This window comes from Blennius ocellaris (assembly GCF_963422515.1).
Source record: "Blennius ocellaris genome assembly, contig: SCAFFOLD_73, whole genome shotgun sequence".
Classification (NCBI taxonomy): Eukaryota; Metazoa; Chordata; class Actinopteri; order Blenniiformes; family Blenniidae; genus Blennius; species Blennius ocellaris.
This window is the reverse complement of record NW_027661940.1, coordinates 1-52,500: the sequence shown is the minus strand read 5'-3', so window position 1 is coordinate 52,500 and position 52,500 is coordinate 1. Positions and strand designations below refer to the sequence as shown.

The 52,500-nt window shown below is 53.8% G+C and overlaps 5 protein-coding genes across 11 annotated transcripts in view; 2 read left to right on the top strand and 3 right to left on the bottom strand.

Annotated features, from left to right (window-relative positions):
• c5 (complement component 5) overlaps positions 1–2,645 on the top strand; it is a gene marked incomplete at its 5' end in the record, with an annotated part of 26,197 nt that extends 23,552 nt beyond the window's left edge. Inside the window, 3 exon segments of the mRNA XM_080522029.1 lie at positions 41–130; positions 2,070–2,202; positions 2,281–2,645. Coding sequence (XP_080378155.1) covers positions 41–130; positions 2,070–2,202; positions 2,281–2,413 — 356 coding nt within the window. The 3' untranslated portion in view covers positions 2,414–2,645.
• Positions 2,646–4,899: 2,254 nt separating this feature from the next.
• On the top strand, positions 4,900–7,249 carry LOC308148553 (uncharacterized protein; the record flags this gene model as incomplete). Its single annotated transcript, XM_080522028.1, has 4 exons — positions 4,900–5,472; positions 5,547–5,675; positions 6,754–6,844; positions 6,948–7,249. The coding sequence occupies exons 1-4, from the start codon at positions 5,365–5,367 to the stop codon at positions 7,247–7,249; spliced, it is 630 nt and encodes a 209-aa protein (XP_080378154.1). The 5' UTR covers positions 4,900–5,364.
• Positions 7,250–9,531: 2,282 nt separating this feature from the next.
• On the bottom strand, positions 9,532–20,250 carry LOC308148551 (peptidyl-prolyl cis-trans isomerase-like). 3 transcript variants are annotated; one of them, XM_080522027.1, is made up of 4 exons: positions 20,126–20,209; positions 14,878–14,997; positions 12,211–12,383; positions 9,532–9,892 (listed from the first exon to the last, which is right to left on the bottom strand). In XM_080522027.1, exons 1-4 carry the CDS (start codon positions 20,192–20,194, stop codon positions 9,760–9,762), a joined length of 495 nt encoding a protein of 164 aa, XP_080378153.1. In that variant the 5' UTR covers positions 20,195–20,209; the 3' UTR covers positions 9,532–9,759. The 3 variants fall into 3 exon arrangements, with proteins under 3 accessions (XP_080378153.1, XP_080378152.1, XP_080378151.1); XM_080522026.1 differs by lacking the exon at positions 20,126–20,209 and adding an exon at positions 17,302–17,460; XM_080522025.1 differs by lacking the exons at positions 9,532–9,892; positions 12,211–12,383; positions 14,878–14,997 and adding exons at positions 18,039–18,356; positions 18,886–19,058; positions 19,133–19,252 and having other exon boundaries at positions 20,126–20,250.
• Positions 20,251–22,776: 2,526 nt separating this feature from the next.
• On the bottom strand, positions 22,777–46,856 carry ogdha (oxoglutarate dehydrogenase a). 5 transcript variants are annotated; one of them, XM_080522015.1, is made up of 24 exons: positions 46,754–46,856; positions 45,609–46,014; positions 43,306–43,479; positions 42,584–42,686; positions 39,766–39,810; positions 36,719–36,834; positions 36,489–36,643; positions 34,401–34,547; positions 34,227–34,317; positions 33,465–33,644; positions 30,996–31,124; positions 30,730–30,909; positions 28,096–28,248; positions 27,921–28,023; positions 27,712–27,840; positions 27,499–27,649; positions 26,056–26,183; positions 25,803–25,981; positions 25,544–25,615; positions 25,279–25,404; positions 25,115–25,187; positions 23,776–23,939; positions 23,514–23,668; positions 22,777–23,425 (listed from the first exon to the last, which is right to left on the bottom strand). In XM_080522015.1, exons 2-24 carry the CDS (start codon positions 45,846–45,848, stop codon positions 23,305–23,307), a joined length of 3,114 nt encoding a protein of 1,037 aa, XP_080378141.1. In that variant the 5' UTR covers positions 45,849–46,014; positions 46,754–46,856; the 3' UTR covers positions 22,777–23,304. The 5 variants fall into 5 exon arrangements, with proteins under 5 accessions (XP_080378141.1, XP_080378142.1, XP_080378143.1 ...); XM_080522016.1 differs by lacking the exon at positions 46,754–46,856 and adding an exon at positions 46,305–46,691; XM_080522017.1 differs by lacking the exon at positions 46,754–46,856 and adding an exon at positions 46,084–46,188.
• Positions 46,857–49,058: 2,202 nt separating this feature from the next.
• Positions 49,059–51,695, bottom strand: LOC308148547 (disintegrin and metalloproteinase domain-containing protein 9-like; the record flags this gene model as incomplete). The annotated part of the gene is given in 10 exon segments (XM_080522014.1): positions 49,059–49,951; positions 50,229–50,275; positions 50,398–50,427; positions 50,563–50,660; positions 50,753–50,831; positions 50,834–50,901; positions 50,978–51,083; positions 51,352–51,432; positions 51,510–51,638; positions 51,641–51,695. Coding segments are annotated over 10 exon segments (760 nt in total), but the record flags the coding sequence as incomplete, so codon positions are not given.
• Between the last annotated feature and the right edge of the window lie 805 nt (positions 51,696–52,500).

The window sequence follows — 52,500 nt, the reverse complement described above, 5'->3', positions numbered from 1 at the left end:
GTGTGTGTGTGTGTGTGTGTGTGTGTGTGTGTGTGTGCAGCCTTCAAAGTGAGGATCGTCGCTGCAGTAGCAGAAGGAGACTTTATGACCTTCAAAGCCTCCGTAGTTGAAGTCCTGAAGACCGAGAGACGTGAGTCACTGTGACCAGCAGGGTGCCAGTTACCTGGATTAACATACCAGGATATGTTACCTGGATTAACATACCAGGATATGTTACCTGGATTAACATACCAGGGTACCAGTTACCTGGATTAACATACCAGGATATGTTACCTGGATTAACATACCAGGGTACCAGTTACCTGGATTAACATATCAGGGTACCAGTTACCTGGATTAACATACCAGGATATGTTACCTGGATTAACATATCAGGGTACCAGTTACCTGGATTAACATACCAGGGTACCAGTTACCTGGATTAACATATCAGGATATGTTACCTGGATTAACATATCAGGGTATGTTACCTGGATTAACATACCAGGATATCAGTTACCTGGATTAACATACCAGGGTGCCAGTTACCTGGATTAACATATCAGGATATGTTACCTGGATTAACATACCAGGATATCAGTTACCTGGATTAACATACCAGGGTGCCAGTTACCTGGATTAACATACCAGGATATGTTACCTGGATTAACATACCAGGGTACCAGTTACCTGGATTAACATAGCAGGGTGCCAGTTACCTGGATTAACATACCAGGGTACCAGTTACCTGGATTAACATACCAGGGTACCAGTTACCTGGATTAACATACCAGGGTACCAGTTACCTGGATTAACATATCAGGATATGTTACCTGGATTAACATACCAGGATATCAGTTACCTGGATTAACATACCAGGGTACCAGTTACCTGGATTAACATACCAGGGTACTAGTTACCTGGATTAACATACCAGGGTGCCAGTTACCTGGATTAACATACCAGGGTGCCAGTTACCTGGATTAACATACCAGGATATCAGTTACCTGGATTAACATACCAGGGTACCAGTTACCTGGATTAACATACCAGGATATGTCACCTGGTAGATCAGCCACCCACCAATCACCATAATTTGAGAATGGGTAGATCTGATTGGTCAGGAGGCGGAGCTTTACACTCACTGTGATCCAGAACGTATCCTGCTCCTGCTGGTTAGTCAGAGTCAGTTACCATGGTGATTTATCCTGGGTTAATCCTGAAGTTACCATGGTGATTTATCCTGGGTTAATCCTGAAGTTACCTGGATTAGAGGAAACCTGGATTAGTGAGTTTTTTTGTTTATAACACTCAGTTTTTCTGTTGTTTGACTGTTGTCATCTTTCTCCTGTCCAACTGCTGTGGTTCTCCTGTCTGACTGTTGTTGTGGTTCTTCTTTGTGACTGTTGTCGCCATTCTCCTGTCTGACTGTTGTCGCCATTCTCCTGTCTGACTGTTGTTGTGGTTCTCCTGTCTGACTGTTGTTGTGGTTCTCCTGTCTGACTGTTGTTGTGGTTCTTCTTTGTGACTGTTGTCACCGTTCTCCTGTCTGACTGTTGTTGTGGTTCTCCTGTCTGACTGTTGTTGTGGTTCTTCTTTGTGACTGTTGTCACCATTCTCCTGTCTGACTGTTGTTGTGGTTCTTCTTTGTGGCTGTTGTCGCCGTTCTGCTGTCTGACTGTTGTTGTGGTTCTTCTGTCTGACTGTTGTCGCCGTTCTCTCGTCTGACTGTTGTTGTGGTTCTTCTGTCTGGCTGTTGTTGTGGTTCTTCTGTCTGACTGTTGTTGTGGTTCTTCTTTGTGGCTGTTGTCGCCGTTCTCCTGTCTGACTGTTGTTGTGGTTCTTCTGTCTGACTGTTGTCGCCGTTCTCCTGTCTGACTGTTGTTGTGGTTCTTCTGTCTGACTGTTGTCGCCGTTCTCCTGTCTGACTGTTGTTGTGGTTCTTCTGTCTTACTGTTGTCGCTGTTCTCTCGTCTGACTGTTGTTGTGGTTCTTCTTTGTGACTGTTGTCACCGTTTTCTCGTCTGACTGTTGTTGTGGTTCTCCTGTCTGACGGTTGTTGTGGTTCTCCTGTCTGACTGTTGCTGCAGCCCTGGAGGCGGTGCGTTCAGGGACCGAGGTGGAGCTGGTAAAAAAGACGTCCTGCAGCAGCGTAGACCTTCAGAAGGACCAACAGTACCTGGTGATGGGGGCCAGCGGGACCCAGGTCTATGACGGGTCCAGGTCAGACTCACTGCACCTCCTCCTCCACCTCCTCCTCCACCTCCTTCCTGTGATGTGGTGTGTCTCCTGGTTCCTCAGGTACCGCCTCCCTCTGGACTCAGATGTTCTGGTGGAGTTCTGGCCGGCTTCTTGCAGTTCCTCAGAGTGTTTGGACTTCACCGCCCAGCTGGGAGACTTCGCTCTGGACCTGCAGCTCTTCGGCTGCTCCTGAAGCCCCCGAGGAACCCCGGAGGAGCCCCGAGGAACCATCGGAGGAACCCCCGAGGAGCCCCGGAGGAGCCCCCGAGGAACCCCGGAGGAACCCCGGAGGAGCCCCCGAGGAACCCCGGAGGAACCCAGGAGGAGCCCCCGAGGAACCCCGGAGGAGCCCCGAGGAACCATCGGAGGAACCCCCGAGGAACCCCCGAGGAGCCCCCGAGGAATCCCGGAGGAACCCCGGAGTGTGTTGCCATGGTGACGAGTGTCAATAAAGCTGAAACTGCATGCTGAGCTTCACTGTGACCTTCAACTCCTCCACACGTTTGGGAACAAAATCATTTGATTGAAATTCACTTCATCAATTTTTATGGAAATCAAGTTGATACATTTTTCTCTAATTATCTAGATTCTGACGGATGATTTTATTTCAGAATCTCTCGATATTTGTTTTTGTTGCATTATTTGGACACTTTGTGAGAGAAATCAGCAACAGGTTGATTTATTAGAGGTCACAGCAAGGTCACAGGAAGAGGAAGGTCACAGCAAGGTCACAGGAAGAGGAAGGTCACAGCAAGGTCACAGGAAGAGGAAGGTCACAGCAAGGTCACAGGAAGAGGAAGGTCACAGCAAGGTCACAGGAAGAGGAAGGTCACAGCAGTTCCTGTTCTGTAGACTCCCTGAGCTCCTCCCACAAGACCTCTTGGGGCAACTGAGGAGCGTCCTAATAGTCCCTCCTATCTCCTAACAGTCCCTCCTATCTCCTAATAGTCCCTCCTATCTCCTAACAGTCCCTCCTATCTCCTAACAGTCCCTCCTATCTCCTAATAGTCCCTCCTATCTCCTAAAAGTCCCTCCTATCTCCTTTCCCATCCACTTCTCCTGAACCCCAGAAGTCTTTAAGTGGCGGCCACAATAAGGAATTCTCACTAAGCAAAGGAGGCTCAATGCTGCCTTTAGCCTAGGAAACACTAATGCTGCCTTTAGCCTAGGAAACACTAATGCTGCCTTTAGCCGAGGAAAGACATGCTTCCTTTAGTCTAGGAAACACTAATGCTGCCTTTAGCCTAGGAAAGACATGCTTCCTTTAGCCTAGGAAACACTGATGCTTCCTTTAGCCTAGGAAACACCGATGCTTCCTTCAGCCTAGGAAACACCGATGCTTCCCTTAGCCTAGGAAACACCGATGCTTCCCTTAGCCTAGGAAACACCGATGCTTCCCTTAGCCTAGGAAACACCGATGCTTCCTTTAGCCTAGGAAACACCGATGCTTCCTTTAGCCTAGGAAACACCGATGCTTCCTTTAGCCTAGGAAACACCGATGCTTCCTTTAGCCTAGGAAACACCGATGCTTCCTTCAGCCTAGGAAACACCGATGCTTCCTTTAGCCTAGGAAACACCGATGCTTCCTTCAGCCTAGGAAACACCGATGCTTCCTTTAGCCTAGGAAACACCGATGCTTCCTTCAGCCTAGGAAACACTGATGCTTCCTTTAGCCTAGAAAACACTGATGCTTCCTTCAGCCTAGGAAACACCGATGCTTCCTTTAGCCTAGGAAACACCGATGCTTCCCTTAGCCTAGGAAACACCGATGCTTCCTTCAGCCTAGGAAACACCGATGCTTCCTTTAGCCTAGGAAACACCGATGCTTCCTTCAGCCTAGGAAACACTGATGCTTCCTTTAGCCTAGGAAACACTAATGCTTCCTTTAGCCTAGGAAACACTAATGCTTCCTTTAGCCTAGAAAACACCGATGCTTCCCTTAGCCTAGGAAACACTAATGCTTCCTTTAGCCTAGGAAACACTAATGCTTCCTTTAGCCTAGGAAACACTAATGCTTCCTTTAGCCAAGAAAACACTAATGCTTCCTTCAGCCTAGGAAACACTGATGCTTCCTTTAGCCTAGGAAACACTGATGCTTCCTTTAGCCTAGAAAACACCGATGCTTCCCTTAGCCTAGGAAACACTAATGCTTCCTTTAGCCTAGGAAACACTAATGCTTCCTTTAGCCTAGGAAACACTAATGCTTCCTTTAGCCAAGAAAACACTAATGCTTCCTTCAGCCTAGGAAACACTGATGCTTCCTTTAGCCTAGGAAACACTGATGCTTCCTTTAGCCTAGAAAACACCGATGTTTCCTTTAGCCTAGGAAACACTGATGCTTCCTTTAGCCTAGGAAACACCGATGCTTCCTTCAGCCTAGGAAACACCGATGCTTCCTTTAGCCTAGGAAACACTGATGCTTCCTTTAGCCTAGGAAACACTGATGCTTCCCTTAGCCTAGGAAACACTGATGCTTCCTTTAGCCTAGGAAACACCGATGCTTCCTTCAGCCTAGGAAACACCGATGCTTCCCTTAGCCTAGGAAACACCGATGCTTCCCTTAGCCTAGGAAACACTGATGCTTCCCTTAGCCTAGGAAACACTGATGCTTCCTTTAGCCTAGGAAACACCGATGCTTCCTTCAGCCTAGGAAACACCGATGCTTCCTTCAGCCTAGGAAACACCGATGCTTCCCTTAGCCTAGGAAACACCGATGCTTCCCTTAGCCTAGGAAACACTGATGCTTCCTTTAGCCTAAGAAACACAGGAGGCACTATTGGGACACACCCAGAATCTTGGGGGGACCCTGCATGGTGAAGACCTGGTCTGTTGGTTCAGAGTCCACGTTGCCCCCCCACCCTGGAGCTCCAGTACGGGGGTGTTTAAGCACCTGCACACTCAGCACTTCCTGTCCTGCACCTCTCACGCCACATCAAGCGGCTCCAGGTGCCTCTAATCCCCGCAGGGCGTTGCGGTGTCTCGTATCAAACGTCCCTCCGCCTGCAGCTTCCAGGAAGGAAGTCTCACTTCTAACACCTGCAACACTTCACACAGCGGCAGCGCTATAAAAACCCAGCGCACCTGAAGGCAGCACAGCTCCCTGACCAGAGCAGGAGCAGCAGCAGCAGCAGGAGCAGCAGGAGGATGTGGGCGTGGCTTAGTGTCCTCGGGGTCTCGGTGGTCTGCAGTCTGGCTCTGGACTCAAACACCATCCGCTCCTCCAAAGAGGCTCTGCAGAGCTCCGAGCTCCAGGTGAGCCTCCCTCTGCACCTCCTGCAGGAGCTGAGCCTCACTAACCCTAACCCTCACTCTGATTGGTCCATCAGGATCCTTCCTACAGCAGCCTGGAGTCCAGAACCGGGTCCAGGTCCAGCACCAGGTCCAGGTCCAGCACCGGGTCTAGCTGGGACCAGAGAGCAGCAGGGTGCACAGGACGGGACTGTAACTCTCCTCTGGTCAGTGTTCACTGGAACTAGTTACTGAGAGTAACTAGTTACTGGGTTAGTCTGCTGTCACTGGAACTAGTTACTGAGAGTAACTAGTTACTGAGTTAGTCTGCTGTCATGGTAACTAGTTACTGAGAGTAACTAGTTACTGAGTTAGTCTGCTGTCACTGGAACTAGTTACTGAGAGTAACTAGTTACTGGGTTAGTCTGCTGTCACGGTAACTAGTTACTGAGAGTAACTAGTTACTGGGTTAGTCTGCTGTCACTGGAACTAGTTACTGAGAGTAACTAGTTACTGAGTTAGTCTGCTGTCATGGTAACTAGTTACTGAGAGTAACTAGTTACTGAGTTAGTCTGCTGTCACTGGAACTAGTTACTGAGAGTAACTAGTTACTGGGTTAGTCTGCTGTCACGGTAACTAGTTACTGAGAGTAACTAGTTACTGAGTTAGTCTGCTGTCACTGGAACTAGTTACTGGGTTAGTCTGCTGTCACGGTAACTAGTTACTGAGAGTAACTAGTTACTGAGTTAGTCTGCTGTCACTGTAGCTAGTTACTGAGAGTAACTAGTTACTGAGTTAGTCTGCTGTCACTGTAGCTAGTTACTGAGAGTAGCTAGTTACTGAGAGTAACTAGTTACTGAGTTAGTCTGCTGTCACGGTAGCTAGTTACTGAGAGTAACTAGTTACTGGGTTAGTCTGCTGTCACGGTAACTAGTTACTGAGAGTAACTAGTTACTGAGTTAGTCTGCTGTCACTGTAGCTAGTTACTGAGAGTAACTAGTTACTGAGTTAGTCCGCTGTCACGGTAGCTAGTTACTGAGAGTAACTAGTTACTGAGTTAGTCTGCTGTCACCGTAGCTAGTTACTGAGAGTAACTAGTTACTGAGTTAGTCCGCTGTCACGGTAGCTAGTTACTGAGAGTAACTAGTTACTGAGTTAGTCTGCTGTCACGGTAACTAGTTACTGAGAGTAACTAGTTACTGAGTTAGTCTGCTGTCACTGTAGCTAGTTACTGAGAGTAACTAGTTACTGAGTTAGTCCGCTGTCACACTGTTACTGTACAGACAGTATGTGTGTGTGTTGCAGGGGGGGGGCTGCAGTACCCGGGTCAAGAGCAGAACCTCCGACACCCTGATGGAGCCCCAGAGACACTCGGACCGACTCAACAGGACCAAAGGTGCCCCCCCCCCCACACACACACACTGTAGGGTGAACATCACACTTGAGTCCTCATCCAAGATGGCCGAGCCGGCGCTGACTGAAGGGGGCGTGTCCTGCAGGTGTGGAGATGGCGAGCTGCGTGCGCTCAGTGGACTGCGGGGCGGGGCTGTGCTGCGCCCGCTACCTGACGGGGCGGCGCTGCCAGAGGGTCCCCCGGGCGGGGGAGGTGTGTCTGCTGCGGGGGCCCACCAAGCAGCGCAGGAACCTGGGGCGCTGCGACTGCGCAGCCGGCCTCGTCTGCAGCGCCGCTGCAGGCGGCAAGGCCCAGGGCGTCTGCGTGCCCCGCCCCCGCCAGGGGCAGAGGACAACACGGCATTCTGGGAAGAAGAGGCGGCCGGCAGCCAGCGAGCTCAGTTGCTGAGGGGGAGGGGGGGGGGGGGGGGGGGTGGGGGGAGGGGAGGGGCATCAGTGCTGTTTGTCTTTGAGCAAAATGAATAAAGTTACATCTGCTGACATCAGTCTGGATTGATTGTCTCACCAGGGACAGACGGGGGACAGACAGACAGAGAAAGATGGACGGACAGACAGAGAAAGAGGGACGGACAGACAGAGAAAGAGGCAGACGGACGGACAGAGAAAGAGACAGACGGACGGACAGAGAAAGAGACAGACAGACGGACAGAGAAAGAGACAGACAGGGAAAGAGACAGACAGGGAAAGAGACAGACGGACAGACAGGGAAAGAGACAGACGGACAGACAGAGAAAGAGACAGACAGACGGACAGAGAAAGAGGCAGACGGACGGACAGACAGAGAAAGAGGCAGACGGACGGACAGACAGAGAAAGAGACAGACAGGGAAAGAGACAGACAGGGAAAGAGACAGACGGACAGACAGAGAAAGAGACAGACGGACAGACAGAGAAAGAGACAGACGGACAGACACAGACAGAGAAAGAGACAGACAGAGAAAGAGACGGACAGACAGAGAAAGAGACAGACAGGGAAAAAGACAGACGGACAGACAGGGAAAGAGACAGACGGACAGACAGGGAAAGAGACAGACGGACAGACAGACAGAGAAAGAGACAGACGGACAGACAGAGAAAGAGACAGACGGACAGACAGAGAAAGAGACAGACGGACAGACACAGACAGAGAAAGAGACAGACAGAGAAAGAGACGGACAGACAGAGAAAGAGACAGACAGGGAAAAAGACAGACGGACAGACAGGGAAAGAGACAGATGGACAGACAGGGAAAGAGACAGACGGACAGACAGACAGAGAAAGAGACAGACGGACAGACAGAGAAAGAGACAGACGGACAGACAGAGAAAGAGACAGACGGACAGAGAAAGAGACAGACAGAGAAAGAGACAGACAGACAGAGAAAGAGACAGACGGACAGACAGAGAAAGAGACAGACAGAGAAAGAGACAGACAGAGAAAGAGACAGACGGACAGACAGAGAAAGAGACAGACAGAGAAAGAGACAGACAGACAGAGAAAGAGACAGACAGACAGACAGAGAAAGAGACAGACAGACAGACAGAGAAAGAGAGACGGACAGACAGAGAAAGAGACAGACGGACAGACAGAGAAAGACAGAGACAGACAGAGAAAGAGACAGACGGACAGAGAAAGAGACAGACGGACAGACAGAAAGAGACAGACAGAGAAAGAGACAGACAGAGAAAGAGACAGACGGACAGACAGAGAAAGAGACAGACAGAGAAAGAGACAGACAGACAGAGAAAGAGACAGACAGACAGACAGAGAAAGAGACAGACAGACAGACAGAGAAAGAGAGACGGACAGACAGAGAAAGAGACAGACGGACAGACAGAGAAAGACAGAGACAGACAGAGAAAGAGACAGACGGACAGAGAAAGAGACAGACGGACAGACAGAAAGAGACAGACAGAGAAAGAGACAGACGGACAGACAGAGAAAGAGACAGACAGACAGAGAAAGAGACAGACAGACAGAGAAAGAGACAGACGGACAGACAGAGAAAGAGACAGACGGACAGACAGAGAAAGACAGAGACAGACAGAGAAAGACAGAGAAAGAGAAAGACAGAGACAGACAGAGAAAGACAGAGACAGACAGAGAAAGAGACAGACAGAGAAAGAGACAGACGGACAGACAGAGAAAGAGACAGACAGACAGAGAAAGAGACAGACAAAGACAGACGGACAGACAGAGAAAGACAGACGGACAGACAGAGAAAGAGACAGACGGACAGACAGAGAAAGAGACAGACGGACAGACAGAGAAAGAGACAGACGGACAGACAGAGACAGACAGACAGAGAAAGAGACAGACGGACAGAGAAAGAGACAGAGACAGACGGACAGAGAAAGAGACAGACGGACAGACAGAGAAAGAGACAGACGGACAGACAGAGAAAGAGACAGACGGACAGACAGAGAAAGAGGCAGACGGACAGACAGAGAAAGAGACAGACGGACAGACAGAGAAAGAGACAGACAGACAGACAGAGAAAGAGACAGACAGACAGAGAAAGAGACAGACGGACAGACAGAGAAAGAGACAGACAGACAGACAGAGAAAGAGACAGACGGACAGACAGATAAAGAGACAGACGGACAGACAGAGAAAGAGACAGACGGACAGACAGAGAAAGAGACAGACAGAGAAAGAGACAGACGGACAGAGAAAGAGACAGACGGACACGTTTGATTCGTCAAGGCGTGATTTTATTTCCTTTCTTTTGACAGGATGAAAAAAAAAGACTGGAAAAACCGTTAATGCAAAATAAACTTGGAAGCTAAAGTCAGATGCAGCAACAAGATTTCAACAGAGAAAAAGGGGCGGGACCATCGGCTCATTCTCCAATAGGAATGTTGAATGTTGGAGGGCGGGGCCATAAAGGGGGCGTGGCTACAGGAAGACCGCTGGGCGCTCAGAGCTGTCCGCAGTCTGCGATGACGATCTTCGCCGAGGTTTTCCCGCTCTGGCTTCCGTAAGACTCCACATTCTTCACCACATCCATCCCCTCCACCACGCTGCCGAACACCACGTGCTTCCCATCCAGCCTGCAGACAAGGAGCAGGGCACAGTGAGCCCTCCAGACAAGGAGCAGGGCACAGTGAGCCCTCCAGACAGACAAGGAGCAGGGCACAGTGAGCCCTCCAGACAGACAAGGAGCAGGGCACAGTGAGCCCTCCAGACAAGGAGCAGGGCACAGTGAGCCCTCCAGACAAGGAGCAGGGCACAGTGAGCCCTCCTCCAGACAGACAAGGAGCAGGGCACAGTGAGCCCTCCAGACAAGGAGCAGGGCACAGTGAGCCCTCCAGACAAGGAGCAGGGCACAGTGAGCCCTCCAGACAGACAAGGAGCAGGGCACAGTGAGCCCTCCAGACAAGGAGCAGGGCACAGTGAGCCCTCCAGACAAGGAGCAGGGCACAGTGAGCCCTCCAGACAAGGAGCAGGGCACAGTGAGCCCTCCAGACAAGGAGCAGGGCACAGTGAGCCCTCCAGACAAGGAGCAGGGCACAGTGAGCCCTCCAGACAGACAAGCAGCAGGGCACAGTGAGCCCTCCAGACAAGGAGCAGGGCACAGTGAGCCCTCCAGACAAGGAGCAGGGCACAGTGAGCCCTCCTCCAGACAGACAAGGAGCAGGGCACAGTGAGCCCTCCAGACAAGGAGCAGGGCACAGTGAGCCCTCCTCCAGACAGACAAGGAGCAGGGCACAGTGAGCCCTCCAGACAAGGAGCAGGGCACAGTGAGCCCTCCTCCAGACAGACAAGCAGCAGGGCACAGTGAGCCCTCCAGACAGACAAGGAGCAGGGCACAGTGAGCCCTCCAGACAAGGAGCAGGGCACAGTGAGCCCTCCAGACAAGGAGCAGGGCACAGTGAGCCCTCCAGACAAGGAGCAGGGCACAGTGAGCCCTCCAGACAAGCAGCAGGGCACAGTGAGCCCTCCTCCAGACAGACAAGGAGCAGGGCACAGTGAGCCCTCCTCCAGACAGACAAGGAGCAGGGCACAGTGAGCCCTCCAGACAAGGAGCAGGGCACAGTGAGCCCTCCTCCAGACAGACAAGGAGCAGGGCACAGTGAGCCCTCCTCCAGACAAGTGTCTCCAGTATTGTAGTACCATAGTTAAACTGAAGTAAGGCAGTACTTGCTTCCTCACTGATTGATGGTTCGAAGGGTTAAATGTCCTGTAATTGATCACATGACCTCAGTCGCTCCACGTGTTTCATTACGTTTCCACGTATTTTACGGATCTATAGAGCGGTTCTTCTAGAACAGGGTCTCAACCTGTGGCTCCTTCAGCCTGTCTCCCTGTAGTACATCCTGGAGCGGTATGGTAAGGCAAGGCTGTATGGTAAGGCAAAGTACTCCCAGAACCAAGTGTTGGTCGTCCCACTCCAGAGGGCAGTAAAGTGAAGCCCCCCCCGGTGCCCCCCCTACCAGGCGGTCTCTGCGGTGCAGAGGAAGAACTGCGAGCCGTTGGTGTTGGGCCCCCCCCCCCCCCCCCCGGTGCCCCCCCTACCAGGCGGTCTCTGCGGTGCAGAGGAAGAACTGCGAGCCGTTGGTGTTGGGCCCCCCCCCCCCCCCCCGGTGCCCCCCCTACCAGGCCGTCTCTGCGGTGCAGAGGAAGAACTGCGAGCCGTTGGTGTTGGGCCCCCCCCCCCCCCCGGTGCCCCCCCTACCAGGCCGTCTCTGCGGTGCAGAGGAAGAACTGCGAGCCGTTGGTGTTGGGCCCCCCCCCCCCCCCCCGGTGCCCCCCCTACCAGGCCGTCTCTGCGGTGCAGAGGAAGAACTGCGAGCCGTTGGTGTTGGGCCCCCCCCCCCCCCCCCCGGTGCCCCCCCTACCAGGCCGTCTCTGCGGTGCAGAGGAAGAACTGCGAGCCGTTGGTGTTGGGCCCCCCCCCCGGTGCCCCCCCTACCAGGCCGTCTCTGCGGTGCAGAGGAAGAACTGCGAGCCGTTGGTGTTGGGCCCCCCCCCCCCGGTGCCCCCCCTACCAGGCCGTCTCTGCGGTGCAGAGGAAGAACTGCGAGCCGTTGGTGTTGGGCCCCCCCCCCCCCCGGTGCCCCCCCTACCAGGCCGTCTCTGCGGTGCAGAGGAAGAACTGCGAGCCGTTGGTGTTGGGCCCCCCCCCCCCCCGGTGCCCCCCCTACCAGGCCGTCTCTGCGGTGCAGAGGAAGAACTGCGAGCCGTTGGTGTTGGGCCCCCCCCCCCCGGTGCCCCCCCTACCAGGCCGTCTCTGCGGTGCAGAGGAAGAACTGCGAGCCGTTGGTGTTGGGCCCCCCCCCCGGTGCCCCCCCTACCAGGCCGTCTCTGCGGTGCAGAGGAAGAACTGCGAGCCGTTGGTGTTGGGCCCCCCCCCCGGTGCCCCCCCTACCAGGCCGTCTCTGCGGTGCAGAGGAAGAACTGCGAGCCGTTGGTGTTGGGCCCGGCGTTGGCCATGGACAGGATCCCCGGCCCGGTGTGCTTCAGCTGGAAGTTCTCGTCAGCAAACTTGTTCCCGTAGATGGACTTTCCTCCAGTTCCATTGTGGTTGGTGAAGTCTCCGCCCTGCAGGAGCACCACACTCATTACACCACCTCCTCCCACCTCCACCCAGTCCTCATTACACCCCTGCTGGGAGCCTCATCCACCCACACATCCACCCATGCCTCCTCCCACACCTCCTCACATTACCACTGAGGGGGCGTGTCCACACCAGAGCGCTACTTCACCTAAACTCGCTGCTATTGGCCGACCCTCCACAGGAGGCGGAGCTTCAGAAGCCCAGCAAGGTCTTTGAACAGTCCCAGAGTGAGGAGATTGTAAAACCCCGGCTCAGCTGGGAGGCGTGGCCAATGATGTCATCAGAAACTACTGATACTGGCAGCAGGAGCATAGAGCTATACAAACATAGAGCTATAGGAGCATAGAGCTATAGAAACATAGAGCTATAGAAACATAGAGCTATAGGAGCATAGAGCTATAGGAGCATAGAGCTATAGGAGCATAGAGCTATAGGATCATAGAGCTATACGAGCATAGAGCTATACAAACATGGAGCTATACGAGCATAGAGCTATAGGAGCATAGAGCTATAGGAGCATAGAGCTATAGGAGCATAGAGCTATAGAAACATAGAGCTATAGGAGCATAGAGCTATAGGAGCATAGAGCTATAGAAACATAGAGCTATAGGAGCATAGAGCTATAGGAGCATAGAGCTATAGAAACATAGAGCTATAGGAGCATAGAGCTATAGGAGCATAGAGCTATAGGAGCATAGAGCTATACGAACCTAGAGCTATAGGAGCATAGAGCTATAGAAGCATAGAGCTATAGGAGCATAGAGCTATACAAACATAGAGCTATAGGAGCATAGAGCTATACAAACATAGAGCTATACGAGCATAGAGCTATACGAGCATAGAGCTATAGGAGCATAGAGCTATACGAGCATAGAGCTATAGGAGCATAGAGCTATAGGAGCATAGAGCTATAGAAACAGAGCTATAGAAACATAGAGCTATGAGCATAGAGCTATAGGAGCATAGAGCTATAGGAGCATAGAGCTATAGAAACATAGAGCTATAGGAGCATAGAGCTATAGAAACATAGAGCTATAGGAGCATAGAGCTATAGAAACATAGAGCTATAGAAACATAGAGCTATACAAACATAGAGCTATAGGAGCATAGAGCTATAGAACTCAGTTATAGAGAAGTTTATGAGCAGGAGTCTATTTCTATGTTTCTATGCGCTGTTGTCTCTTCTTCTGTGTTTTTGATGGTGTTGGTGAGTCCCAGCGCCCCTGAAGGCCTGTCCTGTGTACTACAGCCCTGAAGGCCCTTGTGGGGCCCAGAGGACGGAGGTGGTTGTAGCTGGGGGGCCAGGACCACGCCACGGCCAGAACACCATCAACACTGAGACCAGCTTTCATCTCACTTTGATCTACTTTATCCTGCCAGACGCCCTGGTAGCACCTGGTTCCTCATCGGCGCTGGACCGCCACTCCGCCTCACTTCCTGTTTACGTTTGGTTCTCGTGTCTGTCTGCTTTACTCAGCTCAAGCCACAGCGCCCCCCCGTGGCCCGGCAGACCAACTGCATGGTGTCAGTCTGCTGCTGCTGCCGTGGAAACACATCAACAGGTCTCACCCTCTCACCTAACCCCCAATCACCCTCTCACCTAACCCCCAATCACCCTCTCACCTAACCCCCAATCACCCCCTCACCTAACCCCCAATCACCCTCTCACCTAACCCCCAATCACCCCCTCACCTAACCCCCAATCACCCCCTCACCTAACCCCCAATCACCCTCTCACCTAACCCCCAATCACCCTCTCACCTAACCCCCAATCACCCCCTCACCTAACCCCCAATCACCCTCTCACCTAACCCCCAATATCACCCCCTCACCTAACCCCCAATCACCCTCTCACCTAACCCCCAATCACCCTCTCACCTAACCCCCAATCACCCCCTCACCTAACCCCCAATATCACCCCCTCACCTAACCCCCAATCACCCCCTCACCTAACCCCCAATCACCCCCTCACCTAACCCCCAATCACCCTCTCACCTAACCCCCAATCACCCTCTCACCTAACCCCCAATCACCCCCTCACCTAACCCCCAATCACCCTCTCACCTAACCCCCAATATCACCCCCTCACCTAACCCCCAATCACCCTCTCACCTAACCCCCAATCACCCTCTCACCTAACCCCCAATCACCCTCTCACCTAACCCCCAATCACCCCCTCACCTAACCCCCAATATCACCCCCTCACCTAACCCCCAATCACCCTCTCACCTAACCCCCAATCACCCTCTCACCTAACCCCCAATCACACCCTCACCTAACCCCCAATCACCCTCTCACCTAACCCCCAATCACCCTCTCACCTAACCCCCAATCACCCTCTCACCTAACCCCCAATATCACCCCCTCACCTAACCCCCAATCACCCCCTCACCTAACCCCCAATATCACCCCCTCACCTAACCCCCAATATCACCCCCTCACCTAACCCCCAATCACCCTCTCACCCCCCCTCCTCACCTGACACATGAAGTGAGGGATGACCCGGTGGAAGCAGCTCCCCTTGTAGCCGAAGCCTTTCTCTCCGGTGCACAGAGCCCGGAAGTTCTCCGCCGTCCTGGGAACCACGTCGGCACGCAGCTGCAGAACCACAAACATCAGTGAGTGGACAGACCCGGTTCAACATCAGAACCAGAACCACAAACATCAGTGAGTGGACAGACCCGGTTCAACATCAGAACCAGAACCACAAACATCAGTGAGTGGACAGACCCGGTTCAACATTGCACGTTGCTGTGTTGCTTTGCTAACATTGCTGCGTTGCTTTGCTAACATTTCACATTGCTGTGTTGCTTTGCTAACATTGCCGCGTTGCTTTGCTGACATTGTACGTTGCTGTGTTGCTTTGCCAACATTGCTGCGTTGCTTTGCTAACATTGCACGTTGCCGTGTTGGTTTGCCAACATTGTACGTTGCTGTTTTGCTTTGCTAACATTGCTGCGTTGTTCAACCACAAACATCAGTGAGTGGACAGACCCGGTTCAACATTGCACGTTGCTGTGTTGCTTTGCTAATATTGTACATTGCTTTGCTAACATTGTACGTTGCTGCGTTGCTTTGCTAACATTTCACATTGCTGTGTTGCTTTGCTGACATTGTACGTTGCTGTGTTGCTTTGCTAACATTGCTGCGTTGCTTTGCTAACATTGCTGCGTTGCTTTGCTAACATTGCACATTGCCGCGTTGCTTTGCTAACATTGCACGTTGCCGTGTTGCTTTGCTAACATTGCTGCGTTGCTTTGCTAACATTGCACTTTGCTGTGTTGCTTTGCTAACATTTCACATTGCTGTGTTGCTTTGCTAACATTTCACATTGCTGCGTTGCTTTGCTAACATTGCTGTGTTGCTGCATTGCTTTGCTAACATTGCTGTGTTGCTGCATTGCTTTGCTAACATTGCATGTTGCTGCGTTGCTTTGCTAACATTGCATGTTGCTGCGTTGCTTTGCTGACATTGCACGTTGCTGTGTTGCTTTGCGGTGTTTTTAGTGTAAACTGCGTCCAAACAGCAACATGTTGCCATGAACAGTAGTAGCACAGTGCTGCTACATTAGCCTTCTGGCAGGCTGCAAACTGTGGAATGGAGTTACAGACTCATCACTCCACGTCTTATTGAGACCCGCCTCCCTTCAGGAAATCCAGTCCAGTTTGTAGAGCAGCAGGGAAACACTGGAGTGGAGTCGTTCCAGCAGCAGAGAAACACTGGAGTGGAGTCGTTCCAGCAGCAGAGAAACACTGGAGTGGAGTCGTTCCAGCAGCAGGGAAACACTGGAGTGGAGTCGTTCCAGCAGCAGCAGAGAAACACTGGAGTGGAGTCGTTCCAGCAGCAGGGAAACGCGGGAATGGAGTCATTCCAGCAGCAGGGAAACACTGGAGTGGAGTCGTTCCAGCAGCAGGGAAACACTGGAGTGGAGTCGTTCCAGCAGCAGAGAAACACTGGAGTGGAGTCGTTCCAGCAGCAGAGAAACACTGGAGTGGAGTCGTTCCAGCAGCAGTAAGGCAGACATGGCTTCATTGAACAGAAACTCACGATTTGCGAATTATGTTGATATTGGAACCAACAGGACCCTGGATCGGATCCATGCCTAATTTAAAGGACCTATACTATATAGGCTGGACTGTAAAACATGAAATCCTGTAAGGTCAGTTCACCAGCAGGAGGAGCCACTTCAGTGTGACGTCACCATGAAGTACTGCAGGGCACACAGTTCAGAGGTTTTACTCTACTTCAAACTGAAATCAACTATTTTATAGCGTGTGTGTGTGTGTTAAACCACCTGCAGTGACCTGAGCACCACGTCAGGCCCCGTTATTTCACTGTGTGTGTGTGGTGCAGGCCGTGTGGGTGTGTGCGCGGTGCAGGATGTGTGTGTGTGTTGCAGGGCGTGTGCGTGCGTGCGCAGGCCGGGACGAAGCGTCTCGTAATGGAGGAGCGACTCAAAATGGCTGTTAGCGCCCGTCGATGAGCGGCAGTGCAGATTCTCCCTCCTCAGAACCTTCTGGAAGCCCCGCCTCACGCAGCGGCCCCCGCACTCCTCGTCTGTAAAGCCGCGGTGGAAGAATCGAACCGACCTGCCCCGAAACCGCGCGAGGCTTCTTTTGAAGTTTCCCGCGCTTTAACGGCGAAACAAAGAGCGGCGCGTCAAGACCCGCTAGCATTAGGGTTAGCATTAGCCTGTTAGCCGGAGTGCCGCAGAGCGACGGGAGCGGCCCGGTGAGGAGCGGCCCGGCGCCTCCTCTACCAGCCCCGGTGACTGTCGGACACGAGCAGCGGGCACGTGCCCTCGGTCGACGGAGAACCGGAGCGTGAACCGGAGCGCAGTCCCCCTCCAGCCCAGGCTCCGGTTCCTTCCCCGGCCCCGGGGCCCCGCGCACACCCGCTCACCTCCATCACGATGCGGCCGACGGGCTTTCCCGCCGCCGTCACGTCGAAGTAGACTCGGGGCTTGGCCATGTCAGCGGGCTGCAGGGAGCGAGGAGGAACCGGCGGCTGTCACGGGACGCGGCGTCCGCAAGGGTCCGAGAAAAGATGGAGCAGGGGGGATTAGTTTTATATAACGGTCCCGGTGGGCGGGGCCACGTCACCTCCAGCCAACCGGCGTGCCGACGGCTGGGACAGACAGGCCGCTCAGCCAATCAGAGACGAGAACGCAACCGCGGTCATTCCACTGGTCAGACGAGCGTTTCCACGGTGCGTTGGATTCGAGTGTCGGGGTGGGCCGCGGCGGTCGTAAAGCGACGTCACCGCCTGACCCCGCCCCTCTACGCGGTCGCGGTGACATAAACGGCGCTCGCCTCCGACAACTCGAAAGATCGATGCGCGCAGTGCACGCGCACGCAGGGTCTGCAGTGAATGCGTGCGCGGCCCCGCGGTCAGGGCGCGGCCCCGCGGTCAGGGCGCGGCCCGTCCTGTCCTGCAGGAAGGAGGAAAGTGTGAAAACGGAACGAGATGTTGAAAGTGAGGCTGATGGTTCAGAACGTCAGTGGCTCCGTGAGTGCTGGTGGGGTCAAAGGTCAAACTGTTCACCAGGACGAGGTTCTCCTTCCATTTCGCCAGGTTTGACCTCTGACCCCTCTGGCTGCTGGTGCAGAGCGCCCCCTGCTGTCAATAAACACTCACACTTCGTTTCAGTCATTTATTCCAAACTGTTCAGTAACAAAAGTTGGCAGCCACAATTTGAAACAAGTTTTTAAACAAAACTGAAGAAAACAAACCCGACAGGTGGAATGACTTCCTTTCAGACAGAATGCAAAAAAAGAGGGCGGGGCCTTAAAGGGGGCGTGGCTACAGGAAGACCACTGGGCGCTCAGAGCTGTCCGCAGTCTGCGATGACGACCTTCTTCGAGGTTTTCCCGCTTTCGCACCCGTAAGACTCCACATTCTTCACCACATCGCCCCCCTCCACCACGCTGCCGAACACCACGTGCTTCCCATCCAGCCTGCAGACAAGGAGCAGGGCACAGTGAGCCCTCCAGACAAGGAGCAGGGCACAGTGAGCCCTCCAGACAAGGAGCAGGGCACAGTGAGCCCTCCAGACAAGGAGCAGGGCACAGTGAGCCCTCCTCCAGACAGACAAGGAGCAGGGCACAGTGAGCCCTCCTCCAGACAGACAAGGAGCAGGGCACAGTGAGCCCTCCAGACAAGGAGCAGGGCACAGTGAGCCCTCCAGACAGACAAGGAGCAGGGCACAGTGAGCCCTCCTCCAGACAGACAAGGAGCAGGGCACAGTGAGCCCTCCTCCAGACAGACAAGGAGCAGGGCACAGTGAGCCCTCCTCCAGACAGACAAGGAGCAGGGCACAGTGAGCCCTCCTCCAGACAGACAAGGAGCAGGGCACAGTGAGCCCTCCTCCAGACAGACAAGGAGCAGGGCACAGTGAGCCCTCCTCCAGACAGACAAGGAGCAGGGCACAGTGAGCCCTCCTCCAGACAGACAAGGAGCAGGGCACAGTGAGCCCTCCAGACGTACCAGGCGGTCTTGGCGGTGCAGAGGAAGAACTGCGAGCCGTTGGTGTTGGGCCCGGCGTTGGCCATGGACAGGATCCCCGGCCCGGTGTGCTTCAGCTGGAAGTTCTCGTCAGCAAACTTGTTCCCGTAGATGGACTTTCCTCCAGTTCCATTGTGGTTGGTGAAGTCTCCGCCCTGCAGGAGCACCACACTCATTACACCACCCTGGGCTCACCTGGTCTCCTCACCAGGCCAGGTCCAGGACTCACCTGACACATGAAGCCCGGGATGACCCGGTGGAAGCAGCTCCCCTTGTAGCCGAAGCCTTTCTCCCCGGTGCACAGAGCTCGGAAGTTCTCCGCCGTCTTGGGAACCACGTCAGAGCGAAGCTGCAGAACCAGAGGAGACAGTGAGCGCCCCCTGTCAGTAGTGCTGGGTACTGACCAACTACACTCTAGTACCACCTGGTCAGTAGGGTTGAGGTTTATTTGAACTAGGAAATATAAAATACATACATGGTAGCTGGAATGGAGAACACGCAGAATATATTAATATACATTTCATTCATTTTCCTCTAATTCTGACTTCCTGACAAGTTTTAGAACGTTTCACTTCATTTACTGCATCGACCGAATGATCAAAAGGTGGAACTGATTATAGGGGACATCATTAACCGCAACACACTACAGCCATGGCTTAACCGCGTCACATTATTTCTACCAGTTCGACCAAACAAACCGGTTTCCTTCGTCAAACTTCCTGAGCAGCTGCGCACTTCTGCAGGGGGCCGACGGGGCAACTACTAGCCGGCCGGAACGGGACAGCTACCGGCCGGCCGGAACGGGACAGCTACCGGCCGGCCGGAACGGAGCAGCTACCGGCCGGAACGGGACAGCTACCGGCCGGAACGGGACAGCTACCGGCCGGAACGGGACAGCTACCGGCCGGAACGGGACAGCTACCGGCCGGAACGGGACAGCTACCGGCCGGAACGGGACAGCTACCGGCCGGAAGGAACAGCTACTCGCTCCTCTCTGGAGCAACTATGACGTCGAACCAGGAAATGAACGCGGTGAGTCACGGTTAAAGTGACTCGTGTGTTTCTAACGATTCGTTCGACGTGTTGGAACATGAAGCTCGAGCTCCTCCAACCGGTTTCACCGACGCTCCCGCGGCCGGCTCGAGCAGCTTCCGGGTCTCGGACCCTGGAGCTTCACGCGCAGGTCCGAGTAACCGGAAGAAGTGCCTCCGTTCCCGCTTACCTCCATCACGATGCGGCCGGCCGACGTACCGCCGACGGTGATATCGAAGAAAACTCTGGGCAGAGCCATGTCTGGAGGTTGTGGTCGGGCGGAGCAGCACACGGTCCCGGCGGCTTCACGGAGGAAGTGAGGTCGGTCTGTGGGCGGACCCGACACTTGTACAGAGTCCGTGCAGGGCGGAGTCACAGCGAGCCAATCAGTGGAGACGTTGAGTTTGAGTGGCTCGAACCGGAACCAATCAACGCTCAGAATCTTCCCGCGCTGCAGTGACGTACTCGTTCAGGAGCACGTTCGATGTAACGCTCGGGCGGGACTGTGTGGGGGGCGGCCATGATGCTGCATGACGCTTCGCTTATCTCCGCCTCCCCGGACCGTCCTGGTGAGGAAAACGGTTCACGCTGCGCTCCGTCCTTCTCTGAAGTCTCTTTATTTTACTCATCCTGGTGTTAAACATGGCCGACTCACCCGGGAACTGTCGACCCGCTGTAGGTAGAACTGTCGACCCGCTGTAGGTACAACTGTCGACCCGCTGTAGGTAGAACTGTCGACCCGCTGTAGGTAGAACTGTCGACCCGCTGTAGGTACAACTGTCGACCCGCTGTAGGTAGAGCTGTCGACCCGCTGTAGGTACAACTGTCGACCCGCTGTAGGTAGAACTGTCGACCCGCTGTAGGTACAACTGTCGACCCGCTGTAGGTACAACTGTCGACCCGCTGTAGGTACAACTGTAGACCCGCTGTAGGTAGAGCTGTCGACCCGCTGTAGGTACAACTGTCGACCCGCTGTAGGTACAACTGTAGACCCGCTGTAGGTAGAGCTGTCGACCCGCTGTAGGTACAACTGTCGACCCGCTGTAGGTAGAACTGTAGACCCGCTGTAGGTAGAGCTGTCGACCCGCTGTAGGTACAACTGTCGACCCGCTGTAGGTACAACTGTCGACCCGCTGTAGGTAGAACTGTAGACCCGCTGTAGGTAGAGCTGTCGACCCGCTGTAGGTAGAACTGTCGACCCGCTGTAGGTAGAACTGTCGACCCGCTGTAGGTAGAACTGTCGACCCGCTGTAGGTAGAACTGTCGACCCGCTGTAGGTAGAACTGTAGACCCGCTGTAGGTACAACTGTGGACCCGCTGTAGGTACAACTGTCGACCCGCTGTAGGTACAACTGTCGACCCGCTGTAGGTAGAGCTGTCGACCCGCTGTAGGTACAACTGTCGACCCGCTGTAGGTACAACTGTCGACCCGCTGTAGGTACAACTGTCGACCCGCTGTAGGTAGAACTATAGACCCGCTGTAGGTAGAACTAGACCCGCTGTAGGTACAAGTGTCGACCCGCTGTAGGCAGAACTGTCGACCCGCTGTAGGTACAACTGTCGACCCGCTGTAGGTAGAGCTGTCGACCCGCTGTAGGTACAAGTGGCGACCCGCTGTAGGTACAACTGTCGACCCGCTGTAGGTAGAGCTGTCGACCCGCTGTAGGTACAACTGTCGACCCGCTGTAGGTAGAACTATAGACCCGCTGTAGGTAGAACTAGACCCGCTGTAGGTACAAGTGTCGACCCGCTGTAGGCAGAACTGTCGACCCGCTGTAGGTACAACTGTCGACCCGCTGTAGGTAGAGCTGTCGACCCGCTGTAGGTACAAGTGGCGACCCGCTGTAGGTACAACTGTCGACCCGCTGTAGGTAGAGCTGTCGACCCGCTGTAGGTACAACTGTCGACCCGCTGTAGGTACAACTGTCGACCCGCTGTAGGTAGAGCTGTTGACCCGCTGTAGGTAGAGCTGTCGACCCGCTGTAGGTAGAACTGTCAACCTGCTGTAGGTACAACTGTCGACCCGCTGTAGGTAGAACTGTCGACCCGCTGTAGGTAGAGCTGTCGACCCGCTGTAGGTAGAACTATAGACCCGCTGTAGGTACAACTGTCAACCCGCTGTAGGTAGAGCTGTTGACCCGCTGTAGGTAGAGCTGTCGACCCGCTGTAGGTAGAACTGTCAACCTGCTGTAGGTACAACTGTCGACCCGCTGTAGGTACAACTGTCGACCCGCTGTAGGTAGAGCTGTTGACCCGCTGTAGGTAGAGCTGTCGACCCGCTGTAGGTACAACTGTCGACCCGCTGTAGGTACAACTGTCGACCCGCTGTAGGTAGAGCTGTCGACCCGCTGTAGGTACAACTGTCGACCCGCTGTAGGTACAACTGTCGACCCGCTGTAGGTAGAGCTGTCGACCCGCTGTAGGTACAACTGTCGACCCGCTGTAGGTACAACTGTCGACCCGCTGTAGGTAGAGCTGTCGACCCGCTGTAGGTACAACTGTCGACCCGCTGTAGGTACAACTGTCGACCCGCTGTAGGTACAACTGTCGACCCGCTGTAGGTAGAGCTGTTGACCCGCTGTAGGTAGAGCTGTCGACCCGCTGTAGGTACAACTGTCGACCCGCTGTAGGTAGAGCTGTCGACCCGCTGTAGGTACAACTGTCGACCCGCTGTAGGTACAACTGTCGACCCGCTGTAGGTAGAGCTGTCGACCCGCTGTAGGTACAACTGTCGACCCGCTGTAGGTACAACTGTCGACCCGCTGTAGGTAGAGCTGTCGACCCGCTGTAGGTACAACTGTAGGATGGGTCTAAATGGGTCCACACAAAAAAACAGTCGGAGCTGGTTCACTTTTCTTTATTGAATGAAGCAGAAACATGAAGAGAACTTTTATCCTCTTACGAAAATAAATAAATCATTTTCTTTGTCGCCGCTCGCCAACACACCGCAAACATGGCGAACACCACACGCTGCCTCCGCTTTGGCACGGGGGGGGGGACGTTGGGTGTTGGGGGGAGGGAGGGGGTGTCGGGGTGGGTTAATCTAAGGACAGCGGGGTGTTTGCTCTTCATATGGTGACCTCCAACATCAGGCTCGTTGCCATGGTGACTAAAATAAAGACTGACACCTCGGTGGGAAGCGTTGCCATGGTGACTAAAGTAAAGACTGACACCTCGGTGGGAAGCGTTGCCATAGTGACTAACTGAAAGGCAGAGGAGAGTAAGGGAAGAACAAGCTCCTCCCACACTTGTAATGAGGAGAAGAACTGAGATGGGGGGGAGGGGGGGTAGCAGAATGTAGTAAAGTCAGAAGAAACTGAAACATCACTGTGTGTGTGTGTGTGTGTGTGTGTGTCCAGGTGCTGCAGGTCACTCCTGGTCTCTGAAGGCCTCCAGGTCGAAGGCCGTGTCCAGGAAGCGCCGCAGCTCCACCAGGTGTGTGTTCTTGTTCCCCGTGGCTGGAGCCGCTGCCGGGCCTCGCCCTGCGTACCTGAGGACAGAGGGGGCGGGGTCACCACTAGCCACCTGAGCTGAGGGGGCGGAGTCACCACCTGAGGAGAGGGGGCGGGGTGTATTACCAGACAGGCTTGGCTCTCTGGATGGTGGTTCTGATCCGAGGCTTCACGTAGTCGTAGTAACCCTGGTTCTTGTGCTCCTCCTGACACCAGACCAGGTCGGCGTTACAGAACCGCTCTGACTCCGCCTTCACCTGGTCGAACGGGAACGGCGAGAGCTGCAGGAGGGACAGGGACACAAGTGAGCTGCAGGAGGGACAGGGACACAGGTGAGCTGCAGGAGGGACAGGGACACAGGTGAGCTGAGGCCCCGCCCACTCAGTACCTGCTCGATGCGGGCGATGGCCACGGTTCCCTCCAGGCCGCGGCTCCGCCTCTCCTTGGTCAGCTCGTAGTAGACCTTCCCCGTACAGAAGATCAACCGCTTCACCTCCTCCGGACGCTCACAGGCCGGACCCCCGTCAGGGATCAGCCTCTGGAAGTGGGACCCTGGGGGCGTTAGCATTAGCTTCAGAGGTGTGTTACTGGGCTACATTAGCATTAGCTTCAGAGGTGTGTTACCAGGCTACATTAGCCTTAGCTTCAGAGGTCTACATTAGCTTCAGAGGTGTGTTACCAGGTTACATTAGCGTTAGCTTCAGAGGGGTGTTACCAGGCTACATTAGCATTAGCTTCAGAGGGGCGTTACCAGGCTACATTAGCGTTAGCTTCAGAGGTGTGTTACCAGGCTACATTAGCCTTAGCTTCAGAGGTCTACATTAGCTTCAGAGGTGTGTTACCAGGTTACATTAGCGTTAGCTTCAGAGGGGTGTTACCAGGCTACATTAGCATTAGCTTCAGAGGGGTGTTACCAGGCTACATTAGCGTTAGCTTCAGAGGTGTGTTACCAGGCTACATTAGCCTTAGCTTCAGAGGTCTACATTAGCTTCAGAGGTGTGTTACCAGGTTACATTAGCGTTAGCTTCAGAGGGGTGTTACCAGGCTACATTAGCATTAGCTTCAGAGGGGCGTTACCAGGCTACATTAGCGTTAGCTTCAGAGGTGTGTTACCAGGCTACATTAGCCTTAGCTTCAGAGGTCTACATTAGCTTCAGAGGTGTGTTACCAGGTTACATTAGCGTTAGCTTCAGAGGTGTGTTACCAGGCTACATTAGCCTTAGCTTCAGAGGTCTACATTAGCTTCAGAGGTGTGTTACCAGGTTACATTAGCGTTAGCTTTAGAGGGGCGTTACCAGGCTACATTAGCATTAGCTTCAGAGGGGCGTTACCAGGCTACATTAGCATTAGCTTCAGAGGGGCGTTACCAGGCTATATTAGCATTAGCTTCAGAGGGGTGTTACCAGGCTACATTAGCGTTAGCTTCAGAGGGGCGTTACCAGGCTACATTAGCGTTAGCTTCAGAGGGGTGTTACCAGGCTACATTAGCATTAGCTTCAGAGGGGTGTTACCAGGCTACATTAGCGTTAGCTTCAGAGGGGCGTTACCAGGCTACATTAGCGTTAGCTTCAGAGGGGTGTTACCAGGCTACATTAGCGTTAGCTTCAGAGGGGTGTTACCAGGCTACATTAGCATTAGCTTCAGAGGGGTGTTACCAGGCTACATTAGCGTTAGCTTCAGAGGGGTGTTACCAGGCTACATTAGCGTTAGCTTCAGAGGGGTGTTACCAGGTAGCATCTGGTCGAAGCTCCCTCGAGCCTCCGGGTGGCGCAGCAGAGACTTGGGGGTGAAAACGATGAGCTGGAAAACAAACAGTGTGACGGTTCAGGTTCTAGAGTCCACTGGTCTACAGTACCCTGCTGGACTATCTAACCAGGTAGGAGAACCTCACCGGCTTCCTGAAGGGCAGCAGGATTTGTCTCCGCAGGACGTGGAAATAGTTTCCAGGACAAGAACTGTTGACCACGATCCAGTTACAGTCGTACAGCTGGCGGACCGGGAAGTCCTCCGTCAACACCTGGAACGTGTACAGCCGCTTCAACACACTGTGAGGGTGGGGGTGGGGGTGGGGGTGTGTGTGTGTGAGGGTGTGTGTGTGAGTGTGTGTGTGTGTGAGGGTGTGTATGTGTGTGTGTGTGTGTGTGAGAGAGTCTCACAGGCATCACATCTGGGTCGTCGTTACACATCTGCAGGAATCGTTCAGGACGGGCTGAAGAATGTTCTGGACCCTGGAAACCAGAAACACCAGACCTGAACCCTGAGGACCTGCAGTAAGGGTTCTCATGGTACGGCCGGGTAAGGCATTCTCATGGTACGGCTGTTCTGTCTCACCCACTTGGCCTGGCCGGTACCAGGTAGTACCAGGTAGAAGGTAGTACCAGGTAGTAGCAAGTAGTACCAGTAGGTAGTACTCACCATGCCCTCCATACCGTGTGGCAGCAGCAGCACGATGCCGTTCTGTCTCACCCACTTGGCCTGTCCGGGGCAGATGAACTGGTCTATGATGCACTGGGCCGTGTTGTGGAAGTCCCCGAACTGGGCCTCCCACAGGATCAGGGCGTTGGGACTCGCCATGGCGAAGCCCAGCTCGAACCCTGGGGACAGGGGGGGGGGGGTCAGGGCCGGGACCGGGACCGGGGCCGGGACCGGGGCCGGGGTCAGGACTCACCCAGGACCCCGTACTCGGACAGGGAGCTGTTGCAGACGGTGTAGGGGGCCTGGTCCGGGGACAGGTGGTTCATGGGGATGCAGATCCTCTTGTCCACATTCTGGTCATGGAGGACGTGGTGCCGGTGGCTGGGGACAAGACCACACCAGAACCTCATCAAGACCTCAACCAGACCACAACCTCATCAAGACCTCAACCAGACCACAACCTGAACCTAGACCTCACATTCTGGTCATGGAGGACGTGGTGCCGGTGGCTGGGGACAAGACCACACCAGAACCCCAGACCCCGTCAGTCACCTGGTTACTCGGTGGGGTCAATCACCTGGTGGGGTCAGTCGCCCGGCGGGGTCAGTACCTGAAGGTGGGGTCAGTCGCCCGGCGGGGTCAGTACCTGAAGGTGGGGTCAGTCGCCCGGTGGGGTCAGTACCTGAAGGTGGGGTCAGTACCTGAAGGTGGGGTCAGTCGCCCGGCGGGGTCAGTACCTGAAGGTGGGGTCAGTCGCCCGGTGGGGTCAGTACCTGAAGGTGGGGTCAGTCGCCCAGTGGGGTCAGTACCTGAAGGTGGGGTCAGTCGCCCAGTGGGGTCAGTACCTGAAGGTGGGGTCAGTCGCCCGGCGGGGTCAGTACCTGAAGGTGGGGTCAGTCGCCCGGTGGGGTCAGTGCCTGAAGGTGGGGTCAGTCGCCCAGTGGGGTCAGTACCTGAAGGTGGGGTCAGTCGCCCAGTGGGGTCAGTACCTGAAGGTGGGGTCAGTCGCCCGGCGGGGTCAGTACCTGAAGGTGGGGTCAGTACCGGAAGGTGGGGTCAGTCGCCCGGTGGGGTCAGTACCTGAAGGTGGGGTCAGTACCGGAAGGTGGGGTCAGTCGCCCGGCGGGGTCAGTACCTGAAGGCGGGGTCAGTCGCCCGGTGGGGTCAGTACCTGAAGGTGGGGTCAGTACCTGAAGGCGGGGTCAGTACCTGAAGGTGGGCTCAGTCGCCCGGTGGGGTCAGTCGCCCGGTGGGGTCAGTACCTGAAGGTGGGGTCAGTACCTGAAGGTGGGGTCAGTCGCCCGGCGGGGTCAGTACCTGAAGGTGGGGTCAGTCACCCGGTGGGGTCAGTACCTGAAGGTGGGGTCAGTCGCCCAGCGGGGTCAGTACCTGAAGGTGGGGTCAGTCACCCGGCGGGGTCAGTACCTGAAGGTGGGGTCAGTCGCCCGGCGGGGTCAGTACCTGAAGGTGGGGTCAGTACCTGAAGGTGGGGTCAGTCGCCCGGTGGGGTCAGTCGCCCGGTGGGGTCAGTACCTGAAGGTGGGGTCAGTACCTGAAGGTGGGGTCAGTCGCCCGGCGGGGTCAGTACCTGAAGGTGGGGTCAGTCGCCCGGTGGGGTCAGTCGCCCGGTGGGGTCAGTACCTGAAGGTGGGGTCAGTCGCCCGGTGGGGTCAGAACCTGAAGGTGGGGTCAGTACCTGAAGGTGCCCCGCTCCACATCCTGTCCAGACAGACGGACGTGGGTTCCCTCCTGCAGCAGCGAGCCGAAGGCCATGTACTCCGCCAGAGCCCAGTCCACGGTTCGATTCCGCACCATCTCTGCTCGAGCCTTCAGGATACGACTCTGACCTGGTGGAGGAGGGTGGAGGTCAGGGTGGAGGAGGCTGGAGGTCAGGGGGCGGGGCTCTCACCTCCATGGATGGTGAAGTCCTCCACAGGGACAGACGAGGCCACCTGACCGATGTGGTTCAGGTTTTCCTCCGTCAGGCCGGTGGAGCTGCAACTCATGGACTTGGGCTGGCCGTCCAGGGTGAAGAAACCTGAGGGGGCGGAGTCAGGGGGAGGAGCAGGTGTCAGGAGGGGGAGGAGGCGGGGTCAGGGAGGCTCCGCCCCCACTCACCGGGCCACGGGGAGTCCAGCCAGTGCTTGATGTGGAGGATCTTCTCGTCCTTGGACCGAGCGTACGCCTCCTCACAGATCTTGTCGTACTTGGCGATCTCCTCCTGCAGACAGACGCAGCGTTCTGATTGGCCGCCGGCCGCTCAGGTGGAGGGCGGGACCAGGAAGTGTCTCACCTCGTACTCCTGGCGGCTCACGGCTCCTTCGGCGATCAACTTCTCCGCGTACTTCTGCAGGACGGGTTTCTGCTTCTTGATCTGCTTGTACATCAGCGGCTGGGTGAACATCGGCTCGTCCATCTCGTTATGACCCATCCTCCTGTAGCACACCTAGAACCACAGAACCTTTAGAACCTTCCTCCTGTAGCACCTGGACAACCACAGAACCTTCTAGAACCATCCTCCTGTAGCACACCTACAACCACAGAACCATCCTCCTGTAGCACACCTACAACCACAGAACCTTTAGAACCTTCCTCCTGTAGCACCTGGACAACCACAGAACCATCCTCCTGTAGCACACCTACAACCACAGAACCATCCTCCTGTAGCACACCTACAACCACAGAACCATCCTCCTGTAGCACACCTAGAACCACAGAACCATCCTCCTGTAGCACACCTAGAACCACAGAACCTTTAGAACCATCCTCCTGTAGCACACCTAGAACCACAGAACCTTTAGAACCTTCCTCCTGTAGCACCTGGACAACCACAGAACCATCCTCCTGTAGCACACCTACAACCACAGAACCATCCTCCTGTAGCACACCTAGAACCACAGAACCATCCTCCTGTAGCACACCTACAACCACAGAACCATCCTCCTGTAGCACACCTAGAACCACAGAACCTTTAGAACCTTCCTCCTGTAGCACCTGGACAACCACAGAACCATCCTCCTGTAGCACACCTACAACCACAGAACCATCCTCCTGTAGCACACCTAGAACCACAGAACCATCCTCCTGTAGCACACCTGGAGAACCAGAGAACCTTCTAGAACCATCCTCCTGTAGCACACCTAGAACCACAGAACCATCCTCCTGTAGCACACCTACAACCACAGAACCATCCTCCTGTAGCACACCTACAACCACAGAACCTTTAGAACCTTCCTCCTGTAGCACCTGGACAACCACAGAACCTTCTAGAACCATCCTCCTGTAGCACACCTAGAACCACAGAACCATCCTCCTGTAGCACACCTACAACCACAGAACCTTTAGAACCTTCCTCCTGTAGCACCTGGACAACCACAGAACCTTCTAGAACCATCCTCCTGTAGCACACCTAGAACCACAGAACCATCCTCCTGTAGCACACCTACAACCACAGAACCATCCTCCTGTAGCACACCTACAACCACAGAACCATCCTCCTGTAGCACACCTGGAGAACCAGAGAACCTTCTAGAACCATCCTCCTGTAGCACACTTGAAGAACCAGAGAACCTTCTAGAACCTTCCTCCTGTAGCACACTTGGAGAACCACAGAACCATCCTCCTGTAGCACACTTGGAGAACCAGCGAACCTTCTAGAACCATCCTCCTGTAGCACACTTGGAGAACCAGAGAACCTTCTAGAACCTTCCTCCTGTAGCACACCTGGAGAACCAGAGAACCTTCCTCCTGTAGCACACTTGGAGAACCAGCGAACCTTCTAGAACCATCCTCCTGTAGCACACTTGGAGAACCAGAGAACCTTCCTCCTGTAGCACACTTGGAGAACCAGAGAACCTTCTAGAACCTTCCTCCTGTAGCACACTTGGAGAACCAGAGAACCTTCTAGAACCTTCCTCCTGTAGCACACTTGGAGAACCAGAGAACCTTCTAGAACCTTCCTCCTGTAGCACACTTGGAGAACCAGAGAACCTTCCTCCTGTAGCACACTTGGAGAACCAGAGAACCTTCTAGAACCTTCCTCCTGTAGCACACTTGGAGAACCAGAGAACCTTCTAGAACCTTCCTCCTGTAGCACACTTGGAGAACCAGAGAACCTTCCTCCTGTAGCACACTTGGAGAACCAGAGAACCTTCTAGAACCTTCCTCCTGTAGCACACCTGGAGAACCAGAGAACCTTCTAGAACCATCCTCCTGTAGCACACTTGGAGAACCAGAGAACCTTCTAGAACCTTCCTCCTGTAGCACACTTGGAGAACCAGAGAACCTTCCTCCTGTAGCACACTTGGAGAACCAGAGAACCTTCTAGAACCTTCCTCCTGTAGCACACCTGGAGAACCAGAGAACCTTCTAGAACCATCCTCCTGTAGCACACCTGGAGAACCAGAGAACCTTCTAGAACCATCCTCCTGTAGCACACCTGAGAACCAGAGAACCTTCTAGAACCTTCCTCCTGTAGCACACTTGGAGAACCAGAGAACCTTCCTCCTGTAGCACACTTGGAGAACCAGAGAACCTTCTAGAACCATCCTCCTGTAGCACACCTGGAGAACCAGAGAACCTTCTAGAACCATCCTCCTGTAGCACACCTGGAGAACCAGAGAACCTTCTAGAACCATCCTCCTGTAGCACACCTGAGAACCAGAGAACCTTCTAGAACCTTCCTCCTGTAGCACACTTGGAGAACCAGAGAACCTTCCTCCTGTAGCACACCTGGAGAACCAGCGAACCTTCTAGAACCATCCTCCTGTAGCACACCTGAGAACCAGAGAACCTTCTAGAACCTTCCTCCTGTAGCACACTTGGAGAACCAGCGAACCTTCTAGAACCAACGAGAACTGGCTAGCCGTTAGCCCTGCAGCTAGCCGTTAGCCCGTGTCCAGTCATACAGGCCCCGCCCCTCACTGACCAGGTCCACCACCACGTCCTTGTGGAAGGTGGCCCTCCACTCCGCCGCCACCTTGCAGACGTAGATGACGGCCTCGGGGTCGTCGGCGTTGACGTGGAAGATGGGGGCGTTGACGACCCGGGCCACGTCGGTGGGGTACGGAGACGAGCGCGCCATGCGGGGGTCCGTGGTGAATCCGATCTGCGGGCAACAAGCGTAGGGTGACGGGGGGTTCGGGGTGACGGGGGGTTCGGGGTGACGGGGGGTGGGGGGCGTGTCCTACTCACCTGGTTGTTGACCACCACGTGCACGGTGCCATGTGTAGTGTAGGACGGCAGGTCGGACAGGTGGAAGGTTTCATACACGATTCCCTGACCGGCAAACGCTGCGTCTCCATGCAGCAGGATGGACATCACCTGAACACACACCTGGGTCACACCTGAACACACACCTGAACACACACCTGAACACACACCTGGGTCACACCTGAACACACACCTGGGTCACACCTGAACACACACCTGAACACACACCTGGGTCACACCTGAACACACACCTGGGTCACACCTGAACACACACCTGAACACACACCTGAACACACACCTGGGTCACACCTGAACACACACCTGAACACACACCTGGGTCACACCTGAACACACACCTGGGTCACACACACTGGGTCACACCTGAACACACACCTGGGTCACACCTGAACACACACCTGGGTCACACCTGAACACACACCTGAACACACACCTGAACACACACCTGGGTCACACCTGAACACACACCTGGGTCACACCTGAACACACACCTGAACACACACCTGGGTCACACCTGAACACACACCTGGGTCACACACACTGGGTCACACCTGAACACACACCTGGGTCACACACACTGGGTCACACCTGAACACACACCTGGGTCACACCTGAACACACACCTGGGTCACACCTGAACACACACCTGGGTCACACCTGAACACACACCTGAACACACACCTGAACACACACCTGGGTCACACCTGAACACACACCTGGGTCACACCTGAACACACACCTGAACACACACCTGAACACACACCTGGGTCACACCTGAACACACACCTGAACACACACCTGAACACACACCTGGGTCACACCTGAACACACACCTGGGTCACACACACTGGGTCACACCTGAACACACACCTGGGTCACACACACTGGGTCACACCTGAACACACACCTGGGTCACACCTGAACACACACCTGGGTCACACCTGAACACACACCTGGGTCACACCTGAACACACACCTGGGTCACACCTGAACACACACCTGAACACACACCTGGGTCACACACACTGGGTCACACCTGAACACACACCTGGGTCACACCTGAACACACACCTGGGTCACACCTGAACACACACCTGAACACACACCTGGGTCACACCTGAACACACACCTGGGTCACACCTGAACACACACCTGAACACACACCTGGGTCACACCTGAACACACACCTGGGTCACACCTGAACACACACCTGAACACACACCTGGGTCACACCTGAACACACACCTGGGTCACACCTGAACACACACCTGAACACACACACTGGGTCACACCTGAACACACACCTGGGTCACACCTGAACACACACCTGGGTCACACCTGAACACACACCTGGGTCACACCTGAACACACACCTGAACACACACCTGGGTCATACCTGAACACACACCTGGGTCACACCTGAACACACACCTGGGTCACACCTGAACACACACCTGGGTCACACCTGAACACACACCTGAACACACACACTGGGTCACACCTGAACACACACCTGAACACACACCTGGGTCACACCTGAACACACACCTGGGTCACACCTGAACACACACCTGAAAACACACCTGGGTCACACCTGAACACACCTGAACACACACCTGGGTCACACCTGAACACACACCTGAAAACACACCTGAACACACACTTGAACACACACCTGGGTCACACCTGAACACACACCTGGGTCACACCTGAAAACACACCTGAACACACACCTGAACACACACCTGGGTCACACCTGAACACACACCTGAACACACACCTGGGTCACACCTGAACACACACCTGGGTCACACCTGAACACACACCTGAACACACACCTGGGTCACACCTGAACACACACTGGGTCACACCTGAACACACACCTGAACACACACCTGGGTCACACCTGAACACACACCTGAACACACACCTGGGTCACACCTGAACACACACCTGGGTCACACCTGAACACACACCTGGGTCACACCTGAACACACACCTGAACACACACCTGGGTCACAACTGAAAACACACCTGAACACACACCTGGGTCACACCTGAACACACACCTGGGTCACACCTGAAAACACACCTGAACACACACCTGAACACACACCTGGGTCACACCTGAACACACACCTGGGTCACACCTGAACACACACCTGGGTCACACCTGAACACACACACTGGGTCACACCTGAGTCACACCTGAACACACTGAGTCACACAATCTCTCACACACACACACACACACACACACACACACACACACACACACACACACACACACACACACACACACACACACACACACACACACACACACACACACACACACACACACACACACGCGCGCGCTGTTGACCATTTGACAAAAATGTAGTGCCGGAGTGTGGAGGGCCTGTTGCCATGGTAACGGGTTGGGAGACCGACCCGCTTGCCGTCGTTGTCCCCGCAGTAGAACTGCTCGGCCTTGGTCTTGCCCTGGACCACCGGGTCCACGGCCTCCAGGTGAGACGGGTTGGCCATCAGGGACATGGTGATGTTCCGCTCCGTCACCCGGTTGATCCTCCGGTGGTACATCCCCAGGTGGTACTTCACGTCTCCAGAACCCTGAGGGACAGGAAGGGACATGGTGTGGACAGGAAGTGACACGGTGGTAGACAGGAAGTGACACGGTGGTGGACAGGAAGTGACACGGTGGTGGACAGGAAGTGATACGATGTGGACAGGAAGTGACACAGTGGTGGACAGGAAGTGACACGGTGGCAGACAGGAAGTGATACAGTGGTGGACAGGAAGTGATACGATGTGGACAGGAAGTGACACAGTGGTGGACAGGAAGTGACACGGTGGCAGACAGGAAGTGATACAGTGGCAGACAGGAAGTGACATAGTAGTGGACAGGAAGTGACACATTGGTGGACAGGAAGTGACACGGTGGTAGACAGGAAGTGACACGGTGGCAGACAGGAAGTGATACAGTGGCAGACAGGAAGTGACACGGTGGTGGACAGGAAGTGACACGGTGGTGGACAGGAAGTGACACGGTGGTAGACAGGAAGTGACACGGTGGCAGACAGGAAGTGATACAGTGGCAGACAGGAAGTGACACGGTGGTGGACAGGAAGTGATACAGTGGCAGACAGGAAGTGACACGGTGGTGGACAGGAAGTGACACGGTGGTGCAGGTACCTCGTCAGCAGCTTCCAGCTTGGAGTCAAACTGACAGAAAATCTGTTCCAACTCTTTGCGGATCACGTTAGCTAGAACGTTCAGACGCCCCCTGGAAAACACACGCAGGTTAGAGTGGAAACACACACACACACAGGAAGAGAGAGAGAGCGAGAGAGAGAGAGAGCGAGCTACCTGTGAGGCATGCCCATGATGACGTTCTCCACTCCGTTCTCAGAGGAATAATCGATGATGGTTTTCAGGGCAGGAATCAGAGACTCACAACCTTCAAGACCAAAACGCTTCTCAGCCGACCACTTCTTCTGGAGGAACTCCTCGAACCTGCACACGCACGCACACGCACGCACGCACACACACACACACACACACACACACACACACACACACACACACGTTTTTAGCTATTTGATCTTCCAATGTTAAAGGCCACATGTTTATCTTTTAGATTCCCAATCTTTAATTTGAAGTCATATTTTGCCCATTTAACTGATTACTTTGGCTTTTTAATCCTGTATTTGGACTTTTAAGCTCATCATTTCTATTCTTTCCTCATATTTTTACATTTGAAATAAGTATTTTTTACTTTTAATATAATGTTTTGACCTTTTAGACTCCCAATTTTAAAATTAATATTTTTTTTACTTACCTTTAACTGATCCATTTTTATTCTAGCTCATATTTTGACATTTTCAAATCCTAACTCAATCGCACATGTTGACCTTTAACCTGATGTTGAACCAAGGATAGCAAACAACAGGTTGTAGTTGGACAGGGAACAATGGAAACGCCCCCAGAGCAGGCTTCCTCCTGGTGAAGAACAAACACCCAGCTGTGCCCTCCATTACACATCTGGGATTCCATTCACCTGTGGAGGCGGAGCCACAAGGGCCTCTGGACGTGACCGTCCTGTCCATCACACCAGGGGCTCAATAACCGTCTCCACAGTTTACTGCAGCTCCAGACACATTCTGGAAACATTAGTCCGTTTGTTGTCTGGCAACAGAACTGTTTCGTGGATCAATTATTTCAATAATCAATTATTTAATTTGAAAAAGGAAATAAGAAGAAAAAGCTGCATGGGAACATATTGTTTACCTTTACCTTTATCTTTACCTGTACTTTTATCTTTACCTTTACTTTTATCTTTACCTTTACTTTTATCTTTACCTTTACTTTTACCTTCATCTTTATTTTTATCTTTACCTTTATCGTTATCTTTACTTTTATCTTTATTTTAACTTTTATCTTTACCTTTACTTTTATCTTTACCTTTATCTTCACCTTTACTTTTATCTTTACCTTTACTTTTACCTTCATCTTTATTTTTATCTTTACCTTTATCGTTAGCTTTACTTTTATCTTTATTTTAACTTTTATCTTTACCTTTACTTTTATCTTTACCTTTATCTTCACCTTTACTTTTACTTTTATCTTCATATTTACCTTTACCTTTGTAAAAAACCAGCAGCTGAAAACTTAACATGTACCTACTGTAATAATCTGTCATCTTATAGAAAACTGAACGTCTGGTCAGCAGTATGTCCACATGTGATGGACATTAAAGGACAAAACGTCCACAGAAACAACGAAGGCGATCTGAGAGGATGAGTTATTGCTGATTGTTCTGCTAACAGAAAAAGAGCAGAAAGGAGGAAATAGAGCTACAACAAGTAGAACAAAGTGAATTGGTCCATCTATTCACTGGAAACAAATAAAAACATTACGTATATGAACAGGCCAATACAGGGAAATGTCTTTGTAATATTCATAACAAAGTTCCAAACTAAGGAATGAGACAGTCAAGAGAAAAACAAGAAGACGATGACATTTGAAAAGTCTGTCCTGAACTGTCCTCGTCTCTGGAGACAACTGTTCTGGCAGAAGTCCTTTTCTGAACGGAGCCGCGAGAAGTAGAGCAGGTGAGGATACTCCATTCATCATCTTCATCATCATCATCACCATCATTGTGAGGGGTTTTGTCTGTGCTCTTTGTGGTGGCGGGTTACAATAAAACAACTCCGGTTTTAAATCTGATGTCAGACTTGGACCTTCAGGCTTTATGACACTTTCTCCTCAAGTCTTTGATCTCTTAAACATGAGTTTGGTCATTTTCATGTCCTGTTGTGATCTATTGAACTAATCATTTGGAATTTGGTCTCAGATTTGAGCCTCCAAACTGATCCTGGTTCTGGTTGATGTTGACCTCCAGGCAGACCTGAACCCAGAGTCTGGCCCCTGGTCTACAGGAGTCCCCCCCCCTACCTGGTGGACCGGATCATGCGGGCCAGCAGAGTCCTCTTGTCCTCCAGGGTGAACTTCATGACTTCGGGGGTCTCGAACTTGTGGCGGATCCACTGGCACTGCTCCAGGTCGTTGATGAACATGAACTCCACGCCGATGTGCTGGCAGTACGCCATCTGGACACACAGCAAGGCTCACGTCTCCCGGCCAGCATCGCCGTGGCGACGGCGATGCTGGCCGGGTGTCTGTACCTCCAGGCGGCGGATGATCTCCTTGAGCGGCAGGGCGCTCTCCGAGCCGCCGATGAAGGTGGTGGTGGGGAGGCGGAACACCTTGTCCAGGTCCGACTCCTCCAGCCCGTAGAACCCTGAAGCCCACCAAGACCGGGACACCAAGACCGGGACAACCGCCGGACACACCGGGGCAGAGGGACGACAACACAGAGGTCAGCAAAGGTCAGCAGCGCACACAGGTCGTCTGTCACTCCAGTCAGTGGGTCAGTCAGTCGGTCAGTCAGTGGGTCAGTCAGTGGGTCAGTCAGTCGGTCAGTCAGTCGGTCAGTCAGTGGGTCAGTCAGTGGGTCAGTCAGTCGGTCAGTCAGTGGGTCAGTCAGTGGGTCAGTCAGTGGGTCAGTCAGTAGGTCAGTCAGTGGGTCAGTCAGTGGGTCAGTCAGTAGGTCAGTCAGTAGGTCAGTCAGTGGGTCAGTCAGTGGGTCAGTCAGTGGGTCAGTCAGTGGGTCAGTCAGTAGGTCAGTCAGTAGGTCAGTCAGTGGGTCAGTCAGTGGGTCAGTCAGTGGGTCAGTCAGTAGGTCAGTCAGTGGGTCAGTCAGTAGGTCAGTCAGTCGGTCAGTCAGTGGGTCAGTCAGTGGGTCAGTCAGTAGGTCAGTCAGTAGGTCAGTCAGTGGGTCAGTCAGTGGGTCAGTCAGTGGGTCAGTCAGTAGGTCAGTCAGTAGGTCAGTCAGTGGGTCAGTCAGTAGGTCAGTCAGTAGGTCAGTCAGTGGGTCAGTCAGTGGGTCAGTCAGTAGGTCAGTCAGTAGGTCAGTCAGTGGGTCGGTCAGTGGGTCGGTCAGTGGGTCGGTCAGTGGGTCGGTCAGTAGGTCAGTCAGTAGGTCAGTCAGTGGGTCAGTCAGTGGGTCAGTCAGTGGGTCAGTCAGTAGGTCAGTCAGTAGGTCAGTCAGTGGGTCAGTCAGTGGGTCAGTCAGTGGGTCAGTCAGTGGGTCAGTCAGTGGGTCAGTCAGTAGGTCAGTCAGTGGGTCAGTCAGTAGGTCAGTCAGTCGGTCAGTCAGTCGGTCAGTCAGTCGGTCAGTCAGTCGGTCAGTCAGTAGGTCAGTCAGTGGGTCAGTCAGTAGGTCAGTCAGTGGGTCAGTCAGTGGGTCAGTCAGTGGGTCAGTCAGTAGGTCAGTCAGTAGGTCAGTCAGTGGGTCAGTCAGTGGGTCAGTCAGTGGGTCAGTCAGTGGGTCAGTCAGTGGGTCAGTCAGTAGGTCAGTCAGTAGGTCAGTCAGTGGGTCGGTCAGTAGGTCAGTCAGTAGGTCAGTCAGTAGGTCAGTCAGTAGGTCAGTCAGTGGGTCGGTCAGTGGGTCGGTGATGCAGATGAGTAATGAATGTTATTCCACATAACCACAGACAGATGGAGGCGACACCGGGGAGGGCGGGGCCATGAGGGTCAATGTGCCGTACTGTTAGCGTGACCGACGTCGCTAACACAGTTAGCAATTAGTGCTAATAGCACTAATGACGCCATTAGCACGTTCCACTAGCAGCGCCAGGAGCACCAAAGGGCTTCACATGGTTTGCACCATTAGCACAGTTAGCAGTCCGTGCTGTTAGTACAGTTAGCGCAGTTAGCACAGTTAGCACTGACCACGCTGCTGCAGATGAAGGTTCGTATTTTTTGAAATATGAGTCGAGTCCAGCTCGTCCAATCAGCACGGCCCTGCAGGCTGGCTACTGATTGGCCGACAGGAAGCGGGTGAGCGAGCCGACGTCCCGCCTGTTTCACCATCAGACACCAGGGGGCAGCGCTGAGGACACAACCTCCTGCCTGCCATTCAACAGCTGCACAACACAAGACACAGCCCAGCTGGCCAATCAGAGAGCAGAGATCAGTTCCTTGCTTCCTTTCCTCAGTGGTGATGGTAAAAGAAGAGAGGAACCACACACACACACACACACACACACACACACACACACACACACACACACACACACACACACACACACACACACACACACACACACACACACACACACACACACACACACACACACACACACACACTTTACCCCTCCGTCTGTAGCTAATCTCTGAGTAGCAGTCTGACTGTGAAGCACAGCGTCATGAGAGGAGCTGAGAAACTGTGTGTGTGTGTGTGTGTGTGTGTGTGTGTGTGTGTGTGTGTGTGTGTGTGTAGCTGCTTGTGCGACCTTCAGAGGAAAGGTGGACGCCACTCTGACAGCAGCCAATCACAGCGCAGAGACGTACGTGTGTGTGTGTGTGTGTGTGTGTGTGTGTGTGTGTGTGTGTGTGTGTGTGTGTGTGTGTGTGTGTGTGTGTGTGTGTGTGTGTGTGTGTGTGTGTGGTTCCTCTGCAGCAGCACTGACCCTCAGCGCCCCCTGATGACTTCTAAAACATGACAAGAGGAACGCGTACTGTAATCTGATTACAATGGTACTGAGGACAATAAGTACAGTAAACTGACAATAATCCTGTGGTTACAGTAAAATGGTCATTTGGTGACTGGCTCCGGTAATCTGACCCCGGTAATCTGACCCCGGTAATGTGACCCCGGTAATCTGACCCCGGTAATGTGACCCCGGTAATCTGACCCCAGTAATCTGACCCCGGTAATCTGACCCCGGTAATCTGACCCCAGTAATCTGACCCCGGTAATGTGATCCAGGTAATCTGACCCCAGTAATCTGGCCCCGGTAATGTGATCCAGGTAATCTGACCCCGGTAATCTGGCCCCAGTAATGTGATCCAGGTAATCTGACCCCAGTAATCTGGCCCCGGTAATGTGATCCAGGTAATCTGATGTTGATCAGAATGAGTTTATGAAAATATGTCGGTCGTCTTCGCTGATCTAACCGATGAGTTTCCATGGAAACAAGACGAGATGCTATGACGTCTGCTCTGGTCAGTTGCTCCACATTGCGTCAGTTGCAGAGGTGGGCGGGGCTTCATCTTTATAAACACACTGCAGGACCAGACCTGGACCAGACCTGGACCGGGGCCTGGACCGGGGCCTGGACCTGCATGCTGCAGAGGAAGGTGTAGCGGGCTAACGAGGAGTTCGTACCTCCCACCGTGAGGACCCTCAGCCTGTCCTGAAACACTGTCAGGTCTGGTCACCAGCAGGGGGCAGCACAGGGAGAAACACCCGGAAACACCGTTAGTCACCTGCAGCCATCTCCCCACAACCAGCGGCTACCACGAATACAACCAACTACAACGCCACAGCAGCTACAGCCACAACCAACTACAACGCCACAGCAGCTACAGCCACAACCAACTACAACGCCACAGCAGCTACAGCCACAACCAACTACACCGCCACAGCAGCTACAGCCACAACCAACTACAACGCCACAGCAGCTACAGGTACGACCAACTACAACGCCACGCAGCTACAGCCACAACCAACTACACCGCCACAGCAGCTAGAGCCACAACCAACTACAACGCCACAGCAGCTACAGCCACAACCAACTACAACGCCACAGCAGCTACAGCCACAACCAACTACAACGCCACAGCAGCTACAGCCACAACCAACTACAACGGCGCAGCAGCTACAGGTACGACCAACTATAACGCCACAGCAGCTACAGCCACAGCCAACTACAACGCCACAGCAGCTATAGCCACAACCAACTACAACGCCACAGCAGCTACAGCCACAACCAACTACAATGCCACAGCAGCTACAGCCACAACCAACTACACCGCCACAGCAGCTACAGCCACAAACAACTACACCGCCACAGCAGCTACAGCCACAAACAACTACACCGCCACAGCAGCTACAGCCACAACCAACTACACCGCCACAGCAGCTACAGCCACAACCAACTACACCGCCACAGCAGCTACAGCCACAAACAACTACAACGCCACAGCAGCTACAGCCACAAACAACTACACCGCCACAGCAGCTACAGCCACAACCAACTACATCGCCACAGCAGCTACAGGTACGACCAACTACAACGCCACAGCAGCTACAGGTACGACCAACTACACCGCCACAGCAGCTACAGCCACAACCAACTACACCGCCACAGCAGCTAGAGCCACAACCAACTACACCGCCACAGCAGCTACAGCCACAACCAACTACACCGCCACAGCAGCTACAGCCACAACCAACTACACCGCCACAGCAGCTACAGCCACAACCAACTACACCGCCACAGCAGCTACAGCCACAACCAACTACACCGCCACAGCAGCTACAGGTACGACCAACTACAACACCGCAGCAGCTACAGGTACGACCAACTACAACGCCACAGCAGCTACAGCCACAACCAACTACAACGCCACAGCAGCTACAGGTACGACCAACTACAACACCGCAGCAGCTACAGGTACGACCAACTACAACGCCACAGCAGCTACAGCCACAACCAACTACAACGGCGCAGCAGCTACAGGTACAACCAACTACAATGCCACACCCACACCCACACCCAACTACAACGCCACAGCAGCTACAGGTACGACCAACTACAACGCCACAGCAGCTACAGGTACAATCAACTACCGCCATAGCAGCTACAGGTACAACCAACTACAACGCCACAGCAGCTACAGGTACAACCAACTACAACACCACAGCAGCTACAGGTACAACCAACTACAACGCCACAGCCGCTACAGGTCCAACCAACTACAATGCCACAGCTACAGGCACAACCAACTACAACACCACAGCAGCTCCAGGTCCAACCAACTACAACGCCACAGCAGCTACAGGTAGAACCAACTACAATGCCACAGCAGCTACAGCTACGAACAACTACAACGCCACAGCAGCTACAGGTACGATCAACTACAATGCCACAGCAGCTACAGGTACGACCAACTACAACGCCACAGCAGCTACAGGCACAACCAACTACAATGCCACAGCTACAGGCACAACCAACTACAACGCCACAGCAGCTACAGGCACAACCAACTACAATGCCACAGCTACAGCCACAACCAACTACAACGCCACAGCAGCTACAGGCACAACCAACTACAATGCCACAGCTACAGGCACAACCAACTACAACGCCACAGCAGCTACAGGCACAACCAACTACAATGCCACAGCTACAGCCACAACCAACTACAACGCCACAGCAGCTACAGGCACAACCAACTACAATGCCACAGCTACAGGCACAACCAACTACAATGCCACAGCTACAGGCACAACCAACTACAACGCCACAGCAGCTACAGGTACAATCAACTACAACGCCACAGCAGCTACAGGCACAACCAACTACAACGCCACAGCAGCTACAGGCACAACCAACTACAATGCCACAGCTACAGGCACAACCAACTACAACGCCACAGCAGCTACAGGTACAATCAACTACAACGCCACAGCAGCTACAGGCACAACCAACTACAATGCCACAGCTACAGGCACAACCAACTACAACGCCACAGCAGCTACAGGTACAATCAACTACAACGCCACAGCAGCTACAGGCACAACCAACTACAACGCCACAGCAGCTACAGGCACAACCAACTACAATGCCACAGCTACAGGTACGACCAACTACAACGCCACAGCAGCTACAGGTACAAGAGCTACAGGTACACGGACTACAGGTATAAGAGCTACAGGTATAAGAGGTGTATGTCCTGCTCAGGTACTTTCATCAAAGACCAAACTACTGTGAGACAACATAGTACTCTGATTACTCTTGTACTGGAATACAAGCCACTATCAGCTGACCTGAAGAAGTCTGAGTGACACAGAACGAAACATGGAGACACCCTGAGGGGACAGACGTAATTCTGTCCCCCCACCCCCCCCCCCTCCCGTGTGCAGCAGTAGCAGGAGGAGCAGAGGAGGCGCAGTGGGCAGAGGGGAGTCGGCTCCTCACCCAGCTTGTCGGAGGAGGTGATAATGTCAGTGGGGACACACGAGTCCAGATCAGCGTCCATGATGCCGAGAGGGTCCAACTGGGCCACATGGTGCCCCCGGATCTATGGGGGGGGGAGGGGGGTGGAGGAGCAGGAGGAGGAAGACGTAGGGCAGGAGGAGCAGGAGGAGGTGGAGGAGCAGGAGGAGGAAGAGACACAACCAAACAAGCAGCAGAGGCAGGAGGTGGAGGCAAATAGGTGAAGAGCAGAGAGGAGAGGAGGAGAGGAGAGGAGAGGAGAGGAGGAGGAGGAGAGGAGGAGGAGAGGAGAGGAGAGGAGAGGAGGAGCAGTTAGTCCAGTAGATGATCAGCAGCGTCTCACCAACGTTCTGGAATCCTGAAGTGAGAGGAGCTTCGTCAAAGTTCACAATGTTGATCCCTAGAGGGTCCAGACCTGCACTGTGGTGACCCCTCACCTGGTGTGACACAGTAACACAGTCACCTGGTGACCCCTCACCTGGTGTGACACAGTAACACAGTCACCTGGTGACCCCTCACCTGGTGTGACACAGTAACACAGTCACCTGGTGACCCCTCACCTGGTGTAACAGTCACCTGGTGTAACACCGTCACACACACACAGTTCTTACCTTACACGGGGATGAGGACTGTCGTCAAGGAGACCAAGGGGTGTGTGTTGCCAGCAGTGTGTGTGTGTGTGTGTGTGTGTGTGTGTGTGTTACCTGGTAGGCTCTGATCAGAGACTGCACCGCCAGGTGATCCTCCACCAGCTTCTCCACGTTGGGCTGAGCTCCGACCAGCGAGCTGAGCTGAGGGGGCGCCAGGCCCAGAGGGGACTGGTAGGCGCTGCCCGGGGGGGCGCCGGCGTTGGCGTTCCGGAAAAACACGTCCCAAGACTAGGAAGAGGGAGGCAGTTACTGACCAGTACCCCTGAACAGCTCCACCCAGGTTCTACTACATGTGCTGGGTCACAATGAGAGTGGGTCTGAATCCTGCTGAGTCACCATTAGAGCAGGTCTGAATCCTGCTGAGTCACCACTAGACCAGGTCTGAATCCTGCTGAGTCACCATTAGACCAAGTCTGAATCCTGCTGAGTCACCATTAGACCAGGTCTGAATCCTGCTGAGTCACCATTAGACCAAGTCTGAATCCTGCTGAGTCACCATTAGACCAAGTCTGAATCCTGCTGAGTCACAATGAGGGTGGGTCTGAATCCTGCTGAGTCACCATTAGAGTGGGTCTGAATCCTGCTGAGTCACCATTAGAGCAGGTCTGAATCCTGCTGAGTCACCATTAGAGCAGGTCTGAAACCTGCTGAGTCACCATTAGACCAAGTCTGAATCCAGCTGAGTCACCATTAGACCAGGTCTGAATCCAGCTGAGTCACCATTAGACCAAGTCTGAATCCAGCTGAGTCACCATTAGACCAAGTCTGAATCCTGCTGAGTCACCATTAGAGCGGGTCTGAATCCTGCTGAGTCACCATTAGAGCAGGTCTGAATCCAGCTGAGTCACCATTAGACCAGGTCTGAATCCAGCTGAGTCACCATTAGGCCAAGTCTGAATCCAGCTGAGTCACCATTAGACCAGGTCTGAATCCAGCTGAGTCACCATTAGACCAAGTCTGAATCCAGCTGAGTCACCATTAGACCAGGTCTGAATCCTGCTGAGTCACCATTAGACCAAGTCTGAATCCTGCTGAGTCACCATTAGAGCGGGTCTGAATCCTGCTGAGTCACCATTAGAGCGGGTCTGAATCCTGCTGAGTCACCATTAGAGCGGGTCTGAATCCTGCTGAGGTTCAGACTGATGGAGGTTTGGGCTGCATCTCATTTCTCCGCCTCAGCCCTTCATCTTACTCCTCCCCCTCTGAAATGCTCGTCCAGGAGGGTGTGAGGGGTGTCCCGTCTCAGTACTGTTCAGAGGTGAAGGGCTGTTCACCCTCTGAACGGAGCTTTTACAGAGGCACACTTTAAACAGAGGGGTAGCAGGACGTGGCCCCGCCTTTCACATATATACACTTCTAAAGTTCTATAAACCTGTTGTGTTTTATACTAGTAAGATTCACATATATACTTCTAAAGTTCTATAAACCTGTTGTGTTTTATACTAGTAAGATTCACAAATATACTTCTAAAGTTCTATAAACCTGTTGTGTTTTATACTAGTAAGATTCACATATATACTTCTAAAGTTCTATAAACCTGTTGTGTTTTATACTAGTAAGATTCACATATATACTTCTAAAGTTCTATAAACCTGTTGTGTTTTATACTAGTAAGATTCACATATATACTTCTAAAGTTCTATAAACCTGTTGTGTTTTATACTAGTAAGATTCACATATACACTTCTAAAGTTCTATAAACCTGTTGTGTTTTATACTAGTAAGATTCACATATATACTTCTAAAGTTCTATAAACCTGTTGTGTTTTACACTAGTAAGAACGGCAGTAGTGCTGCCGTATGTAGCTTCCGTATGTATTTGTTTGGTAGAGACTGTTTAAGGGGTAGGGGGAGGGTTGATGGGTAGGGCTGAGGGCTAAGGGGTAGGGCTGAGGGGTAGGTGGAGGGCTAAGGGGTAGGCGGAGGGCTGAGGTGAAGGCGGAGGGCTGAGGTGAAGGCGGAGGGCTAAAGGGTAGGCGGAGGGCTGAGGGCTAGGCGGAGGGCTGAGGGCTAAGGGGTAGGCGGAGGGCTAAGGGGTAGGCGGAGGGCTAAGGGGTAGGCAGAGGGCTAACGTGAAGGCGAAGGGCTGAGGTGAAGGCGGAGGGCTGAGGGCTAAGGGGTAGGCAGTTCTCATGGTACCATGGTTTTTCTTTACAGTTCTCATGTTCTCATGATACCATGGTTTCTTTACAGTTCTCATGGTCTCATGATACCATGGTTTCTTTACAGTTCTCATGGTCTCATGGTACCATGAGAACTGTCCTCAGAATCAGGGGTAGGGTGAGACAGAACCCAGTGTGGAGCAGTAAGGCTGCTGGTCCAGCTGAGTAGGGCTGATGTGTGGCAGCTGTCCTTACCTTGTGGACACTGTTGGGGTTCTCCAGCCAGGCGAAGTACATCTCCTCCACGTAGTTGGAGCTGGTTCCATTCAGGAACGGCTCCGAGGCCACCGGTGCCGTGTAGCACCTGATTGGCTGAAACGTCCTGCTGCCTCCTGAGGCGGCGGCTGTGATTGGCCGCTGCCGGCAGACAGTCTGCGCCGCCTGCGAGGCGGCGAGCGGGCGCAACCGCGCCGCACAAGTCCTAAACCGATGCATCAGCAGTCCTCCGATGGCCGCTCGCAGGCGGGACGTCCTCAGTGTCCTCACGGCGTCCTAAGGGTCCTTACAGCGTCGTCACAGTGTCCTCGAAGTGTCCACTCAGCGTCGTCCACTGGGAGAATCAGTCCCACAGTCGTGCCAAGTCCGTCTGTCCACCAAGACGCTGAGAGACACAACGCAGAGTGAGGGAGACAATCACAGCATCAGTGAGACAGCAAGACAGAGGACACACCGTGATGTCTGTCCTGCAGGAGGAGGCTATGCGGTGTCTGTCCTGCAGGAGGAAGACACCCCACAGTCTCCGGTGTCCTCCCGTCCTGCAGCTGGACTCTGTTTTGACCTTGCCCGGCCTCCACGCCCTCCCACCCTCCCACAGGCCCCGCCCTCCCAGGCCTCCCATTGGATGACACATCGGTTGCCGCTCACTCATTGGTCAATTCTTCCGCTACTCACCGTGTCCTCTCACGAGTCCTGGTTCCCTAAAATAAATCCGTTTAGCGGAAACTCCTGAGGACGTTTCTCCGACTAACACCACCGACTGCCGGTCAAAGTCACCGACACGCCCCCGTTAGCCTCCGGGCTAGCCACACGTTATGTAATGAGGCGGGTTAGCATCCGTTAGCATGAAGCGCTAACGGCTGCTAACGCGAGCACGTTAAAAGACGTCCTGTAGCGGCCAGACGTTCTCTGAACGTCCAGCCGCCCGCGGGCCACCGGGCAGCGGGGACTCGTACTCAGGCCTGACCGGGTACCGGAGCTCGTTCCCGGATGACCTCCTCCAGTCCGCTGTGAGCTAACGAGGCTAGCAGCGTGCTAACACCCGGCTCCGGGCCACCGTGCGGCTTCAGCGGCTCCTCACACGGCTCCAGTCCGACACGCGGCCCCGCGGGCCCGCTACTGACCTGAGAAAGGTTCCGCTCCGCTCCGGGTCCGGGTTCGGCTCCACTCCCGGTTCAATGACGACAGCCCGGGCACGCAGCGTGCAGGCCCGCTGGTGACGCGCTTACGCAGCGATGACGTCATGACGTAGGCCCGCTCGCTCCAGCGGAACAAGGAACCCCGCGGGAGAAGTGAAGTTTGTTTAGACACGTGACGAGCTGCGTGTTTGTTGTTACCTGGACCCTGACCCTAATCTAGCTCTGGACCATGACCCTAATCTGGACCCTGACCCTAATCTAGCTCTGGACCATGACCCTAATCTGGACCCTGACCCTAATCTAGCTCTGGACCCTGACCCTAATCTGGACCCTGACCCTAATCTGGACCCTGACCCTAATCTGGACCCTGACCCTAATCTAGCTCTGGACCATGACCCTAATCTGGACCCTGACCCTAATCTAGCTCTGGACCATGACCCTAATCTAGACCCTGACCCTAATCTAGCTCTGGACCCTGACCCTAATCTGGACCCTGACCCTAATCTGGACCCTGACCCTAATCTAGCTCTGGACCATGACCCTAATCTGGACCATGACCCTAATCTAGCTCTGGACCATGACCCTAATCTAGACCCTGACCCTAATCTAGCCCTGGACCATGACCCTAATCTAGCTCTGGACCATGACCCTAAACTAGACCCTGACCCTAATCTAGCTCTGGACCATGACCCTAATCTAGCTCTGGACCATTACCCTAATCTAGACCCTGACCCTAAACTAGACCCTGACCCTAATCTAGCTCTGGACCCTAATCTAGCTCTAGACCCTGACCCTAAGCTAGACCCTGACACTAATCTAGCTCTGGACCATGACCCTAATCTAGCTCTGGACCATGACCCTAATCTGGACCCTGACCCTAATCTAGCTCTGGACCATGACCCTAATCTGGACCCTGACCCTAATCTAGCTCTGGACCATGACCCTAATCTAGACCCTGACCCTAATCTAGCTCTGGACCCTGACCCTAATCTGGACCCTGACCCTAATCTGGACCCTGACCCTAATCTAGCTCTGGACCATGACCCTAATCTGGACCATGACCCTAATCTAGCTCTGGACCATGACCCTAATCTAGACCCTGACCCTAAACTAGACCCTGACCCTAATCTAGCTCTGGACCATGACCCTAATCTAGCTCTGGACCATTACCCTAATCTAGACCCTGACCCTAAACTAGACCCTGACCCTAATCTAGCTCTGGACCCTAATCTAGCTCTAGACCCTGACCCTAAGCTAGACCCTGACACTAATCTAGCTCTGGACCATGACCCTAATCTGGACCCTGACCCTAATCTAGCTCTGGACCATGACCCTAATCTGGACCCTGACCCTAATCTAGCTCTGGACCATGACCCTAATCTAGACCCTGACCCTAATCTAGCTCTGGACCCTGACCCTAATCTGGACCCTGACCCTAATCTGGACCCTGACCCTAATCTAGCTCTGGACCATGACCCTAATCTGGACCATGACCCTAATCTAGCTCTGGACCATGACCCTAATCTAGACCCTGACCCTAAACTAGACCCTGACCCTAATCTAGCTCTGGACCATGACCCTAATCTAGCTCTGGACCATTACCCTAATCTAGACCCTGACCCTAAACTAGACCCTGACCCTAATCTAGCTCTGGACCCTAATCTAGCTCTAGACCCTGACCCTAAGCTAGACCCTGACACTAATCTAGCTCTGGACCATGACCCTAATCTAGCTCTGGACCATGACCCTAATCTGGACCCTGACCCTAATCTAGCTCTGGACCATGACCCTAATCTGGACCCTGACCCTAATCTAGCTCTGGACCATGACCCTAATCTAGACCCTGACCCTAATCTAGCTCTGGACCCTGACCCTAATCTGGACCCTGACCCTAATCTAGCCCTGGACCATGACCCTAATCTGGACCCTGACCCTAATCTAGCTCTGGACCATGACCCTAATCTAGACCCTGACCCTAATCTAGCTCTGGACCCTGACCCTAATCTAGCTCTGGACCATTACCCTAATCTAGACCCTGACCCTATCTAGACCCTGACCCTAATCTAGCTCTGGACCATGACCCTAATCTAGACCCTGACCCTAATCTAGCTCTGGACCCTGACCCTAATCTAGATCCTAATCTAGCTCTGGACCCCGACCCTAATCTAGACCCTGACCCTAACCGGAGCGATGTAACTCTAGATCCTAATCCAGACCCTGACCCTAATCCAGACCCTATGGGAGGAGCCCATCAGCCAATCAGAGCGCTGGGATCAATCAACAGTCAAACTCACTTTGAAGAATCTTTATTGAACCCTGGAGACAAACTCTGTTGCCATGGTAACCAGAGCATCAATCATCCCCCAGGGATTATTATGGATTACATTCCCAGATGAGGAACACACACACACACACACACACACACACACACACACACACACACACACACACACACACACACACACACACACACACACACACACACACACACACACACACACACACACACACACACACACACACACACACACACACACACAGTGCATCAGTGTTATTGTTGTGGTTTTTTCAGAAACAAGGAAAACAAACACCTCTAAGCTCCGCCCTCTAAGCTCCGCCCCCCTTCCATGTCCGTGTTTCCTGGTGGAACAGTGGTGAAATGTGATTGGCTGGTTTGGGCGACTGGTGCAGCCTGTCACACCGGGTGTTGTCCCACTGTCTGTCTCCGGGTATTGTCCCACTGTCTCCGGGTATTATCCCACTGTCTCCGGGTGTTGTCTCACTGTCTCCGGGTGTTGTCCCACTGACTGTCTCCGGGTGTTGTCCCACTGTCTGTCTCCGGGTGTTGTCCCACTGTCTCCGGGTGTTGTCTCACTGTCTCCGGGTGTTGCCCCACTGTCTCCGGGTGTTGCCCCACTGTCTCCGGGTGTTGTCCCACTGTCTGTCTCCGGGTGTTGTCTCACTGTCTCCGGGTGTTGTCCCACTGTCTGTCTCCGGGTATTATCCCACTGTCTCCGGGTGTTGTCTCACTGTCTCCGGGTGTTGTCCCACTGTCTCCGGGTGTTGTCCCACTGTCTCCGGGTGTTGCCCCACTGTCTCCGGGTGTCCCCTGCTGGTTAAACTGGTGGACTGGGGGCCGGTCTTTGAGGCACCAGCGGCTGTGACACAGCAGGTTTGGGTTTCCTGAAGAGAACCGATCAGAACCAATCAGAACCGATCATCAGAACCGATCAGAACCGATCAGAACCGATCAGAACCAATCAGAACCAATCAGAACCGATCATCAGAACCGATCAGAACCGATCAGAACCAATCAGAACCGATCATCAGAACCGATCAGAACCAATCAGAACCAATCAGAACCGATCATCAGAACCAATCAGAACCGATCATCAGAAGCGATCAATCAGTTTGGACACATTCAAGTCGTAGAACAGCAGATGGAAGGAAAAGTTCTTACAGAGGAGGAGGAGGAGGCCTCAGGGCGGTTCTACTGGTCTCCACCACCTGAACACACACACACACACACACACACACACACACACACACACACACACACACACACACACACACAGTTATACAAAGCGTCCTACTTCAGTTAAACAATGAGTGTGTGTGGTGAGTTTTACCTCCGGTGGAGGAAGCAGCTGAATGTGATGCTGGACAGAGAGAACACAGTCAGTGACACACACACACACACACACACACACACACACACACACACACACACACACACACACACACAACACACACACACACACACACACACACACACACACACACACAGGTGTTACCCCATCTCTTGCAATGTTGTTGCCACTGGGCAACCTGTGGAGGCGGAGCTCTAGGAGGCGGCCTGTTGGGATTGGCTGCTGCTGCTGCAGCGTCCGGTCTGAAGAGAGAACACAGGAGTGTGTGTGTGTGTGTGTGTGTGTGTGTGTGTGTGTGTGTGTGTGTGTGTGTGTGTGTGTGTGAGAGACTGACCGGTAGCTCTCAGATCTCTTCTGCGGTTCAGTCCAAAGCGCCTCTGCAGGCTGGTCCTGTGCAGGAAAACAAACGCCCCGCCAGAGCGAGGAGCGGCAGGACGAGGAGGAAGAAGACGAGGAGGCCGTCCCTGAGCGAAGTGTCCTTGTCTGAGGGACACACACACCTCATAGGCTCCGCCCTCAGCACACAGGCCCCGCCCCTCACACACAGGCTCCCGCCTACCGTTCCAGGTTGGACCACTGTCCACGCTGCCACCGTAACCACGGAGATCACAAAAGGGTGGAGCCCAGCCGTCGTCACAGTGACAGTTTCTGTTACTGTTACACACCTGGAGAGACAGGTTGAGACAGGCAGGTGAGACAGACAGGCAGGTGAGACACAGACAGGTGAGAGACAGACAGACAGGTGAGAGACAGACAGGCTGGTGAGAGACAGACAGACAGGTGAGACACAGACAGGCTGGTGAGAGACAGACAGGTGAGAGACAGACAGACAGGTGAGACACAGACAGGCTGGTGAGAGACAGACAAGTGAGAGACAGACAGACAGGTGAGACACAGACAGCTGAGAGACAGACAGGTGAGAGACAGACTCACCCCATGTCCGTGACACTTGTTCTCCACGTCACAGTCGTAGTTCAGGACGTCGGCGCTGCGACACTCAAAGTTCATACAAACCTGAAGAGACAAGAAGACGACAGCGTCAACATCTCCTCCCCCTTCCCTCCCCCAGCCCTCCCCCTCCCCCTCCTCACCTTGTTGTCTCCACACTTGGTCCCGTCCCTGACCATCCCCGGGTCGGGGACGTCTGATCCCAGCATGAAGTCAACACCGTAACACTGGACTCCTCCGATGGTGGTGCTGATGATGGACGGCCTGTATGCTGAAACACCGTCACCTTCTGGATGTCGGAGCACTGCAGCTTCCCGCACAGGGCGTTTCTATGGAGACAGACAGGCGTTTCTATGGAGACAGACAGCGTTTCTATGGAGACAGGACAGGCGTTTCTATGGAGACAGACAAGCGTTTCTATGGAGACAGACAGGCGTTTCTATAGAGACAGACAGGCGTTTCTATGGAGACAGACAGGCGTTTCTATGGAGACAGACAGGCGTTTCTACGGAGACAGACAGGCGTTTCTACGGAGACAGACAGGCGTTTCTACGGAGACAGACAGGCGTTTCTACGGAGACAGACAGGCGTTTCTACGGAGACAGACAGGCGTTTCTACGGAGACAGACAGGCGTTTCTACGGAGACAGACAGGCGTTTCTACGGGAGACAGACAGGCGTTTCTACGGAGACAGACAGGCGTTTCTACGGGGACAGACAGGCGTTTCTACGGGGACAGACAGGCGTTTCTACGGAGACAGACAGGCGTTTCTACGGGGACAGACAGGCGTTCTACGGGGACAGACAGGCGTTTCTACGGAGACAGACAGGTGTTTTCTACGGAGACAGACAGGCGTTTCTACGGGGACAGACAGGCGTTTCTACGGAGACAGACAGGTGTTTCTACGGAGACAGACAGGCGTTTCTACGGAGACAGACAGGCGTTTCTATGGAGACAGACAAGCGTTTCTATGGACACAGACAGGCGTTTTCTACGGAGACAGACAGGCGTTTCTATGGAGACAGACAGGCGTTTCTACGGAGACAGACAAGCGTTTCTACGGAGACAGACAGGCGTTTCTACGGAGACAGACAGGCGTTTCTACGGAGACAGACAGGCGTTTCTACGGGGACA

Bases quoted from the DNA above. Each gene is read 5' to 3' on its own strand.
- LOC308148551 (XM_080522025.1), bottom strand. From the start codon at position 20,194: ATGGCTCTGCCCAGAGTTTTCTTCGATATCACCGTCGGCGGTACGTCG. The intron at 19,253-20,125 runs GTAAGCGGGAAC...CTGGTTCTGCAG, and splicing joins CCGGCCGCATCGTGATGGAG to CTTCGCTCTGACGTGGTTCC. The intron at 19,059-19,132 runs GTGAGTCCTGGA...GTGCTCCTGCAG, and splicing joins TCCCGGGCTTCATGTGTCAG to GGCGGAGACTTCACCAACCA.
- ogdha (XM_080522015.1), bottom strand. From the start codon at position 45,848: ATGCATCGGTTTAGGACTTGTGCGGCGCGGTTGCGCCCGCTCGCCGCC. The intron at 27,841-27,920 runs GTGAGTGGGGGC...CCGCCCCCTCAG, and splicing joins GCTGGACTCCCCGTGGCCCG to GTTTCTTCACCCTGGACGGC. The intron at 23,669-23,775 runs GTACTGAGTGGG...TCCCTCCTGCAG, and splicing joins CCATCGCCCGCATCGAGCAG to CTCTCGCCGTTCCCGTTCGA.